This window comes from Acomys minous (genome assembly GCF_964271855.1).
Source record: "Acomys minous genome assembly, chromosome: 1".
Classification (NCBI taxonomy): domain Eukaryota; kingdom Metazoa; phylum Chordata; class Mammalia; order Rodentia; family Muridae; genus Acomys; species Acomys minous.
This window is the reverse complement of record NC_140483.1, coordinates 721296-792695: the sequence shown is the minus strand read 5'-3', so window position 1 is coordinate 792695 and position 71400 is coordinate 721296. Positions and strand designations below refer to the sequence as shown.

Below are 71400 nucleotides of genomic sequence, written 5' to 3'. Positions count from 1 at the left end.
AGCCTGATCTTTTCTGATGGGAAACAGAGGAGCAGTGGAGTGAGGGGAGGCTATGGTCAGGATGTATTGTATGAGAGAAGAATAAATAAAAAATTTAAAAAGATACTGTGTTCTTTAAACAAAGAAAAATGCCCAAATAAAGACAAAAAAAATAAAAAACTAATATTCAGAAAATAAAATAAAAAGCACTCTAGAACAACAACACAAATCATTTTGATATAAATTAAAAGCATGATAAAAAGCTTCCAAAATTATTCAGCAAGGCAGGCGCATGGTACACATACATACACTCAGGCAAACACACACATAAAATAAAATAAATAAATCTAAAAGCAAAATAAGACAAAACAAACCTCACAAAACTTAACATATGGCTATTTCCAGAAAAAAAATTTAAGTTCAGGAAGAAGGAAAAAAATCCAAGTTACTTGGCTGATCTACTAGTTGAATTCATATAACTACAGAATACCAAGTAAGGGATTTAATGTTATAGGTCAACATTAAGATGTACTATGAAAAATGAACTACTTTTTGTATTTCCTGGAATTAATTTTGTAGGGCAAGTAGAGTGAACTGGAAAAAAAAAACCACACAGGAGGGAGAGTAAAAGCCATAGCTCAACTGTCAACCAAAGGAACTTATAAATAATAATTAAAAAGAAAAATCAGAAAATGTAGATATGTTATCTAGAAATACGAAGAGAAATACCCAAAGAATTGGATAAAGAAGAGTGCTGGCTCATTTGCAGAAGGGAAATAAGGCCAAAGTTTCTCTTTTTTTCTTTTCTGATTTTATTTCTATTTCATCTTTGCAGACATCTTATATTCTTCTCTCCGGCCTCCAGCGTAGCTAGCTGCTGGACAACCTCTTTTTGCTGAACCGACCTGCTTTCCTGGACGCTAACCCAACGGTATGGAGAGCGCTCTTCCTGGTTTCCACCTCCCTCCTCACAGCCGCCATCCAGATTTACAGCTTACTGGACCTGCTGCACATGTGTAACTTGACTGGTCTGTTTCTACTTTTATTTTTCTATACAAAGATAAATTAGAAGATAAATGTTCTATTCTGTCTGAACTTTGAGGAAATAATGAGGAACGGGCTGCGTTAGTTTCTATTCGGCTGATATGATAAACATCATAACCTAAAGCAACTTGGGGGCAAAGGGCAGATTTTATGGTACAGCTTGCAGTCCGTTGTGAGGGGGAACCTAACGAAATAACTCAAGGCAGGGAACCTGGAAGCAGACACTGAAGCGCAGACTATGGAGGAACGTTGCTTACAAGTTTGCTCACTCACTATGGCTTGCTCAGCCTGCCTCTCATGTACCCCAGGACCACCTGCCCAGGACTGACTCTGCCCACAGTGGCCTGTTCTCCTTGACATCAATCACTGATTGGGAAAATGCCTCCATGCACTTGCCCTTAAAAAAATACGATGGAGGCATTGGCTCTATTTTATTTTCCCAAATGACTGTGCTCTGTGTCAAGTTGGCAAAAACCAACCAGAGTAACTAATTGGCCTGGCAGAATATATATATTCTAAAGAGACACTACGCCTCTTAATCTGACTATCAAACTATTGAAACAATGGACTCCAAAGACATGGGAATTTTCCCAGGAATCTCACGCTGGGAGGATAAGAAGCTGTTAGCAGAAGGGGAACTTGTATCCTGGAAATAAATTTCACACACTTCTAACAACTCAGCAGCCCACCTTACAGGGTGACATGGAAACCCAGGTAATGGTGGGCAGGACCACATTTTGACCAGGATTGCTTAGATGTGCACATCCTTGGCCCTTTAGTTACATAATTGTAAATTTTACTATAATTATAAAATATCCAAATTTTGGATATGAATTTATTGTAAAATTAATATAGAAATGTCAAAGTTCATATAGTCAAGATTTTTTTAAAGAATGATGTTAAAAATAACTGCTTTCACCATGTGTCACCTGTTATCTATTGATCCATATAGCTATATCTCAAGTTTTATTTTAAAGATTTATTTATTATTATGTATAGAGTGTTTCACCCTCAGGTCAGAAGAGGGCACCAGATCTCAGTATAAATAGTTGTAAGCCACCATGTGGTTGCTGGGAATTGAACTCAGGATCTCTGGAGGAACAGTCAGTGCCCTTACCCTCTGAGCCATCTCCCCAGCCCCAAGTTTTATTTTAAAATGATAGTAGTTAGACGAGTATCATTTCATGAAAAGCATATAATTGAGAGGAGGTAGCCAGAAAAAAATTAATAAAATGCTAAAAATTTATCTAAGGTTGAACTTCCATTTAGGACTGGTAAGCAAAGCCAGGTATTATGATGTACACCTGCAATGGCAACACTGGCATCAGACAGTCTGACTCTGGCTATGCAGTGAGGCCAAAACCCAGCATGGGCTGCATGAGACACTGTTTCAAGCAACCAAAACAACAATTAAATAAACGGCTGACTAAGCTGACAGTGGAGGATTAGCTAACTTCATGCGGACACCAAGCCCCATCTTTATGACACCAACAACCATTCCAGTGTTATCAAAGGCTGAGTGTGAGAGAGCAACACCTAAGGTTTTGTTATGAAATTATAGCAAGATGACTTTACCACTCGAACATAGGGAAGAATATTTTACATAAAGTACAAAGCATAGATCATAAAGTAAAAGACTGATAAATTCAACTTCTTTACAATTAAAACCTTCCATATTATAATTTTAAAAGAGACAAATGACAAGTTGGGAGAAAACCTTATATTACTGATAGATAATTAAGTTACATAGGTTTAAAATAATAAGGCAAAGAAGGAACTAATTAATTTAGTGCATGGTAAAAAAGAAGAATACAGCAATTTCTAAAACTCACCTCAGATATTTAAAGAAAAAAAGAGAGAGAGAAAGAAAAGTAAATAAACATAGAGCTAAGAAAATTAAGGAGCGATATTGAGAAATTCTAATAGGGGCTCATTCAGAGATTCTAAAGGAAATAATTGGGACACAGGAAACTTTTGAAGAGATAGCAACTGAGCCGCTTCCAGAACTGATGAGGAGTAAATGAAATGTTCAGAGAACAGTCGTTGCATTCTTAAAGCGCTTGCAATTTAAGAATAGTGAAAATAACAGTGGAAAAGAAAGTAAATTTCAACACATGTAACAAAATACCATGCTCCACTAAAGGTTGATAAATAAGAAGCACATGTGTAAACAAATATTATGCAGTCGTTGACAACTGAAATCAAGCCACAGAATATGGAGAGTGCTGTGCTAGTTGTTTAAAATATACATTGTTGTAAATGTGCGTCACTTAATATACACACAAACGTGCTGTAAGTGTAAAGAAATTTTCAGAACATCCAGTTGTGCTTCCCACCTACAATGTAAGCACTCACAAGGGTGAGGCAGGAGAATTGACACAAGTTTGAGGTCATGTTGTGCTACATAGTGAATTTCAGGTCAGCCTGGCTAACAGAGAAAGACCCTATCTCATAAAGAAAAAAGTTAGCAATAAACCACTTTTAGGGCAAATGATGGCCAAATTTAATTCCCATAACTCACATTTTAAAAAAATGCCAGGCATGAACTGTGCCTGTAAATCTAGAGCTGAGAAAGCAGAGACAGAAAGACCCTGGACACTTAACAAACAGCCAGCCTTTGCCAGATTAGCACTCCCCAGATTAGTGAGAGACGCCATCTCAAAACCTAAGGTAGAGATCTAACGAGGAGGACACCGGACATTGGCCTTGACACACACACACACACACACACACACACACACACACACACACACACACACGAGTGCATTGTGAGAAGGGCTTGAGACAAATAAACAGCAAACTCAGAGAGTGGCTGCCTTTGAAAGTAGAGAGACAAGGAGTGATGATCAGAAGTGAGGAAAGAGGAATCTCCATTGTATTGGTAATCACATATTTTTTTTTAACTTCTGGATTGTATTTTATTATTTTTGATTATTTCTTTTATTTCTGAGATAATATAATTACGTCATTTTCTCTTTCCCTTTCCTCCCTCCAAACCATCTCATATACTCCTTCTTGCTCTTTTTATGTTGCATTTCTTAACCTTAGTGCAGGGTTAATAAATTTATTATATCATTCTTTGTAGCCCCTTTTATAAATGCTCGAAATACTTCAAAATACATCTTTAAGCAATGAATGTTGCCTTGGATATATAAATAAGAAAAAAATCCCATAAAAAAAGGAAGGAAAGAAGAAAAGAAGGAAGGGAGGAAGGAAGGAAGGAAGGAAGGAAGGTAGGAAGGCAAGCGATTTTTAGCTGCAATGCTACTCTAGTGGTTTCTGGAGACTAGTGGCGTAGATTTCTGGCAGATGTCTTTTTTCTGCTTCCACCTTCTTCTTGGCTTAAAAATATGCTGAATGCTCTGCTATTCTTAACAGAGGAATAAGAAACTTCTGTCCCTCGTGGACCCACTGTCTATTCCTTGCCAAGTTCTCGCCCAGGCTGAGTAGCCCCTCCCTAGCCTGTGACTGCAAACCACAGCCACAGGCTTCTGGTCACATGGCCAGGGGAGCTTGTCTAAAGCTTTGACAACCCATCAAAGCTGGTTCAAAGCACGTGACCATGGACACTTGTGACATTTTGTGCTATTGGTTTGAATCCCCTTCTTCTTGAAGCAGCTTTGCCCCTTGGCTTTGATAACCCTTCCATTCCCTTCACTTCTTTCGACCCCTTTCCCATTCCTCATAGTCTCTGAGATGTCACTTTTGTATAATCAGATGAAATATACAGGAGTGTGTTTTTAAAAGTCTATTCCATCCCATTCTTTAGTTTAGATATTGATACTAACATTTTAGCCTTTGATGTTAAACACAAATTTTAGAAAATTGAGTTTAAAAGTTTTTTTTCCTCCAAAATGTGCCCAAAAGATTTTGGAAAATCTTGATTTCTGAAGTATGAGACCATCTAAGCTAGTTATTTGTTACTCATTTTAAGGTTTAACTAGGAGCAGCTCTTTCAAGATCCTTCATGTGCACCCACTATAGATGGCTCTGGTTCTATTCTTTCATGGACTCATACTTCCCAAAGCAATTATTTTCCTCAGAAAATCATTCTAAAAATAACAGTAGCAGCTATTACTCGTGTCTGGTAGTTATTTAATATATCCCACAGCCCCTATATAGTATCTTATCACTTAATACAACAAAAAACTAAGTTGTAGAAAAATAAACGCAGTTGCCTGAGAAAGCATAACTGATCAGTTTTAAGGTTGCAACGGTAAAGGTGTGATTGTAAGTCTTAACTGTCAACTTGTGGAGACTTGGAAACACGTGGGAGACAAGCTTTTGTGCTGGTTGGTAAGGGCATTTCCAGAGAGCTTCACTGAAAAAGGAAGTCACATGCTGCACATGAGTGGCCTTGTGCTGTAGGCTGAGGTCCAAGGTTGAACACAAAGAAAAAGAGAGCTGATTACCAATGTTTTTCTCCTTGCTGCTGAGACTTCCCTGCCATGGTGGACAGCACCCTCAAACTGTGAGCACAGGTAAGCACCCTCAAACCGTGAGTACAGGCAAGCACCCTCAAACCGTGAGCACAGGTAAGCACCCTCAAACTGAGATTTCCCTGCCATGAGGACAGCACCCTCAAACCGTGAGCACAGGCAATCACCCTCAAACCGTGAGCACAGGCAACCACCCTCAAACTGAGATTTCCCTGCCATGAGGACAGTACCCTCAAACCATGAGCACAGGCAAGCACCCTCAAACTGTGAGCACAGGTAAGCACCCTCAAACTGTGAACACAGGTAAGCACCCTCAAACCGTGAGCACAGGCAAGCCCTCCCTCGCTCCCTCCCTTTGCCCTTATCGTGGATTTTGTCACAGAGGCAGAGAAGAACTAATGTTGCAGGTCTGACTCCAAAGCCTGATACTTTTTGCCATTCACTCCTCCCCTTTGAACGGCATCATACTTAAGCACAGAATTTAAAATTAAAGGAAAGACATTGGTAATAGATAAGATGCTTGCTTTTTTAAAACCTAATGAATAAAAATAATAATTAATAACTGACTCTGTAGAGAGTAAATAAAGTTTCAATATAAACTTTAATTTTTAAATATCATGTCTATATTTTCCACAGCCCACAAAGTTGCTTCTGTTTGGATTATTAACTGCTGAGTAACAAACCACTGCACAGCTTGCTGGCACAAAACAAGAAACACTGCATCCATCCACGAAGTTATGGGTCAGGACTGACCCAGCAGGAAATACGGCTTCTGCTGAACTATGTCTGGGGCTATGTGAATAGCATTGTGTGCTGGGGTCAGGGCTTCCGGGGCTGAGAGGTGGGCTATGTTGTCATCTACGCCTGCGGCTTCTAGAAGAAGCCTTTCCTATGTGGCATATATGGGGCAGCTGGCCTCCAAGAGAGGAACCAAGTCAGAAGAGTAGAGCATTCTGAAAAACAACAAACAAACAACAGGAGCATTTCCAGTGTTCCATGACGTTGCTGTTCAGAGTGTCGTCGCCAGGCCAGCAACATCAGCATTGCCTGAGAAGGCTTTACAGCTGCAGAGCTTTGAGCTATATACCCCGTCTATGGAGTCTAAATCTGCGTTTCTAGGTAGTGTCAGATGAGTTGCTCATATATTACATTTTCTAGGACTTGCTTTATGAGGTAGACGCCATTAAGATAATCTTTTGTAGAGTAGAAGATCTTGGAGGATGACAAAATTTGTTGGACCATAAGCAGCGAGTGAGTAAGAAGAACTATACTCCAAATGTGGGAAATGGATTCCCTGGCCTATGGTGCTTATGAACATTTGACAGAGCCACTCAGAAAGCTTCACAACCTTAGGGATGTGTTGTGATACAGCAGCTGCCCTGTTTTTAAAGGGAGATTCTAAAAGCCTTCAGGGCTCTAGAAAAGAAGTTCTGGACCGGTGTTCTCCACAAAGTATCTTTTCTCCCTCTTGTCACGCATCACTTGGCTCCGTGGCTTCCTGCTAGACTGCATTCCAGGAGTGACAAGACTGTGGCCTTGCTTGTTTACATAGCCCCAGAAGCAGACTTAACACAGCAGCTGCTCCTTCTTTGTTTCTTGACCCACAAGCACTGACCTGATGCTTCAAGTAAGTTCTGCAGCTGGTGGGTGGGTAACTCAGGGGTGCTGAGATTGTTTTCCATGTAAGGTGTATAAAGGATATGTCTGTGTTTTCTCAACAGCCCAAGGTTTCAGCTTCAGAAAAGTCAGGGCAGAGGCAGCGCTGAGGATCCTGTGGGCTCAGCTTATCTCTCCATCCGGACTCTGCTACCCTGCAAATGGGGACTTCCGGAGAAACTTCCTTTCCTTCCACCCCTGCTGCAGCCTAGCTCCCCTAGGTCTATAATTAACTTTCTTGTGTTTGATTGGCGCACAAGGCATGTAACCCATGGGAATGCAAGGAAGCTTGGCAATAATTTCCAGATTTCTGTGGTGCCTCACTTTATGATGCTCTTTTTAATCTGTTCCCTCTTAGGCTACTTTTTTGAGATATCCACACGGATGAGAACATGGATGCCCAGCAATGGGGTAGTGGCTGGAATAAATGGAAGTCTTGGTTTCCCCTAGATAGTTCCCATTTGCATCTGCCGTTCTGGTCTGTTTACTAGGAAAGTCTTCTTTCACTGCTAAAATGTTTTCAAAACTCTACAATAATTAGGGTATACAATGGTCCTGGGGCCACCTTGAGCCAGCAGAGGCCAATCCCTCATTTAAGGACCAGGGTCTGTTGGCCATTTAGTTGTTTCTCCAAGTATGGCATTTAGCTGCTGATTTAGTCAGAAGTATAGTTAGGGTTCCCAGGCCTTGTCTTGGCTCCACTCAGGAGAAAGCCTTCCCTTGAAGGATTTGATTTCTGTCCTAGTACACATCCAAGACCTATAGCTTTGAAGATTTCAGAAGATAGCCTGGATTCCAGCATGCCTGCATACTGTAGCACTATTATTGGGTGGCAGCACCAGAAATTAGAACTGAACTCCCCAGTAGCCCTTTGATCCCCAGCGGGGGAGAGAATGGCCGGAAGCGACAGCCCAGCCTGGGGCTCCGCAGTTTGCATGCTTTCCTCTGCACTCCCGAGGGTTGCAGACCAGCAGGAAGAGTGCAGCTATTCTTAGACAAGGTGTGGGAGCCTGGCAGGAGCTGCAGGCACTGCCGAAGGGTCAGAGACCGGATTCGGCCACCCACTCTGGCTGCTTCCCCTCTCCGTTGGCTGCCCCTCACACAAGGAAATGGTCACCCACTCCCCTAACCAGAAGCTGTTTGTGGCTGGAGATCGCACCACCCCTTAGCCCCTTGTTCCCTCGCTAGACAGCAGAGCTCTGCCTTCATCTTAGGCGTCAGGAGTGGGCACACAGAGGACTAGGAGGAGCTTGAAACCATCTGGGCTTCTCCAGGGAGCCCTGGGTCATGTGAATACCAGCTGTGCATCCCGAGAAGGGGCCTCACTTGTCTAGGTGTCCAGGTACTGTGGACATCCACAGCTGCACTCAGAACTCTACCAGGTAGACATTAGGCTGGTGTTTTAAAATGCCATTCAGGACAGAGACCACATATAATCACATTCCCACAGATCCTCTGTAAAATTAGGAAAGCTGGCGTGATATTCCATGCTTCTTTGGAATGGGCTGTCTCCAAAATTTACTTCCTCTTGAGATTTTTTTTAAAGACCTTTGCTTTTATGAAATGGATACGACAATATACCACAGTCCTTGATATTAAGGCCATAGAGTGGAGAACACTCGGAAGAATACGGAAGCAGCTCGCTTATTTTCTCAGTGTGGTTTCAGGGTTTTCACTTTTGGTCTACACTGTAACAAGGCACCAACTGTGCCTGATGTCATCATCTGCATGTTGCTTACAGTCAGACAGAGAAGACAGGCAATAACTGTATAACTGTGTAACTAACCGTATAACTGTAACACTGACAAGGATCATGAATTACCCTCCAGAGAGTATTGACAGAGTATATTTACCACTGGAAGTCAGAGGAGGCCAGAATATGACAAGGTGCCAGTGTGCTGTGAATGAACAGGGAAGAGCAATGGGGTTAAGGGAAACCCAGGATAGAGACTTGAGGCTGGAAAAGAGCCTAATAAGTTTTAGCCACTAGAATCAACCAGCAATATAGAGACCAGAATAGGCAAGGGAGAAAGGCAAGTGGGACGCTAGCCCCTTCAGGTCTATGGCCATAATGAAGGGTATGGGCTTCGTCTTAGAGAAAAGGAAGCCAGTGAAGGGTTTTCAGCAAGAAAATGCAATGGCTAATCTTGATCTTAAACATACTGCTCTGCCTGAGTGTATCAGGAACAGAGGATAGTCCCAGAGAAGCCATTGTAGAAGCCACTGATATTTCATCAATGGAGAGATGGGGAAGGGTGGCTCAAGACAGCCCCTCCCTTAATTCTGGAAAGCAGTACTTCATGTTTCAGGGACTCACTTGAGTATAAGTTCATATACTTGGGCAGTTTTAGAGAGGAAATGAGAACTTTTAGGACTTCCTAGTCTTAGTCACTGGCTTTGTTATTGAGTCTTCTGGTGGTCAGTCCCCAAGTCCATACGTGTATCCTCAGAGAATCCTCCCTGGCTTGGCTTTGTTACTCTATCAGCCCTGCCAGCTCCCCCTGGCTCGCATACTCATCCCTGGAGAAAAGACATCTGGGAAGCAGCTGCTGGCAACTGTCGCAGAATCACTTCTTTCTGATCCAGTAGAAGCTGGGGTGGAGAGGAGGCACAGAGACTGAAGAAGAACGTGGGTTCTTCCTGGTGTAAGAGAAGGGCAGAGCGTCGCTGTGGCACCATGTCTTTGTTTTGAAGATAGGCCTCCGGGACAGCTGATAAGTTTACAACTGGCCACTGTGTCGTCCTCTAATTCCTACAAGGCCAGATGTGGCCCCCAGCTGCACACCATCTGCCACCCTCTACCCTGGGAAGCTGCAGTTGGAGCTTAGAGACAGCAGAGTGGAGAGTGAGCTCCTCTCTGGCTCTGGAAGGCTTGCTGTGGGAATCATCAGTCAAGACTCCCCACAAAGTGGGCATGGAGCCTGGCATTCCGTGCAGCCACGCCCTCTAAACTGCTTCCCTACCAAAGGTCCCCAATACTAGCATCCAAACTCTCTCTCTCTATTTGCCTTGCCTGTTGATCTTTTTCTTTACTCCCTACTCCAAATGTACCCTGACGTCCCAACCTGGGTCACAGTGAGTCTAACTGCAGCTAGTCAAACTGACATCCAATCCTCCCTGAGAGAGAGAGAGAGAGAGCGTGCAGTCTTGTCCAGCAGATGATGTTATCGGCCCCACCCTGGGCTCCAGGCTCAGCCCAGACATATGGATCTTTTTAGAGACTTATGCAATTTGGCATCCCCGTTTCACACCCTGTAAGCTCTGCTGCTGTGACACTGCATGCTGGGAATGTACCCAGAGAGGGAGGGGATGGATCTGTGTAGGCTCTTTTATTCTCTTTTCCTTGTCATTTCTCCTGGCAACTTCCTGCTCAATCTGGAAAACAAAAAGTTTTCTTCTCCTGGCTCAGACCTTGCCTAAAAACAGGAAAGGGAAAAAAAATGAAATAAGAAGGAAAAAATGGGGAAAAGAACTGCCTTGTGACTATTCTGGTTAGTTTTCCAAGACAAAAACTGGGAACCCCTCAGTCACCAACATTCGGTCCCTCCACCTCTTCTTCGCCTCCCTCCGTGTGAGCAGACATAGATCCCAGTCTCCCTGAGTCTCCTGGTTTGTACAGTATATAACCAGAGCACCATCTGTTACAAAACAGCCTCCCCCATCACTTAATATACCCTGAGCTTTTAATGGATGAATTGAGCCTTGCTCTGTGTTCTCAGAAAGATCCTTCTCCTTCTGTAGAAAAAAAATATGTCGCTGAACCCCCCCACCCCACTCTAGACACAGGAAGCTGCCATGTCTTGGCGTAGGGGAGCTCTTTTGCTACCCCTGTAAGAAAGAATGCCTTCTCTGCTCTGGGTACAGCAGTTAAGGGATAGCCCTGGCACTCAGCTCTTACTCTTTCAGCATGAATCCCCTGGTGGCCCCCTGCTAAGAAGTCTGCTCCAACCCAAGGGTGGGGACATTTTGGATGCAGATGTTTAGCTGGGAGCGTCCAGAACTTTATAGGAATTTGGCTATCTCTGAGTCATCCCAACGCTCAGCCTCAAAGGTGGCCTCTTGCAGGCTGCAGGCCCAACTTAGAGGGGAAGGAAGGAGAGCTTTGTTTTACCCTTCTCTCCCCAGTCTGGGGATGGACTGAGCACTGTGTTTTAATGTGATAAAGAAGTCCTTTGTGTGAAGTCAGGAGACCAGTTAGACAGATGTTTCCTTTGTAGCTAAGCTTTAACAGTCAACCTAGTGCTTGGGCATCCATAACACACTTTTAATGGAAGCTCCTCCTTTGAGTTTGCAGACATGAGCTGATTTGTACCTGCCCTCTGCAACCTGTTGAGGTGGGAACCAGACGCAGTATAGAGTGTAAGAGCCCGCCCCTGAGAGGAGTCCAGTTCTCCCCAGTAAGGTGAGTTGTTGTCCTAATGTCCCTTGTGGACATAAACAAAAATAGTTTCTAAATTTTTCAATAAATTCTTCATCTTGAAGTTTTCCTGAATTGATCGTCCTCTGACCTTGGGTGCCAAGAATCTCTTTTGAGGCCCTGGCTTTAATGGACACACACATACTGCCTTGTGGCACTCATGCTAAGTTAGACTGCAGCATCACAAAGATTTTCCAGAAGTTTAGAAGAGATTTAGAGAAAGAATCAGAAGCAATGCTAGCATTCCTAACATTCACACAAAGGTCTCAGAAGACTGATTTCCAGAGCAGAGGAACATGACCCAAGTTTCCTTCATTACTAACATTTGCACAGGCTGCGTTCATCCTTCATAAGACTGCTCCCACAGTGACCCAGACCTAACACATCCAAAGAAAACTAGCACAGTAGTAGAGCTACCACACTCTGATCCTTTGCAAGAGAAAAATACATTTATTACTATTATTTGCAAAATAGTACATGCCTTATTGTGGAAAACAAATTTATTACATGTAATATGCAGAAATAAGAAAGAAAGTGAAATTTTACCATAAGTCCACCACCCAGAATGTGGTGGTTTGAGTGAGAGTAGACATTTGCTTGAATGTATATGTGATGGAAAGAAATCCTTGATGGACAGAATCAGGAGGTGTGGCCTACTCGGGGGGTGTGGCCTGTTGGAGGAGGTGTGGCCTGTTGGAGGAGGTGTGGCCTGTTGGAGGGGTGTGGCCTGTTGGAGGAGGTGTGGCCTGTTGGAGGAGGTGTGGCCTGTTGGAGGAGGTGTGGCCCCTGGAGTAGGCATTGGGTCTCAAAGGCTCTTTCGGCCCCTAGTGTGCCCAGTCTCTCCTGCTTGTGGATCCAGATTTAAGCTCTCCAATGTTCTTGTTGCCTTTGCTCAGGCCTCATGGACTGCACCGTATGAAATTATAAGTCCAGTTAAGGGCTTTCTTTTATAAGTTACCTTGGTCATGAGGTTTTTGTCACAGTAGCAGAAAACTAAGCCATGGAATAATCAAATGGATGTGTGTGGTGTGTGGCACATTATCACCATCTACAGTGGCTTTTGCCTTCTTTTCAATGAAACAGCGTAAAATGCCGTAACTCTCATGCACTCTCACAAGCCTCCTGCCAGCGGCGTCAAATAGAAACTCTGCAGAGCATTTGTATCATTTCAACTCGGAGGCCATCTCTTCTCTGACTCACGAGCTGGTGGCTTTAGAGGACAGCCTGGTACGGTGGCCTTGTGCCCACGGTTGGATAAAAGCAGAAACACGAGGCCTTGGTTTCATGGCCTTTCCTGAACATCAAACACTTCTGCCTTAAAAATATCTCTTCCAATTAACAGCCTCATCCACACAAGTGCAAGAAGTGGTGTTTTCACAGCGTAGGAGACTCTCCAGCTCACTTAAAGATATATGTGTACGTATATATTTACTTATACATAAGATATTTATATACATTAGACATATATATAAGATATAGTTATATAAAATATATGTTTATGAGAACATATTTATAAGAATCTGAAAACTTTTTTCTTAGACGTCTGAAAAATTAAGATACAAATGATTCAAAAGCAAGTAATTCTATTATTAAAATGTTATTATTATTTTAAAACAACACATTGTCGTTTCACATATTAGCAACTAAAATATTAAACAGAAGATTGTGTCTGCAGTAGTCTTGCAGCACTCATGAGCAGTACTGAGCTGGATCAGGAAGATCTCTGCAAAGTTTAAAGAGACCAGAGAGCAACCGGGGCAAATGCCTCACACTCAACGTGCAGCACTGAGGAGGGATCCTGACGACACATGGGCTGGAACCACTTCAGGGAAAGTCATTAACCTTAGCAAAGACTCAGACAGTGGGTATGTAGATCTCCTTCAGCAAGGGATGCACAGACTCAGTTCCCCCTGAGTTAATATGTGCAACAATTTAGGCCAGAATATGAAGAAGTGGAGCAGATAACGGGCCTTACACTTAAATCCTGGCGCTGGTGACGCAGAGGCAGTGGGACCTCAGAAGTGAAGGCTTCCTAGGCAGCATAATGAAAGCCTGCTTCAAGAACAAACACACAAACAAACAAAAAGAACAAAGGGAAGGGAAAAGAGAGGGGAGGGGTAAATTTAAAAAATCTAAGTAGATAATTTGGGAAAGGATCAGATAACCTTTTATCAAATTGATATTATACACTGAAGAATAGTGATCCAAGGATAACTAGGGAAATTCTGAGTCAATGGAAGTGACTCTCCTGGAAAAGGTGGGACTTAGTGAAAGCTGAGTTCAATAAGATGATAATACAGGTGGTATGAGATGCACGTGTTGTAAAGGGCAGATGAGCCAGCACATGAATATAGCAGGTGACTAAAAAGCCAGTCAAATCATGAGAGGAGACTGCACACAAACAAAGCTGGAAGCGGGGCGGTCTGTACGAACAGTATTCAGGCATGGATCTCTGTTAGTTCTCTCTGCTGCGTCTCTATGGCTAATCCTCAGCCTTCCATCCTCCTCCTGAGAGGACACTTGTTCCATCAACTTTTATAGGTCAAGTGTTTCTTCTAAAGTCATGTCCTAGTCTGCAAGTTTAGATCTTAGTGATATTTGGGGCTTGTGCCCTTCTGGGTAAATGAATCGACTTAGGGATTGATTAATGGGCTATGCATGAAAGTGGTCTGTATCCAAAGTGAGTGAGCTTTTGGTTCTCTTGTTCTGTCTCCCCACGGGATGCTCTCTGCCAGGCTGTGATGCAACAACAAGGTCCAGCAGACACAGAGGATGCAGTTACAATGATACTAAACTACCAACACTTCAGAGCCAGGAAGCAAAATAAATTTTTGTTCTTGTTTTTTGTCTGGTTTGGTTTGGTTTGGCAGGGTTTTTTTCCTTTTGTTTTTGTCTTTTTCTAAGACAGGGTTTCTCTGTGTATCCCTGACTTTCCTGGATTCCCATTGTAGACCAGGTTGGCCTTGAACTCACAGAGATCCGCCTTCCTCTGCCTCCCAAGTGCTGGGATTACAGGCTTGCGCCACTGTGACCAGCTTCTCTTCTTGTTTTTTTAAGTTTTCTTTTTGTTTGTGGGAGGAGGAAGCCCTTTGAAGTAGGGTCTTGTATGCCTCAGTCTGGACTCCAACTTGCCAATATAGCGAAAAATGACTTTTATGTCCTCATCCTCCTGCCTCTATCATCCTCTATTCTTTATAAAGCATCAAGCCTCAGATACCTACTGCTTTTCACATTAAAGACATTATATTTAACAGACAGTCTATTTTAATTTGGTATGAAATGTGTTTTTCAGGGGATGAGGAAAGTACAGGGCATTCAGTGATAAGTGTGACCATGACCTTTAAGAACTCACAGAGCATCCACCCCGCTGCTCTCAATGCGTTCCTTTATACCTTCTGCTTTGAGTGGTGTCACTGAAATAGCTAGTGTCATCTTCTGGCATCCGCTTCTGAGATGGAGTATGCAAGCAGGGATGCTGAAAGGCAGCCTGGGAAGACTAGAGGAGATGTGATTGCTCAACTCTACCTGGTCTGCGAGTTGTCAGGAGGTTGAGGCCATAAGTGGACTTGAACGTGTGCTGGGAGAAGGTGTAAGTGATGTGTCTCAGCGACTGCATGCGGAGGGCCAGCCCTCTCTCCTGCTTCCTGTTCTGATCTCGTTAGAGCTGTCGGACCAGAGGGTTACCGCTCTGGCTTCTCCAAGGAACGGACTTCCAACCTCTCAGATGTCTACATTCACTCTCCTTCCTCGATGCTGAACACTGCTTTGTCCTTACATTCTGCACCTAGCATGTCTTCTTTATCTTTCAGGACCTCTTGGACTTCAGCACACATAAGAATGACAGACAGCATATATTCCAAGTGCGTATTCTTGGCACTCAGTCTTGATTCTGGTTCTATGTGGATTTTACTTTCAGACACGTTCGCATGTAATCAATCTCGCGCTCACTTCCCTCCCTGTCTCTGCTCCCAAAGCTAGTTAAGAAGTTCAAGTACAAAATATAAGTTTCTTTAGCCCCATTCCCATGGTCCAGAAGACAAACTGAATCTAAAGTAAGCAGAGGAGTTGCTAGAACAATGGTACACACCCATAGTCCCGCGTTCAGGAAGCTAAGGTAGGGTTCTCTTGAGTCCAAGGCCAGCTTGAGCTACTGAGTGAGATCTTCTCCCAAAATGTTTTAACTAATTAGCTAAATTAAGTAGCCACAGAAAACATCTGGAAATAAAGGTAGACTCAAATGAGCCAATTTATTTTCACATATAACAGGGTTTACACCTATGGTTTGCTCATAATTTTGTGGTAGCAATTTTATGAAGCAAATCACTTTTGAAGGTGAAGAATTAGGTGTAGAGAACATATGGTATTTTCTTGTTAGTTCATATATCAAGGACAAAAGTTTAGTTTTTAAAAATGTTTTTATTTTTATGTACATTGATACAAGGGTGTAAAAGCCCTTGGAATTGGAGTTACAGACAGTTGTGAGCTGCCATGTGGGTGCTAGGAATTGAACCCAGGTCCTTTGGAAGAGCAGTCAGTGCTCTTAAGCACTGAGCCATCTCTCCAGCCCTCCAAAGCCTAGTTTTAAAAGTACATTTTGCAATCCTTTATGTCCCCAGCTGCAGATTCTCCATCCCAATGTGTCATATCTAGAACTGTACTTTGACTCAAACCCATTTCATGCCATTGTACTCCATCAGCCTCAGCCTCTGCTGTGATGCAAACCTCTGCTCCCTCTTCTAATGCTATGATAAGTAACAGGTAAGAGCATAGATCTGAGGATTGATACTCACCTTCTCCTCAACCCAAAGGTATATTAGGCCTGAGATGGACAACAAAAGCCAATCTACTGTCCTGGTGGTTCTGGATCTTCAGAGAAAGAAATTTTAAAGTACTCCGGGATGCTTGTCCGGTCTTCCTGTCTCCCCTCAGCTATGTGACCAGCCAGCATGGGAAACACAGAGCTAAGTATTTGCAGCCATCACCACAGACCCTTCGGTGCCTTATCTGAACGGCTGTCTGGTGCTATCACCTCCCTGTCCTCCTCCTCCCTCCTCTCGCCTTGATCTTCCTCGTCTGTGACTAGCCTGACTGTTCCTGTCCAGCTAGAATCCTGCAGTCAACAGGCAGTACCATTGTTGAGGAACAGGAAGCTCAAGGGGTGCTAGAAGGTGTGTTAGGTAGGGGAGGGTGGGAGTCCAAGGAGTCCTTTGTCTGAAGGGTGAGCTAATAAAACTCCCTTAGAACAGGAAACTTAAATCCCGGCTTGAAGAGGGGGCACTGGGTGCTGTGGAGCAGCTATACCGTCTATGGTATTGGCAGCTGCTATGATTCAACTAACCATATGGATGGTCACAGGAAAATTAATACAAATTCTGTAGATTTCTCTGGAACATGAGTGTAAAAGAGAGATGGGGGGCAGAAGATGAGCTGGATTAGTGAAGTGGCTGCTATTGCCCCATTCTTGCCCTGCTTACTTTTAACATGTGGTAGATTCTATCCTAATAACCTTTAAAGGTGTCTTCGGATTTGTGTTATTTCCTGATTAGCTGAAAACCTTACTCCTGTAAACTCAGGCACACAGCGGCCTCCTGCCACACTTAAAACTTGAAAATAAAGAAAACAGAAAGGAGAAATCTGACTCTGTCCAGATGCAGTCGAAGATGACACAGGGTTAAACGTGAAGGACAGGAGACCTACTATCCCCATCTGCCCAGTAAGTCAGCGGCTGGCTTGGCAACCTTCCAAGTCATCTGTCTGCAGCCCCAACTTCACTGCTCAGGTCTTGGGCCTCTGGCTTGACCCGGAACTCTCCTTGGCAGCAGCAGCCAAGGAGAGGGGCCGGCCTCGGGGAGGCAACAGGGAGGGGATAAGCCAGCATCCCCCACCCCCTCCGGACCGGGAGCAGGGGAGGAGAGCCACTATCCCCCACCCCTTCGCAGGGCGGAGGAGCGCGCGTCCCGCGCCGGCAGCCTCCTGCACCGAGAGCATCTCCGGATCGGTGCGCGCGAGAATGCAGATCCACAGGGGCTCGCACGCGGGCCTTCTGCTGCCATGGGGCTGGGTGGCTCTCTGCCTGATGAGTCTGCTGCGTGAGTATTACTAGCTGAAGCCAGGGTGCCAGGCTGTCGGCGGGGAGGAGGGAAGCCCCCCACCCCCTCCCCACCCCCTGCCACTGACCTCACCTGGAAATCTTGTGCTGGAGCTAGGTGTGGGCTTGTTCTGGTACTGCTGGGAGATGCCAGTTCTTCTGCGTGGCTGAAGGTGCAAAGCTCAAACTTAAATCTAGAACACGGATGGATGGAAAGAAAAGTTCTGTAGCTGCTCAGAGTGGCCCAGGGGAAGGTCCAGGCACCCTTTGTTCCCAGGACATGGACATAAAGAATTTATGAGAGTAGCCAGTGCCAATGAGGGCTGGGAGACCCTCGAGGAGGACGTTTGTGGAGGAGTTTGGAATAAAGAACAGGCGGAGAAAAGGAAGGGAAAATTTAAATTTAAGATTAGAAAGCTAGAGTCGCCCCTGCAGACACCACCCAGATGCTAGTGAGGAGGTGGTTTGGTGTACACACCAAGCCCTTCTGCTCACCAGTCTTTACCCTGCACAAGCCACACTCATTGCTCTTTGGAATTTTCTAGTCCCGCTTCTCTTTAGATTCTAAGCTAGTGAACAGGCCACTTGCTGCTGTCCAAGCATACTCTCACTTCTTTTAAGCCCTTCCTCTCTTTGGTTGGAGATATATTTATCGCTCAGTCTATAGCAAACTGTACTGTATTGCATTGGAGGGTGTTGGTCTTCATTCCAACTCGTGTTCTTAGAGATTTTCAATGTTAGAACTTCTTATTTTGCTTCTATCCCTTTGGGGCTCCTAAATCCCCACTTTACATCTTAAAGGCCACCCGCCATGGCTCTGTAGAGTGACCTAGGACAAAGGCCTCTTTGCTCCCAGCCTTAAAGACAGTCGGCTGAGGAGAAGTTGAGTTAGGTTCTGGGTTCACCTGATTGGCAACTCTGGACATGCCCTTTATAGGGTAAAACTTGCTTAGACCAAAACGCCCAGAGCGAAGTTGCACTGTGCTTCATAGCGCAGGTGGGCTGAGGTTCTCATCACGTCTCTTGGTTACCCAGCTCAGCCCTGACCAAGCCTGGCTGGAGTGTTGCCTTTTCTTATTTCTTCAGCTGGCCAGTGTCAACCTTGTCTGGGCTAAAGGGGGGGGGGGGGGCAGGGGAGCAGCATAAAAACCTCTGCAAACTTGGCTATCAGTGTCGTCTTAGCTCTGCAGTAAAGGGCAGGCAGGGCCCACCAGTCCCAACCCAGCCAGACTTCATGCGTCAGCCAAGGCTTTGTACTTTCTCCAAGAACTTCCTAGGTTTGTGTTGAGATTCTTTTGTTTGTTAATACTGTTATTTTCTGTCCTGTAATTCGTTGTGGAATAAATTAAAGCAATGACTGTATGTAATTGAAAATGCCCACAGTAGACAATAGCAAAAATTAAGTGCTGTTATTCCTGGGAAATTCGGTGTAGAATGGAAACTCATTCTGAAGAGATAGGTCTCTTCTGTCCCTGAGAGAAGCTAGTACAAGCAGCTACCAGACAACCACAAGTGTAATCTTTAGAGGCAAGAGAGATCAGTGATTAGAGCCTGGGTTGTGGCTGGGGACCACCAGGCAATACTTTCAGGTTCCAGATGAGCCAGAAGGTCCCTTTATACCTGGTAACTTTACCTAACCTGTCTTTCCTTACCCCAGCACCACCCAGCTTCTTGTCTCCCTTGGGACTCTGAGCCTGCCGGCCCCACAGCTAGACCCTGCCTGGGGCTACATGTGGGAAGGGAAAAGCTTCCACCCTTTACTCCTTGCTACCTAGTAAGGAGCAGTAAGACGTTGGGGACTGCTGAGTAATGTAGTGATCTGAGTGCTCCACCTTGAAGGACCAGCCCAGGCTTCACAGCCTTCCCTCCTGGCTGAGAAGCAGGCACAAGCCTCAGCCTGGCCTCTTTCCCTTATCTTCTTGTCCCCACCCTTGGGCCTGTTTGTTTGTTTGTTTGTTTGTTTTAATTGAGTTGCCCTTATTGCTTTTCTTTCCTGAGTTTTTTTTTTTTTCTCCAAAAGCTCAAGGCAAGGAGTGCCAAATTGTAGCAGATAAAGTTGGGCACAAAATTCTGGGGTGGGGGGGGACAAGCAGAAAAGAGGAGCACACCCCAGTGCCAATGATCTTGCCTGATTTTCTTCAGACTTGGGGCCAGAGGACCTGAGCTTTACTTTCAGTTTCCCAGCTCCAGGCTCCATACTTGGGTTTCCTTCCCTCATTGACTTTAGTTCATCTAAGTAAATGCCCTGTAATGTGGCAAACTAAAACTGTGAAGGCCTGGAAAAGGAACACAAATTCATCTCTAAAAGAAACATACCCAGTGGCCAGGGCAGAATTTACATATTTTGGGTGGGGGTAGGCTTTGACTTTTCTAATGATGTTTTCTTCATATGATGGCTGAAAACCAAAAGCACAGTATCATTAAATTTTCTCTCAATGTCCTGGCTGGACTACAGGGAGGATAGTGCATGCATCTTGGGGTGGGGTAGAGTAGGGATCCAAACAAACTGGGAGGCCTGGCAAGGTACACGTTCCTGGACCCACACTTGGGATGGGCAGTGAATGAATCATTTCCCTGATGATGTAAAGGAAAAGGCCTCCTGGCTTAGCTGGGACGTCCGCTTCCTCCTGCAGTGGGGAAAAACGCGACCCTCTTAGAGCAGTGGTTATCTCTAGATAGGTTTCTCCATTGCTTGAGAAAATGTGTAAATGGCTCCTTGGGTAAGAAATCTCGGAACTCTAGACAAGCTCTGAATGTCCAAAGGCAGTCAGGAGGCGGGGTAAAGTCAAGCCAAGAGACAGAAGGCAGGACTCCAGAGTCCAAGGTGAGCAAAGAAGGGTGACACTCCGGCACAGCGGGGGACTTACAAAAGACTTGTTAGAAATTGGCTTTACCAGCACAGTATTGACTAACATTTCAATGTGTGCCACTATCTCTTTTGGCTGCCCTGAAATGTTTATTTTACCCTGTGTTTTTAAACCCATGGCAAAAATTGCTCAAGTATAACAAGTTTGCCTGTGAAGGACTCAGGGAGACTGAAGGAAACGGTGTTTGGCTGGCTTCCTTGCAGAAGTGATACTGAACAAGTCTCTGAGCTGCCTTCCAGGAGTGAGTGGTACCAGACAATGAAAGGAAGGCAAGTTGGAGAAGCATAGGCCTCCCAGGGATCCACAGAAGTCGAGGGCTGAAGACAAGCTGTTTGACAATACTGGGGAAATCTCAGCGTAGTGTGATGCTCATGTCAGTTTATGCTGACACCTCTGCCTCACCTCCGAAGCTGAGGAAAGTTTCTGTCAAGCTCTTTGTTCTAATTGAACAATGGCTTAAACTCATGGTACAAGGCAGGTGTGAAAGGACTCTAATGCGATTTTTCTGAATATTTGCTTACCTACTAATGAACTCAACCCACTTAAAAAAAAATAACTGCACTGATTATTTTCCTGTATCACTGTGAAATTAGCCTTTCTCTGACTTCTAATCACTATCCTATTTCTATTATTTGGATTATCCCAGAGTGAATCTGATCTTCATGAAAATTCCTAAAGACCTGTCTAGTCAGCCCCACTCCTAGGGAGATTTGTGTAAATCACAGCAATGTTAAGGCTTAAAGGAGGAAAGGAATCAAAAGATCCCTTATTTTGTGTTTTCTTCAGAACTTAGTAAGATCCTTTGCATGTCCTTGATGTGTAAGGGGGGAAATGCATATACTATGAAAGTGAACTTAGTCTCCAAGACAGTTCTTTACAAACTTTTCCTATGAAGGACAAGACAGAAAGCATCTCAGGCTCAGGATCTGGATGTGGCTTCTGATGCATAGGACACTTTGTCTTGGTTTATGATACTTGAAAACATCAATGACATGCTTGACTGACTGACTGACTGACTGACTGACCACACAACATCAACCCCAATGCAGAAATTGTCTTAGGAGACATAGCTTGCCAACTCCTGATCTTGATTACATAAAATCAGATCTTTAGCAATGTAACTTGGATTCTAGAATTTTCCTCATTATATGGAGATAATTGGATATCTGTACACAGTCACCCCTAATTTAATAAATTTCCTCTTTAAATAGAGCATTGAGGCCAGCAATGTGGCTCAGTGCATGAAAGTGCTTTCCATGGAAGTTTGAGGACCAGAGTTTGATTCCCAGAATCCAGATGGTAGGAGAAAAATGACTACAAGTTATACTCTGATCCCTGTGTGTGCTCTGGTACATACTTGTCTGCACTCACACCTCTCTCTCTCTCTCTCTCTCTCTCTCTCTCTCTCTCTCTCTCTCTCTCTCTCTCTCTCTCTCTCTCTCTCTCTCTCTCTCTCTCTCTCTCTCTCTCTCTCTCACTAATATGAATAATACTCAATGGCAATAAATAATAATAAACTACAGAGCTTCAAAATAAGACTAGAGAGGTGTCGGTGGCAAGCGTGAAGAACACTGCGCAATTCTGTTGCCTACACTAATGCCGCAGGATCTGCCAAGCATCCCTGAGTAAAACACAGATATGGGGGGGGGGGGAGAAGGTCTTGACATTCAATAAATTTGTAACTTAAGTGAGGTGACAGCTAAGCTCTCCTGAGGAAGCAGCTTGTAGGACTTTGTGCCAGATGACTGATAGAGATAAGTACTGCTCTGGAAAAGCAGAAGGAAAGGCCCTTTCATGAAGCTAGTCATAGACCAGACAGTCTGGCTACTTACTATTTCCTCACCTTCTTTGTTCCTCAGAACAACCAGAAGGCAGGGCTGGCTTTTATCTCATTTTACTGAAGAAGACTGAAAGTTGCAGTTGCCTTGGAGCCACACAGCTAGAACACAGAAGAGAGGCACCTAGACTATTTGGCTATTGACAAGGCTTGGCCTCTGTGTCTCTGGTCAGTTCTGCATTCAAATGGATGGTCCAGTGGCTTACCACTCAGGCATGTGACTTTATGTCAGATATATTCAGAGAGGTTGGACTGTCTAGAGGCTGACTGAGGAGGTGATCAGAAAATGGCATTAGAAAAAAAAAAACTAGCCTGGTGTGGTGTAGTAATCTCAGCACTCAGGAGTCATAGGCAGAGCAAAAATGAGTTATATAAAGTGTCATTTAGCCTGGGGCTACATAACACCCTCTCTAAAACAAACAAAAAACAAATACACCCCCCAAATTCCAAAACTAAGGATACCTGAAAAAATTATACCAAGAATGTATAGAAGATTGATTATTTAGGAAGTAACTTACTGAATACTTTAAAATATGTAACTTTTTAAATAAAAACTGAATCTCCAGTTTACTAATGTTAAGTAGAAGTTATTTCAAAATGTGTTCCATATGCCTTTGGTTCTTCAGAGGGCACTGTACCCTGAGGACTTTAAAGTTCATGGCTCAAATGGATCATGAACATAAGATGGTTTTGTTGCCATCAGTGGCATGATTAATATATATCAAGCTGTTTATTTCTATTTAATGTGGCCACAAATGACTCCAGACCACTATGGGTTTGGTACTTGGGTCTGTTTTCCATTTTGAAATTTCAGTTTCTTAGTTTTTAGTTGTTGTTTCTCCTTATTTGTTTCTAATTTTCAACTTTGATTGGAATATCAAGAGAACCATGTTTATTAATATTGTATGTGAAAAGGAATAACTGCCTCCAAGGAAGTGCCTGTAAGGTCAGTGTATGAACTTCACACACGCACACACTTGTTACATCTGTTGGTGTCTTAAGAGCCTCAGTATTGCTCCAAGTTTGTTGAGTAAAGATTGACAGGAAGAAGCTAGAAAGATAACTTAGTGTTATTGCACAGGATGCCGGCTTGGTTCCCAGAACCCACTTGGCAGTTTACAGCCATCTGTAGCTCTAGGTCCAGGAGATCTAACTCTTTATTTTGGTCCCGTTGGGCACACATGTGGTAGACACATATACACAGCCACTAGAATAACTAGGTCAAATAGAGAATTTGAGATGGCACAGGACGGACTAGGAACTAAGTTCAGGAGCAGTGATTTACTTAGTTCTGAGTTATATGACCTTTCCTGAGGAGCGAGTCAGGGGCTCTTCTTCGTGTCCATGTGGAATGGGAGAAGAGGTTCCTTCTTAGTTTTTCAGCCTCTGAAAGGCTTTCAGTGAGTGTAGGCTGCTCTCACTCACTTCTAGAATGGAGCCAGAAATTCAGAGAAAGAAACCCAGTGTTTGATGGTTTAAGATAGTGTATATATGTAGGAAGAGAGAACAAAGAGACACATTACTAGCCTTCCTTTATGACCCTCTAGTTCTGCAAATGAAGAGGATGAGGCCCAGGGGATGCACTCACAGAAGGACTTGTGCTACAGTGTCTAAGTCAGGAGTGAGTTCTGACCTATGGCCATGGTAACCCCTCACCTATGCTAGCTCTTGCATAGCTCTTCACTTCGCCTTGTCTTCCTGTCTCTCTTCTTTGACATGTTCCTGTAGCCTCACAAGCTTTGCTGTTTACCCTAGGTTTGGAGCTATACATCTGAGCTTGGGTCCTCTTTTCGTTTGCAATCTGGCCAAAGAGTGGGAGGGATGAGGCTGCTACAGCTGAGAGTCCACCCCCAATGGGTCCATAGCTGGCTTCGATCTGGGGTGGATTCACTGTTCTCGAACAGGCATCTCTGTCTTCAGAGCTATAAGCAGATCTCTCTTCACATCTGGAAAAGTTCACAATTGTTTGTCTGGGCGAAGGAGGCCTCTTGGGGCAGGGGTTCAAAGCATGACATCATCTCAGCCAGGCCTGGCTTCCTTTGGGGCTGGGCCAACCTAGACCAGATGGGATTCCCAGGAATTGACGTTCTTGAGTAGAGCAAGGAGGGTGTGGGCAGAAAGAAGGGTTTCAAAGGGAAATTCAAGAGATATCTTTTTTTTATTATGTTATATCGAGTTTATTAGATGAGCATGGGGGGAGAATGAAAAGGGGTACCCCAGAGAGAGGGGTGCGGTAGGTAAGAGAGGTAGAAAAGTAAAGAAGTAGAGAGATCTCAGGAGATATCTTAAAATGGTAAGTTGAGGCTATGATTCCTTTAATTCAGTGTCTAAGTTAAGTGAATTCATGTCTTAGAATCGGGTTTATGGGGTCCTATCTTAAGAAGGAAGTAGCTTAGGTTGGCTGCTGTATCTAAACTACATAGGAATACACACATATCCTTTTGTCCACAAAGGCTATGAGGATGTATCTAGATGCTTAACCATGACACAGTCAACAAGACCTGTATTCTTCGCTGTTTGCCCTTATGATCTACGTTCTCCAGACCAACAACTTGATGGCACAGGCTTTTCATTTCTGGAATGAAGATATCGCTTATTTTCCCTATTTACCTGACACATAATAAGACATGATTTCTACGGTCCATATTAATGTAGTCTGCTTGTTACAGGTTAGGAAGAAGGTAGAGTTGGGATATGAGACACCAGCTAGCACTTTTAGAGAACATTCTTGGCCTTGGATTAGCTAGAAGCTAAAAGTCTGACTTCCCTCTTGATGCTGATGGCAATATCAGTCACTCTGTATTGTTGCTGACCATGGGAAATGGAAAGGTACAGAGCTAGATTTCAGTCAGGGAAACTTAGAGATGCACGTTGGGTGTCCTGGAGCCTTGGAACCTTTCCTTGCAGATGGCATTACAGTTGTGAACTATGGAGCCCGAGTCTGTATCTGGACCATCCACAAAGAGGCCCACAGCCTGTTTGCACTTCACGTTGGTAGCTGAGGTCAACTTATAATCTAAACGACTTCATTCCCTTGACTTAAACATAGGCCCTCTCCGTCACTGAGAAAGCTAACTGTAAATGTGAAACTTTAACGCTTTCAGAATTCAGTCTTTATGTGGCTGATCAGGACAAGATAGTTTCCTTCCCTTCGTCCTGACCACAGCTCTAGACCCAATCCATTTCTTTCCTCTTCTTCCTACTAATGAGTCTGGCCCCAGCCTACTTCCCTTACTTTCTTCCTTCACATGACTCAGGCCCGCAGTGTAAAGGATCTTGCATGCAGACATGGGACACTAGTCCACCCATATTGCTAACACTTCTCCCTTCAAACATTAACTCATGGACCGTGGAGGTACACACTATGGTGCTGAAGTTCACCCCTAGAAGGATGCACCATTGTGGGTCTGGATGTGAGCAAAGAGCTATTGGAGCAAAGTGTACAAGGAATTATAGTCTACAGACTGTAATCTAGAAGGGAGGACCAGCCAGGTTGACCCATGTAGGAGGTAGAACAAGCCTTGGGACTCATAAGGTACAAGGTCAAGGTTCTCCTTCCAGAGTCTGAGGATATACAGAAGAATAGGCAAGGGCATTCACAGGGGTACTCAGAGAATGTATAGATCAAGAGTCATCCTACCTTAGCAGTTTGATTTCCTGACAATTCATGTAAAAATAGACAAATGACCTATATTTAAGGATTAGAGTGAGGTACACATGCATGAAAATATATTGTTCTGGCAAAGTCAGACAAAGCTCCATGTCTTCCTTTATTGTAGATATTTTTATATTTTCTAAAATATCCTTCTATGAGACAGGGTGAGAAAGCAGGCCTTGGTTCTCTAGTCCGATCAAGGAAAGTTCCAGCTTAGAACCTACTGAAAGAACTCTCCAAGTTGTTCACTACAGTTGAGTTCTTCATTTAAAGGAAAGGACAATAGGGCAGGAAGGTCTTGGCATTTGGAAATAAGCAAGACTGAGAATGAAAAATTACTTAGGGGGATTTTCATAGAGAAAGTGTGAATCTAGATTATTTCTAATAATTAGTACATTAGATGGAGGTTGACCAAAAAAAAAAAAAAAAAAAAAAAAAAGAGAAGTGTGTAATTAAAGAGAACTAGGAATATTGCCTCTCTCGTATTTTCAATCCTTGTAATAGTTACATAGGTGATATTTTGTATCTTGGTATTTTGCTAAACATTTTATAAACATTGACTTATATTTCTATGTTGCTATAGTTTTTAAAAATTATTTGTGACATTTCTGTATTTATAAATGTTCATTATATCTTGTTAGGGAAAGGCAAGTAATAGGAAACTAGTCTGATGTCTAGAAATATATTATCAATGTTTCTCCATTATCAGGGGCAGCAGAAATGTTCCAGTCAGACTCACCTAAAAGTCAAGAAGTTAAAGCAGGTATTGTCCTGAGGCATTGAGAAGGTCAGGTTCTGACGTGTCCTTATTTCCCTGTAACTTCTGGGTTTACAGATCTAAACAACTTGACCTCTGTTGCCACGGAGACTTCTACCCTAGGAATCTCTCCATCAGTTACTACAAATGAGCCCAGCAAGGAAAATACTACACTTAACATCACTGAAAGTACCAGCACCTACTTTGTCCCTCAGGACAGAAATGAGACCACACCAGCCAACACAGGTAACCAGAGACACTCAACTAGTTCAGCCTGTTCCCACACCACAGATGGGTCACACAAACCAGTGCTTTGTGCAAGGTACTCTTAAATAAGTTCCAAATGGATTTCTCTATGCTGGCAGCATTTGTAGGCCATACACGACAAGTGAGTCCCAAGAAGGACTGACTCTGATACTTCTGCAAAATCCAGCTGGTAAAAGTAAGGATCAAATTGCATTCCATTGATGCACATCTCTGTTCTCGTCTAAGTGGTGGAAGATGGTCCTGGGCTCAAACTGGAGGTCTTTCTCTTTTGGAGGATAAAATAATTTTCACTTTTAGAACTGGAGGGAACCTTGGCTGCATTCTAGATCATGCATGTTCATGTCAGGTTAGCCATGAATGAGGTCCAACATATTTGTCAATGACAACATCATGTTACAATGTTAAAAGGGTGGACACCTTTGTTTTATATTATAGCTGTGGTTCCAAAGATTGGCTTGAAATGAATTGGCTCAGGAGTAGGATATAAAGTAACTGACCTCACCAAATTCCTGTTTCTGTGCAAAAATCCATGCTAGCACCACAAAGTGAGATTGTGTGCTTCTGAGTGTACTGTGCAGATGCATAAACACACTTGTGTTTTGGTATGTTCTAGAGAGTATGGCCAACATTACAGCTACCTCCGGGATCCCATCAGACTCTGGAACTACACACCCTGTAGCGCAATCACAGACGTCCCCAACTGTCACAGTGCCCACTACTTCAGACAATGTTTCCACTTCAGTGATGACTTGGAAGCCCAGTGTGCCATCTACAAACGTTTCTGATTACCCACCTAGTAATACCAGCTCTGAGATGACATCACCCACTGAGCCATATGTGTATACGTCATCTTCTGCCCCACTTGCCATCAAGGTAGGTGAGTTGGGTCCCAAAAGGCAGAGCAGGACTCACTCATACCAGCCAAGGAGATGTAGGTAATCTTGGAATCAATATGGAATATGTACTTTATATTCCACCGAGAACCCTGATCTGTTCTTTGGGGTTTGCATTTGGGGGAGGTTCTCAGAGATGCTGCCAGTTCTCTGGTTCTTCAGAGGCTCCATTTCCCTTTGGGGATATTTCAATCTGTCCCCTGTCTTCTGGGGTTACCTTTCTTAAATGTTTAGGGCAAAGTGTTTCTCACATATGGGATGGCTTGTCGGCTGTCCCAATCACAGAATGGCAGTGAGGACGTCATTTGCAGACGTGGGAGCTGGGTACGTAAGGATGCTGAGTTCAGTTTCACCTTCTTGGCCCTGAGCTTGTGGCAGTGAACATCTTTCAGCCTGAAGGGGGAAAAAAATCGGCCATGAGGCCTAAGGACAGGCACGAAGATCCTAGGTTTGTTTGTTTGTTTGTTTTGTTTTTGTTTGTTTGTTTGCTTGCTTTTAAAGCGGTAGAAGATAAATGCAGAGACTCTTAGGGGCCAGGAGAAAAATAGCTGTCACCAATAACTGCCTCACTACCCTACTGTTTCTGTGTTACTGACTAAAGGAGAAAAACAATTCTCTTTTCCCTTTTAAGCATCACCCAAACCAGGGGTTCCCAAGGTTACAAACAACCTCTGGCTTATCATCCATATATGTAAAATAAGGCTTGGTTCTCTCATGGGAGAAGTCTGTAAGATGAGAACAAACAATGTAACTTATACTGAGTACTCTTGGGTTCAAGCTTTTTATTTTGGGACATTTCATTTGATTTTAGAATACATAATGAGGTATCTTGGAGATAAGACCCAAGTGAAAGCCAGAACTCATCTGTCCTTCATATACACCATATGCACAACATTTAAAGGTCATTATGTATCACACTTCTCAATTATTTTATTACTCAAAATTTGCAGCATGTGTTTTTCACTTGCAACATCACATTGGAGATCAGACAGTTTTTATATTCTGAATTGTTTGGAATAAGGGTGCTCAATTTTCTTTTTTGAGGGAAGGGGTGGGGATTCAAGACAGGGTTTCCTTGTGTTGCTTTGGCTGTTTCTGGACTCACTTTATAGACCAGGCTGGCCTCGAACTCACAGAAATTCAGCTGCCTCTGCTTCTGAGAGGCTGGGATTCCAAGCATGTGTCACCATGCCTGGAAGGGTGCTCAACTTTTATTGCAAATATCATCGGGCATGTCTGAAATCACAGTAATCAAAAGGCTGGAGCCAGGCAATTGTGAGTTGAGGTCAGCACAATGTACATAGCTGCATAGTGAATTCTGGTCCATCCTGAGCTGTAGAGTTAAGACTTTGTCTCAAAAAAAAAAAAAAAGAAAGAAAGAAAGAAAGAAAGAAATAGTTAAATAAATAATGGAAATCTCTAGCCCTCTGACAACTTCTAATTTCCTTTTTCATAAACTTTTCAAGAGAGTACCTTGTCAGAAAAGAGTTGGGGGAGAAATGAGGGCAAGAATATTTGCATATTTACTTTGTTTTTGTTTCTGTTTTAATATAGGGAGAAATCAAGTGTTCAGGAATCCGAGAAGTGAGGTTGGCCCACGGCATCTGCCTGGAACTAAGTGAAGCATCTAGTTGTGTAAGTCTGCCTTGATCTTCTTCCTCCCACACCCACCCCAACCCCTCTGAACACCTGAAGCTATCTTGGATTGGTCTTGATTGAGTAAGGAATCCGAGTGCTTAGCAGAGCCAGGCTATTTCTGATATTTAGACTTGGATTTGAGCAGTAAGAGGCCCCATCTAGTGAGCAAAAAGGGCAAACACAATTTAAAATAAATTCTGTTATTTGTTGTCAGATTTCACTTTGCTTTTATGTTGACAGTTCTTGTCTTTGCCCAGATATGTATCAGCAACTACAATGTAGTTTAAATGATTTATTGTTTACATGTAACTTTCTAATGCACACCAAATTGATTCTGGTTTTATATTAAGTCTTTATATGACCTGGTCATATACTTCAGAGATATTTTATTCAGGTTGCTTATACTTTTGTCCATTTAAAATGTGTTGTGCTTTTATATTACAGTGCTTTTAATACACAACAAGACAGATCTTCCCTAATTATACCATAAAAGTGTGCTTTGCAAATCTTTTTTTTTTTTTAAAGAAAATTTTTGGAGACATCAGTGAAGATAAAAACAAAACAAAACAAAACAAAAAAGTCACAAAAATTTGAATGGGGACTTGCCTGAAATCCTTCAGTTTTCCTCAGTCTTATTTTGTGTCAGAAATTATCTTTTTTAATCTACAGTGTTTCTCTATTTGTTTCTACTCCTCCCACCACACAAGACGTATTTTTTTTCTTTTGGGTACAGACAAACCCAAGGCCTTACACATACTAGGCAAGCATTTTACTGCTGAGGCGTATCCCCAACATTTTTTCACTATAAGTTTGATGGATTTTAAATAAGGATAGCCTAATAAATATTATAAATTACTATTGCTTAGATATTAGAAAATTGTTGGAGTCTGAATATTTATCTAGATCTTTATATTTGATAAGCAAGCTCTCTACCACTTAACTACTCTCCAGTCCATCTCACTGTGTTTTGTTTTTTTTTTTTTTCTCACATTACATCCCAATTGTATCCCCTCATTCTTATCTTCCACTTCCCACCCCCTCCCTCCCTCTCTCCCTCTTCCGCCCTTTTCCCTCCCCTAGACCTCTGATGGGGGGCCTCCTCCCCCACCATTTTATCACAGTCTATCAGGTCTCAATGGGATAGCTTGCATCTCCTTCCTCAGTATGCCCCCAAGGCCACCCTGCCATGTGATCAAGTCACAGGCACCAGAGTTCATGTCAGAGGCAGTCCCCTCTCTGTCCCCTCCCCACACACATGGAGCATGAGCTGTCCATCAGCTACATCTGACCATGGGTCTAGGTTCTCTGCATGCATTGCCCTTGGTTGGTGCATCAGTTTGTGCAGGGCCCCTGCGTCCAGATCTGCTGGCCTTGGTGGTCTCCCTGTGGAGCTCCTGACCCCTCCCGGTCCTTCCACACACACCTTCCCACTCTTCCATAGAACTCTCAGCTCTCCTCCCAAGGTCCAGCCGCAAGTCCCTGTATCTGTCCAGAACCCCCACTGGGTGGAGTTTCTCAGAGGACTTCTCTGTTGGGGTAATATCCACTGATAAGTGATTATATACCATATGAGTCTCTCTGGGTCAGGGTTATCTCGCTCAGGATGATCTTTTCTAGTTCCATCCATTTGCCTGCAAATTTCACGATTTCCTTGTTTTTGATAGCTGAATAGTATTCAATTGTGTAGATGTACCATGGTTTCTTTATCCATTCTTCGGTTGATCATCTCACTGTTTTTTATAGTACCATGCGACATTTCTGCCAACCATATACGAATGCCCTAGTCCCTTCACATCCTTGTCAGCACCTGCTCTCAACTCGCTGGTTTTTAAATATGTAGCCACCGTAATGGGTATGAATAATTATCTCATTATTTCTCTGTGGTTTGGCTTACATTTCCCTGGTGCTTAGTGATACTGAAAATGTTTTCATGTGCTCCTTGGCCATTTGCTCTGGAGAAATGTCAGCTCAAGTTCTTTGCTACGAATACAATTTTTTGGAGCTACTGTATCTATTCTGTGCCATGTCTGTCATGTTTACTATTTGTGTCTACACAACTCTCAAAGATGAAACTGTTAGGGCGGCTTTGTTACTTTTTCAAAGTTTATGTCTACTCAGCTCATATCACCTCACTTGCACACTATACCAACGTCCTCTGAGGCAGGCTGTGTCCATCCTGATTGCACATAGCCTCCGCCTTCCTTGTACTCTACCCAAACACTGAAGGTCAGTTTCCGTAGAGAACGTATCGGGTACAGATGGACCGCTGGAGGAAGACTGTTGGAAAGAAATATTTGGAGATAATCTAACTTCTTGCGCTTAGTTCATTTCTCACTTGTCCAATTTATAACGACACTCTCTTAATTACTCCAGTCTCCTCAGTGAAGGTATGAGTTTTGCCTGCACTGCCAAATTTAATATATCAAAGAATATAAAATTACTTTAAAATAGAAGGCTACAAGGTGTCTTAGGTTGGGTTTCTTATTGCCATCATAAACACCATGACCAAAAGCAACTCAAAGAGAAAAGTCGGGGTAGGAACTAAAGGCAGGAAGTGATGCAGGGGCCATGGAGGAGCGCTGCCTACCTGTGTGCTTACTCCTGACTTACTTGACCTGCTTTAATTCACAACCCAGGACCACCACCTGCTCAGGAGTGGTGTTACCCACAATGAGTCTGGCTCTCCTTATCAACACTAGTTACAAAAATGCACTACAGATTTGCCTACAGAAAAATCTTATGGAGTCATCTTTTCGACTGAGGGTCCCTCTTCTCAAACTTTTAACTTGTGTCAAGTACACAAAAATAAAAAACAAACAAACAAACAAAAATTTAGAACACAGTGGGGACCAATTGATCCTAGAAATTTAGCATTGTTAAATAACTCAAAGGTCCTTTAGAAATGTGCCTGCGCCCTCCTCCCCACCCCAGTACTTGGTGTGCTTCTGTAGTATGGCAAGAGGCATTGACGAATTGGGAGACACCTCCCTAGAAAGTAACACACATGCAGATATATAGTTAGAAACTCTTAGATGTGATTCTCATGAACAGAATGGTGAGACATGTTGGTTTCCTCCTGCCTCCTCTCTTGTGACGTTTGCCTGCAATGTCTCTTGGGGGAGGATGTTTATCCTGAGCATCCGGAGAAGCATTGTGTTTTGTTCGTTCAGGATCCACCTGCTCCTTCCCAGCCCAAACACAGTTCACTGAGGATGGTGGGTTCCAGAGTGGGAGGCTGGCCACTGCCATTGCCTTGAATTTAATCCAAGAAACTAACCTCACGGCGGAGGGGCTGCAGGAAGAGGACAAGCAATCGGGGCATCAGGCTGAACAAGTCCTTGAGTTCTTTTGTTTATTTGGTACAGTAATAAGTACAGTCTGGGTTCAAAAATACATGACACGCACCCTCGCCCACAGCACACAGGCACTCTGGAGTCTTACAGTGTAGTCAGAGGAAAATGACAGCAGTCAGGCAGGAGATCACAATTTGTGTCTCCAGAAGGATACAGCTCCAGCACTTTCTCCCTAGCAGGAATGTTATCATATCCATGGTCCATTTCCTCCTTTGACATCTGACATCAAAACTAGAGGAGGTCTTGGTTTGAGTTACTCAAGGGAGGCCACTGTGCTGGGAGGCTCTACAGTAAGTCCTGGGCAGCGAGAGAGCCCATTCTGAAGGACATAGCTAGGGCCTCCAGTTAAACTTGTTCTTGAGACTTAGTTGCTAAGGATGATGGGAGTTATTGAAGTAAAGGATTTAGATATTAATTAGTATTAAATATTCACTATTGGATTAATATGGTATTGGTAGTACTTCTGTATTCAGTTTGAGCAGCAAGCATATATAGGCAGTTATTGAATAAGAAAATATTTCCTGTTTGTGTGTTCACATCTTATTTTTTTTCTTACTATGTTGTTGCATATAATTTAGCACTGATATTCTAAGTTGGAATTCTAGATTTCTTGTAGAGGGCATAATAGTATGACTTGAATCAGATTCTCTCTCTCTCTTTTTTTTTTTTTTTTTTTGAGTTTGGTTTTTGGAGACAGGGTTTCTCTCGGTAGCCTTGACTGTCCTGGACTTGCTTTGTAGGCCAGACTGGCCTTGAACTCAGAGATCTACCTGCCTCTGTGTCCCTGAGTGCTGGGATTACAAGCATGTACCACCACGCCCTGGTAAATCAGAATTTTTACCCGAGACTCTGGATGAGGTTTTAGGATTACTAGCAATTTCACTTTTTTCTTTTCCTTTCCTTTTTTTCCCCTTTCCTTTTCTTTCTTTCTTTCTTTCTTTTTTTTTTTTCTTTTTTTTCTGTTTTCCCAGGAGGAGTTTAAGAAGGACAGGGGAGATGGTCTAATCCAAATCCTCTGTGGAAAGGAGGATAAGGCTGATGCTGATGCTGGTGTCTGCTCCTTGCTTCTAGCCCAGTCTGAGGTTAGGCCTGAGTGTTTGCTGATGGTCTTGGCCAATAGCACAGGTAAGGGCCGCTTTGGGGGCTTGGGATTGAGTAGTGATGCAATTAAATGGGGCTCATGTTAGAAGATTCTGGTTGGAGCTCCTGTACCTCAGCTTCAGAATCCCTAGGTGCTTGAAGAAAGGTCTGGCTGAAAAGGACCACTTTGGATAGAAGAACTTCTAGGACAACATGGGAGGATAGATCAAGATGAGCTGGACTAGCTTCTAGATTTAGCAACCCCTGTTTCTAATTCTAGAACTTTCCAGCAAACTCCAGCTTATGGAAAAGCACCAGTCTGACTTGAGAAAGGTATGTTCACAAGATAATGTGTCTCAGGGGGAGCACTGGGTCAGGAGAGTAAATGGTGACCTCTGCAGGCAACCCCTTTCTTCTGCCCGTCCTCTGACAGTCTTCATCAGGGAGTTGCAACAAGGGATATGGAGTGGTCTGGGCTTCTCACTAGAACTTCTTCTCCACAAATGACATGCTGCAATTTGTTTGTCTTTTCCTTAAGCTGGGGATCCAAAATATCAATAAACAAGATATTGGGAGCCATCAGAGCTATTCCCGGAAGACTTTGATTGCGTTGGTCACCTCGGGAGTCCTGTTGGCCATCTTGGGCACCACTGGCTATTTTCTGATGAACCGTCGCAGTTGGAGCCCCACAGGAGAAAGGCTGGTCAGTGCTGGGGGTGTAGGAAAAAGCAAATGAGAAGGATAATGAACTTCTGGGGGAGGCCCATGGATATCATGAAAAGAAGAGGGAGAAATACCATTAAAGATATTTTTGAGCCATGCGTGGTGGCGCACACTTATAATCCCAGCACTCAGGGAGGCAGAGACAGGGGGACTTCTGTGAGTTTGAGGTCAGCCTGCTCTACAAAGTGAGTCCAGGACAGCGAAGGCTGCACAGAGAAACTATCTCAAACAACAACAACAACAACAACAACAACAACAACAACAACAACAATAGATATTTTTGATATAGGGATATGTGTGCATAAAGACATTGTATCTATAAAAGAGTAGGAACAAGATGCAGCAAATGGGTAAATGGAGAAGGGTAAACCGAGGAAAGCCCATCTGCTAGTCATTGTCACAGCCGATGACTTACAACATCTACTCATTCTGTCCTGGGTAGTTCAGTCAGATAAAAGAAAACAGGCAGAAACATTGGACATGCTTATTTGTAAACATACTGAATGCCCTGTGGGTGCCATATTGCTCACACGTGTGGGTTATATGGATGGAAAACGTTTCTTGAAGTGTTCTGGATAGAGGGAGGGGCAAAGCTGCAGTTTGGCTCTTGTCAGTGGCTGATGTCTACTGGGAAGGCTCTTCTGCCCCTAAGACTGTCTCTGAAGGGCTTGGCTACTGAGTCACGTTGACATGGTGTGGTGCCTCTCGTCTGTCCTTTCTCCTCTAGGAGCTGGAACCTTGATGCCTGTTGGGAAGAAGAGAAACTGCACATGCGGCTGTGCCTGCCCCCACCCCACTCCTACCTCCTCTGTGCTCTCCTCACAGTAACCCACAGCCCTACTTACCAGATAATACTCCTTTATTTCTACACTGTCCAGGGTGAAGACCCTTATTACACGGAGAATGGTGGAGGCCAGGGCTATAGCTCAGGACCTGGGGCCTCCCCTGAGACTCAGGGAAAGGCCAGTGTGACCCGAGGGGCTCAGGAGAACGGGACCGGCCAGGCCACTTCCAGAAATGGCCATTCAGCAAGACAACATGTGGTGGCTGACACAGAACTGTGACTTGGCTGGGTGGGCAAAACTGGGTAGTATCCAGGAAAGCGGCATCTCTGCCTCTGACCTCATGCTGCCTTCAGCCCTTGTCCTACCTTCTGCCACCGCACACACTTTAGAGATTGTTCCTGGGACTCTTCACCTCTGGGGAGGCGGATAAACTGCCCTTTGCACATTCAGCTTCCTGAACTCAAACTCTAAACCTTTGGGTAAGATAGTGGTGGGGAGAAGCTGAGGGCCAGAGGAGCTGCCATGGAGGTTGGTGGCTATGTAGCACTTGCCTTGGACCTTTGTCTCCCCCTCCCTTGCCTCTTCACAGGGACTCTTGGGAAGGCTAGCTTTTCTAAGCTACAACTTTCTCCCTGGAAACTTTGCTTTTTACTATTTCTTCTTTCTGTGTTCGTTCCCTGCTTTAGGGAAACCAAGGTAATCACTGACACCTGCTCCCTCTTAAGGATACAGCCAGAAAACTGCTATTTAAAAATGCATCCCTTATAACTCTTTCAGTCACCAGCTTCTCTCTCGCTCACCTGTCCCTGAACATCTGTCTACTGAGGCCAGAAACAACTTCCTGTCAGGAGCCTGGTGCTGGGTTCCATGCTCTAGAGCAACAGCTCAACCCGGTCCCTCAGGCTGGAACTAGACTTTGAACTGAGCCTCTGTTTTATTTTATTTTATTTTGTTGCTGGGGATTGAACCCAGAGCTCCACACATGTTGGGCAAGTGCTCTACCACTGACCCCCAGCTTTCCTCCCTCTTTTTATTTAGAGACAAGCTCTCATGTAAGTGATCAGGCTTGCTTTGAACTATATAGTCCAGGCAGGTCTTAAGCTTAAACTCTTGCTTTAGGCTTCCAAGTAGATTGGATTACAGGCCTGAGCTACTAGGCCTAGCTGAGCTAAGCCTCCTAACCTGAAGACTCCTCTTGCTCTAAGGCCCATGGCCTTCTCTAAACACTATGACTTACCCCCTCCCTCTGACTCCTGGGGGAGCTGTGGCCTCATTCCCCTGGCAGACTCCTGTCTTCTGTGCCTTTTCCAGCCCCAACTCCTCCATTATTTTATACCCCTTTGTGGTCAGAGCTTCAGAATGCCTACAAAGGCTACAAGCTTTCTCTCCTGGGGTTGGCCCAGGACCCTTTCTTTTATTTTTCCAAAGGGGAGAACAGGGATTCTGATTTCAATGATGGCTAGAAACAGAACTTTCCATTGATGAGAGGATTGGGTGGATTTTCTTTTTCTGAATAAACAGTGATGAGTGAACGACGTAATTAAAGTGATGATGAAATCTGTGCTGTGGCCCTATCATGCTGAGTGTGCTAAGTGACAGGGTGGCTGGTTTCCGTATCGCACCTGGGGAGGCTGTGGCAGTATGGGAGAGGTCAACCAAGGAGGAGACTGGCACAGGGGGAGGGACACAGGTACCAGCCAGGATGCCCAGAACTTGCGGATTTGTGAGACGTTCCCCTCCATGTTGGGAAGCAGAGGCTGGAAGCTTTCCATAGTGGAGAGAAAGGTAGGCTGGAATGCAACAGGACTTTCAGGAGGGTGAGGCAAGCTGGGTATTCAGAAATAGCTTTTTGGGAACAGGGGCATGTGAGTGGCCACAAATATTTAAAAAAAAAAAAAAAAGACATGCTACCTGATCATCCTCTAACCCAGCTCATAGCCTGACTAGGAAGGACTATGTGAGGTCTATTCTGGATCTGGCTGCCAAATCCCAGATTGCAGCAGCCATATGTAAGCACGTGCTCACGTCAGATTCCTGGTGATCTGCCCCTGTGCCACAGGAAGTAGCGGAGAGGTGCTGTTGGATTTTCAGAGGCCTCTAGAAACACCCCTAGAGGTTAAACAAAGGGTGATTCTTCCAGTCTTATCAAAGCCAGATTTCCTCAACCTATTTATTTCTAGCTTTTGTCTAACTTTGCTGATGGAAACTTCTCCATAGAATTAAAAAATCCAAGGGACAAGGCTAGACCTTGCCAAAAATGTGGTGGCTTTTTGGGTATCAGAGAAAGGCAAGATGGGGATTGAACATGAAAGTCTAGTTAGTTTCCATTTAATAGCATGTCTTGCGATAAATAACCAGTTAAGGGTCTGGCCCTGCTTAGCCATGTCTGGAAAGTTAATAGGTACCTGGGAATGGAGTCCTTGGAAAGATCAGAGAGAGAGAAGCAACTGGGACTCAGAATCATTTTACCCTGCATTTCTGAGGTTGTAGGCTTTAGGGGAAAGGTGTGTATGCACTGGGGACAGATGGAGTCATGGCTATGACTGGACAGCTAGCTAGCTTTCTCTATAGGAAAACATCAAGGTCCATCCGGCCTGAAAATCGTGATGCAGCAATGGCACCACCTGGTGGCCATGCTGAGTTACTACTGTTCAGCCTCCATGCTGGTACTTCATGTCTGTTGGGTTTCCCTCCGGTGTTGTCCTACCCTTAACAGTCTAGTCCAATTTATTTCCTTCACAGCACACGCACAAGCATAGAAAGGTAATGATGGAGAAGACCTTAAAGATGAATTCCGTTCAACTCGCTGTGTACAGAGAGTCCACACCAAGGCTTCAGGAAGGATGTCCTGATTTGAGGCTTCCTTTCATCTTAGCCTCCTGCTCTTCTGCAGAGGCCTTTAGCTTCCTTTAGCTGAGTGCCTTGATGCCAGTCTCATGTTTCAGAGTGAGTTTAAGACTACATTTTTGCATCATTTTACCACTGTGTAGTGTGCCAGGACTCAAAAGCCTAGTAGGTCATGAGTCTAGGACAAAAGTCCTAGGAGGCTCTGAGGCTCTGATTCATTCTGGTTGCACACATGTAAACAGATATATATAAACATACAGTGTCCTTCAAGTATGGACAAGCATACCATCTTCTTCCTATCTCTTCTAGATAAATCAGTCCTCCTATGTCTCCTTGTCATGGCAAAAGTCCAGAGACAGGCTAACAATTTTGTGCAATAGGATGATGCTACTCATTTCCTTACAAGCCTACTCACTCACAGCCCAAGGATTTCCTATCACAATTTAGCCACTCAACAAGTCTTACTGAGAACACTATGTCACCACTGCTCTAGAGACAGGATGAAGCAGACATTCATGGAGCTTATAGCTCTAGAAGAGAAGAGTGACAACAAAATATTTATCTCAGTAAAAATACACATATATTTTCAGGTAATATTCAGAACTATGAAAAATACATATGCATTTCCCCTTGGTGGAGACTAAAACCATAGCTAGTGCTGAGGCATGCAGACAACCACCGTGATACTTTAAGAGTTGACCTGATCACCATGACAGCTACTAAGGGACAGAACCTCATTTGGGGGATTGTCTCTATGAAATTGGCCTGTAGGCATACTGTCTAGCGTTTCCTTAATTGTTGATAAATGTGGGCAGGATGTATGAGAGAGAGAGAGAGCGAGCTGAGTACTAGCCTGAGAACAAGCCAGTTTAGAAACATCCTTCCAGCACACAACAGGGACATATGCTCAACCATGTTCATAGCAGCCTTATTCATAATAGCCAGAACATGGAAACAGCCTACATGTCCCTCAGTAGGAAGAATGCATAAAGAAATTGTGGTACATTTACACTATGGAAAACTACTCAGCTATCAAAAACAAGGAATTTCCAAAATCTGTGGACAAATGGATTGAACTAGAAATGAGCATAATGAGTGAGTTAACCCAGAAGCAGGCAGACTCAAATGGTATATACTCACTTATATCTGGACACTAGCCCAAGGGGCATGTCTCATGAAAGTCTTCACTTACCAGGAAAGTGGGACAGAGGGGAGGACATCCTATTGGGACTCTAGATTGAGAAAAATATAGGAGATAGGGAAATAGATAGATCCAGACGGTCCTAGAAACCTACAAGAAGAATACTATGATGAGCGGATCTAAGCCCAGGGGTTCTGCTCGATCTAAGGCACCAACCAAGGACAATCCGTGCAGTCATCATCAAACCCCTACCCAGATCTAACCAAGGGACAGAACATTCTCCACAGTTATGTGGAGACTGGGGCCTGACTTCCACACAAACTCTGGTGTCCCATATTTGGCCATGTCCCCTTAATGGGGAGGCCCAATGGCACTCAGAGGAAGGATAACAGACTACCAAGAAGAGACTTGATACCCTAGCATCATATTCAGGGGGAGGAGGTCCCCCTCAGTCACAGTCATAGGGAAGGGGAATGGGGTGAAAGCGGGAGGGAGGGAGGAATGGGAGGATGCATGGGATGGGATAGCAAATGAGATGTAATATGAATGATTTTATTTTTCAATAAAAATAAATAAATAAATTATAAAAGAAAAAAGAAAAAAAGAAACATCCTTCCACAATCCCTGCTTCAGCTTTTGTCTCCACGATCCTGTCTTGAGCTGTTGCCCTGGCTTCCCTTGGCGTAAGGCAAGTAAACTCTTCCTTCTGCAAGTTGGTTTTGGTCAATGCTTTATCACACCAACAGAGACAAAATGATGATAGACATGAACTATTCTTTTCATAGCACTGCATGTCTGCATTGGTAAGTACACTGTGCTGTGCCTATATTCGGTTAAAAAAATGTGCAAAATGGCCCTGTGTTCCAAGGCCTTAAAAGAAGAAAAGAAAATGCCAGCATCTTCCAGAAGCAGTTTGAAGAGCTTGAATTTGGCTGGCCCAGGAATTCATAAGGAGACATGAATGTGTCAGTCCCCAGCAGTCCTTGAGATCTTGGGAGAACACACAGTTCTCACATAATTTTGTAAGGGGGTGAGATTCAGGCTATTAAAACAAACAAACCATGATTTAAGAAAACCATGATTTAAGAAGGCTGATAAAAATCAGGTTACATAAGAATTAGATGAAAGAATGTACAAGAAGCAATTAGTTCAGAGCATAGACCTTGACTGATAAGCACTCAACTAAAGGCCTTTATTATTTTCATTTATTATTCATTTCTTCTTATTTTCACCCCTTTGAACTTCAAAGCTTCACAATGTACTCATAAATTATGTTATTCATTTATTCTACTATCATCCATCAAATTAGCTTCTTACGTACTGTGTACTAAGTATACTTAAGTACTGTGCTAAGTGCTGAACACAACTTATTTCATTGGGTCCTTGGTTCAACCTTAGGGAATAACAAACAAATTCCCACTTGTTACATTATTCGTCTTGAGGATACTTGAGTAAACCTCTCCTCACCCCAGATAGGGCTCCAATGACAAACAAAAAGAACCAATTCCATCCAGCTTGGTGAATCAAGGAGTTTATTGGGTTTGCTTATCAGAGCATGAGTGAAGAGCTACTCATGGGTGACTCACAAAGTTCTCTATCACCAAAAATCCATCCCATCACAGATGCAACTTGTGGATGCTACTTCACTGGAGTCCTATACTCACTATTACCCCCCAAAGCCATATGGAGCTGGAGTTGGACAAGACTGAGGGTGCACTGACCCTCCTCACACGTGTTCTTGGAAAGAACAACAGGCCTGATCTTGTGAGGATCATTTGTGAATGGTTATACTTGTTCTGATTTCAAGATGGCCATGGCTGTGCTGTGTCCAAAGGATAAGAGTTCCACAGCAACATTTTACAAGTAGGAAAACTGAGGTACAACAAAGTGAGGAAGCCAGGATTGGGATCCAGGCCACTGAATGTCAATATGTGCTTTTAAAGCTCCATATTGGGTTGGTTCTGAAAGACAAAGCTAGTAGGCTGTTACCATTGGTGAGAGGTGGATTGAGGAAAGGGCCTTTGAAAAGCAAGCATACAAAGATATAACTGGTCTTAGCTACATTGTGGATTCTTTTTTCTCCCACCCCTTTTCTCCATCCTTTCACCTTTTCTCCATCCTTTCAACCTCCTAACACTAGATATGAGAAAGAGAGAGAGAGAGGGAGAGAGAGAGAGAGGGAGAGAGAGGATGAGAGAAAGGAAAGAAAAGAGATCCTTGTATAAAGTCAGGGACCAGTAAGGGGGCAGCATTATTGTTAGACTGCTTCCTGCTGGTTAGGGGCGTTGAGCTCCCTGAGGCAAGTCTGATCTTCACCATCAGGCTATCTAATTTCTTCCTGGTGTTTGTTTGTTTTGTGCACAACTACTTAACAAAACAGGACCAACAGCAACCAACAATCCACACCCGCCTCTCTGAAAAGTTCCCAGAATTCCAAACATTACTCAGTCACAGACACCATCTGCAGCTGACAAAATCATGCACCCATTTGAGCATGAGGCAAATCGGTCAGCTGCTGCAGAGCAGCCCATATCTCTACACCTCGGAATAAAACAAAAACGTAGTCTTGGAATAGTTCTGTGAATTTTAAAGAAACCAAAATTCTCACTACATAAAGGTAGCTGGGTTTTCATAGTTCCTACAGTTTCTAACGGTAGGAAAAATGGTTGCGCTGGCATCCTAGCACATCTGCCAGAGCTGCTAGTCAGCTGATTTGATTCTTTCACACTTCATGAGCATACTATAGCAAGGAGAAAAGAAAGAAATGAAGAGAAGTTGACGTTTCCAGTAGTTAGAAGCTGATACTTTACCCTAATGCAGCACAACAGTAATAAATAAATTAATCACTTGAGGGTGGGGAATTACTTTCCTATAATCAGTTATTAAAGGCTTGTATCACTAATTAGTCTATTAGTTAGAACTTTTCTCTCCCTTCCACATGTTATCAGCCTGACAAAGGAGAGAAAACCCAGCCTTCAGGGCAGAAAATAGGAGAAAAAAGACACAGCCAATCCAAACAGCTGGGCTTCTGTATGTTTTAAAAGCACAGCTCTTAGTGCCTGGGGCAAAGCTACCTGCTACAAGGAAAGGAATATTTATCAAAACCCAAAGGGCTGTTGTCTCTGTTGAACAGAAAGGGGAAAATAACCGATTTAATCTTTAAAGAAAGAAGAACCTACTGTAATCACAAGAAGACCTGTGAAGGGCAGTTCCCTGGAGATATATATATATATCTATAGCAGGGCAAAGGTAGTATCAGAAGACACTGCCTGCTGCTCAAGGGCGCTCACCTTACCCAACTTTGGTCAGTAAAGAAAACTGCTTTGCTCTTCCTCTCCAGTTTTAGCACCCACTAGCCTAAGCTTCTTGCCCACCAAGGTCTTGGGAACACCTCTCATCATATTATGTGACACGCCTCTAAACCTAATACTTGGGAGGCCGAGGCAGGAAGACTACAAGTTTGAGGCCAAACTGTGGTTACATAGAGAGGTACTGTTTTTTGTTTTGTTTTGTTTTGTTTTAAATCCTTTTGTATAACAAATACATTTGTGGTTTCAGGCAACAGTCATCAGCGCTGCTAACATTACTGAATATGACTCATATGTCATGATTGAACAGTTCCAAAAAATTCTGAGCTTCAACTCTGTTTCCATACCTTTGTGAAAGGAACAGCCAGGGAGAACAGCAGCCTTCATACTCCTGAGCTTCTCAAGCTCCTAACTTCCCCTCTGGTCTTTGCCTAGTTGCTAAACAGACATCCTATAATGACGAAAACCATCAGCCACAGGGTGGACTATCAGAGCAGGTGTTTCCACAAGCAACAGCCACCAACAACTGTTCCATCATCTTGCTTAATTTTCATAACAGTCATATGGTGGGATATTAACAATCCCATTTTGCAGAATAGAGAAATGGAGGCTCAGAAGTTAAGTTCGCCAGACATCTGCAAACCAAAACAAAACATTTAGTAAGAGTTTGATAGCTGTTTGGTAATGGGAAGAATTGTAAATATGGAGTAAATAGACCGTAGCTTCTAGTAATCTTGGAACCTGAAAGTGTCCAGTGGCATATAAAGATTATATGTCAATTATCCCATTAGGGTACAAAAATGGACAAATTTTTGAGTACAGGGTTAGCCTCAAGGTCAACCACTCTTCAGCCCATTTCTTCCTATTCCAATTAACTTTTCCCAACCAAACTACCTTGTACATCAAAACTCTTCAGAAGTTTTCTGTCTCCTTTGGTTGGCTACGTGACTGTAACAAACTCATCTCAGCATTGTCCTCTGCAGCTGGAAGGGAGGAGCAGATGTGGGGGTGCGGTGGGGGGGTTACAATATGTGGATTGGAACCCAACCTTAAATTTCTGTTGCCTGGTTTCTAGCTAGATAACCTATGACAAATGGTGTGACCACTGATCCGCTTCAGTTTCCTAATATGCAAAATGAGAAATTCCAGCTGCAACGTGAAAATGTAACTGTGAGGATCGAGTGAAGTAATATAATAACTACCACATAGCTGGAGAGGATTTTCGGATCGTAAAGTACCACCTGATACATCCACAAGAAACACTTGGTGTCATCATCCCCATTTGTCAGTTAAGGAAATTGAAGACTCGGAAGGATTTAAAATCATTTGAAAGCAGAGGGCAGTTCTAGTTTTAAAATCTAGCCTTCTGTCTTCCAGCCAGGTGTGGTGTCAAACACTTGTATTCCTAGCATTCAGAAGACTGAGGCAGGAGGATTATAAACTTGAGATCTGCTTGGGATATATCGTAAGACATTATCTCAAAAAAAAAATCAATCTTGGTCTTCCCATATTTAGTCCTATGTTTGCTCCAGGGTCTCTTATATGGAGTATGTGTTATATTCTATCTTTCATTTATTTAATGGGCATGTGATGCTTCTCCCTAACATCAGGCATTGTGCTAGGCCTGGAGAACGCTGGTGCAGAGGTCTCACCACAGCAGGGGAAGAAGATGTCACAGAAACAAATAGCAGTAGTGAGGGGTTAATGTCATAAAAAGAATAAACTCAGAACAGAGAAGTAAGGGAAGGCAAGGGCTACAGCTGAAGTCAAGTAGCATGTGGCAAGAAGAGTGTCCACTGCTGAGTGGGAGGGAGGCTGCTGTTTTGTAAGAGTGACACATGCAATTACAGGAAAGTACCAAGAAGGGAAGATGGAGATGCAATTAAGGACAGATCTTTGTGACCTAGAGAGCCAGGAATCACATTTGGCTCTTAATTAGGGTTTCTGTTGCCGCGAAGAGACACCATGACCAGGGAGCCGATTATAAAGGAGAACATTTAGCTGGGGCTGGCTCACAGTTCAGAGGGTCGATCCATTGTCATCACGGTGGGGCACATGGCAGGGTGTGGGCAGGCACAGTGCTGCAGAGGGAGTTGTCAGTTCTGTATCTTGATCTGTAGGCAGCAGGGAAAAGACTGTGAGCCACCAGGCTCTGGAGACCTCAAAGCTCATCTTCTAGTAACACACTTCCTCCAACGACATTACACCTAGTTCAACAAGGCCCCACCTCCTATCAGTGCCGCTCCCTGTAAGGTTATGGGGGCCATTTTCTCTCACACCACTGTGGGATCTCACATGCTTTTTGTTTGTTGGTTTGGTTGGTTTGGTTTGGCTTGTTTGTTTGTTTTTCGAGACAGGGTTTCTCTGTGTAGCCCTGGCTGTCCTGTAACCACTCCGTACTCACCTCGAACTCACAGAACTCCCCCTGCCTCTGCCTCTCAAGTGCTGGCATGTGCCACCATGCTGGCTCTCACATGGTTTTAATAGAGAAATGGGGATTCTTCAGGCTAGAATGTTGTCTTTCATCTGAACAATTATAACAGAAAAACCATTGGCTAGATTACACAGGTGTCTGTTTCTCATACTTCAAGGGGCTGATGAGACCAAGATCAAAGTGTTGGAAAGTTTGTTTCTGGTTAAGGCTGGTCTCTGATTTTATAGTGGCTTATCTTGTATTCTCCGTGTTTCTTTACAGGTGCCAGATAGCAGTAAGAAGGAGCAAGTTTCTAGGTACATCCTTTTATATTTTTACAGTCATGTAAAATAGACTGGCCAGGAACTCTTGATGTTCTTGCTGCAGACTCTAAAGTACTGAGATTGCATTTGTGTGCAGCTTGCACCCTGCAAATGCCCCTCCCTGAAGACATTAATTCCATTCACAAGAGTTTCACTTTTATGACCTAACTACACCCCAAAGGTTCTACCTCCGAACACTATTACATTGATCTCTATATTTGAAAATAATTTTTTAAGAGGACATGAATACAGGCTACAGCAGATGTAGGCAGGGATCTGAGCCTGGTGAGTCTGGAAGCAGGAAGTATATAGATGGATTGGAGATAAACGTGGAGATTCAGAAAATAAATAATGGTCCTGAGCTGGGAATAGAGAGGAAGAGAAGCAGGGTGTGGTGGCGCATGCCTGTAGTCCTAGCACTCGGGAGGTAGAGGCAGGTGGATATCTGTGAGTTCAAGGTCAGCCTGGTCTACAAAGTGAGTCCAGGACAGCCAGAGCTGTTACACAGAGAAACCCTGTCTCAAAAAAAAACAAAAAAACAAAAAACAAAAAAGCAGAGAGAGAGAGAGAGAGAGAGAGAGAGAGAGAGAGAGAGGGAGGGAGGGAGGGAGGGAGGGAGGGAGGGAGGGAGGGAGCACGAGCACCTCTGAGATTTGGTTCAGGAAGTAGAGTATGAATATGGTGTGTTATAGAGTTGTGTCCTTAGTGAAACATGCTCTCCCGGAGGCAGGCTTCTTCTTCTTCTTTTTTTTTTTTTTCAAGACAGGGTCTCTCTGTGTAGCCTTGGCTGTCCTCGACTCGCTTTTTAGACCAGGCTGGGCTTCTTAAGACTCATCAAGCAACTACATTCACAAGGTTCAAAACTGAGGAGTCTCAAGAAGGTCCTCAAATTTACAAGTCATGAGGTCTCCCCTTAAGATTATATAAGCAATAACAACAGCTGGGGAGAGAAGACATCTATAAGTAGGGCAGGAAGTTTTGAAGTTGCACATTTCATGAGTTTGTCACTCATGGTAGGAGTGAGCTTTTCAGTGATACAGCCACCTTCAGTCACTCGTGTTCCTACAGGCCACCTTAGTAAATTCATGTGTTCATTAAGCTAAACTTGAGTGTCAAGTGGAAGTTTCTGGTTTCTTTAAAAACTCAGTTGTGCCATGTGATGCTTTTCTAGAAACTGTCTTGTGAGAGGGCGTATGATGTTTTGCTGAAAACAGACATGTGATAGGGCGTGCGATGTTTAGAAAGAGTATAAATGGATCCCCAAAGACTGTGCGACGATGCTTTTGCATTGCTGCACCATACAATGCTTTACTGTTCTTCACTGGACTTCACTTCATAGAGAGAAAGGAGCCAGAGACCTCCTGTGGCCTCAGGCTCATTCTGGCCACTTCTGCTGACCTGTGTGGCTTCAGCGGAGCCTGGTTGTTTCTGCTGGATGCTGCTACAGATTCCTGTCATTGTTTGGTGTTTGCTACTGGACTGGATTGCTGGTATCCTAACAATGCAGAGTGGAACTGGCCCAAGGAACTACTCCTAAACAGGTCCGCAACCCTTTTTCCTATTAACTTCCCTATCTCAGGTTGGTGTGATAGAAAGGAGGTAGACGCATTTAAGAACCCTAAATAAAGTAGGTTTTGAAAAATCAAAGGCTACATGAGCGGACTAGTTTCTTTGGCTCTCATAGGTTGGTTTGTACCTATCTCCCAGGAAAAGTCACAGAACATGGTGACTGACTGGAGGAGGTGAAAAGCCATTGGTGACATTCTGGTTTCTTCTATCAGGTGCAATGTGTAGTGCTCCTTATTGACTCATGGACATTAGTGGCAGAATAACTACTGCCTGCAGGTGCATTCTGCATAAACTTGTATCCAGCCTCATCTAGCAACCACTGGATTGAGGCTGCTTTGTCCAGGAGAATCCCACCACCTTGAGGACTTTGTTTTCCGTCCATGGAGGCATTCCTGGGAGAATTTATATTAGTGTTGAGGCAACCACGGAGAAGGGCGCAGTTTCCTCTGGTATCTCCCTGGGCTTCTTAGTGCCCTGCAACCTTTCACTTTGAATATTTATGAACTCTGTAAAATAAATTAACCATATAAATTCCCTCAATTGCAGAAGGAAAATACTGATCTTAAAAGAGGTTACCATCAACCACAGAAACAGCAGCAGGTGCATTTATATTTAGCAGTGGTTACAAAGCAGAAAGAAGGCGATGCTGAACAATCGTAGAGAGGGAGGGTCTTGTGTTGGAGTGTGTGTGTGTGTGTGTGTGTGTGTGTGTGTGTGTGTGTGTGTGTGTGCGCGCTGTGTGGTCAGGAGGGGAGATCTGGTGTCTTCCTCTAGTCCTTTCCACCTTATTTTTCAAGATAGAATCTTTCACTAAATCTTGAGTTCTAGTTTCTGCTAGGCTGGCCAGCAACCAGCCCTCTTCCCAATTAGCTTGTCTTAGCTTTCACTCCGCATTGCTGGGATTACAAAAAGGTATTTTTACGTGAAGAAACTTGGGCTTTGAGACTGGTGAAGCTGTCCCAGAAAAACAGCAAAGTGGCAGATTCAGGAACTGCCAACTGGTTTACCTGCCACAGGCACCTGCAGATGCCTGTTGATGGATCACAGCACTCTGAGAAGTTTCAAAATATCCTGAAATACCATGCAAATTTCTGCTTCTGTGTAGGTGTGCATTTTTCTAGGGTCCACAGCTCCTCTCCAATTCTCTAAAGGGTCTAAATCAGAAAAGTGTCAAGAAGTCATCTCCTGAGCAAGACTTTACAGGTAGACGGGAAGCAGAGTCTCTAAATCTAACCACACAGCCCCATCGTTGCCTGAGCCCGACCCCCATCTCCTACCCTTTACCTTACAAGAGGCGCTGTGAGAGAGACACGTTGGAAAGAAAGGTGAGAGAAAAAACGGACCAGTGAAGAACTGGACAGCTCTCAAGTATCCCTCTGGTTAGGGCGGGCCTGTTGGCCGAGACTGTGGTTGGCTGGCCGGTCAGGTCCTCTGCAGCGGTTTGCACGGACGGGCGGGGGCGACCGCGTTCCCAGCAGGCGCAGCGCCGGCCTCGGCCTCGGGGTGGCGCGGCGCTGGCGCGGAGCGTGGGAAGAGCAGGCGGGGCTCCCTAAGCCGAGTCCGCAGCGTTGCGCCTCTGCCAGTCGCCGCCGTTCGCGCTCCGGGTCCGCGATGGCTGTACAGCGCCGGAAGCTGGCGGCCGCTCAGGTAGGAGCTGCGGCACCGGGAGAGCCGAGCCGGCCGCGCGCCACCCATGCTTGCCCGGTCTGGCCGCGCCCACCCCTCCGCTGATGCCTCGTAGGAAGGCGGGCGGGCGAGCGGGGACGGTGGCCTGGACGGCGCAGGCCCGCTCGAGGGGCCGCGGCCCGGGGTGCACGAACCTGAACGGCGCCCTGCGACTCGGCTTCCCAGTAGGCGGCGAGCGCGGTGCTGCGCTGGGGCGCGGCGACTCGGAGAGACTCCAGGGGAGGGAAGCGGAGACAGGTGGTTGAGGGGCGAGGGATGGCGCGGCACGTTCGAGACGTGGCAGCCTGTTCCTTCTAGCTCTTTAGAGGCTCCGGGTTGTGTGAGGGAAGGCCGGCGCGTAGCTTGGGATACTCAGGTGCAGCCAGAGAAGATGCTACCGGTCAGGTTCTCGGCGCTTCCCCCAGCCCCATTGATAACGCGGGCGTGGGAGTGGTGATGGGAGGCTTGCACGGAGCTCTGAGCTGCCCAGCAGTGGCCCCCTAGCCCTCGCGCTTGTCCGCCAGCCCCAGACGCCTGCGCCGCAGAGCGGGGGAGGAGCAAGCCAGCTTGGTAGAGCTTCTCTGGTGACCTAAGCTGGTGCAGAGATGGGGCAGCTCGAGAGCGGAATTGTGGACAGCTCTGAGTGCTGCCTTTCAAGTTCCTTAGGTGGTGGGTCAGCTTTCCTATAGGAGATATGGGCCTACGGGAAAAGGTAAATTTACTCAGGACCTCTTCCTGGCTCTGTAGTCGAGGATGGGGTTTGGCATTTGCCAAATATGCATTTTTTTTCTTCTTCTTTTAGCGTAATTTTTTTTTAAAGACAGCAAATGACTGGGCAGAGGACAGCTGGCCCAGCCAAACCTGTTGCCGCTGCAGCACTTGTTACGTCAGGGCAGAGGGGGTTTTGGACCTTGCCCAGGCTCCTGGATGCCCTCCTGTCAGGCTGTACAAAATCGGCCTTTAGCCAGAGTGGTGTTGGTGGTGTGGCCTCCCCCTGCCACCCAGGAGGGGAAGAAAAAAGCAAGAGGCAGGCAAGCCTCTCTCTGTGCCCTCTTGGGTGGCAGGAGCAGGTATAGACAGGGCTGAGGCAGCAAGGGCCTGGCTTGTTTTGGCACTGGTGGCAAGAGGATTGTATGCCAGCCCCTTGGGCTGGCTTCCTTTCCTGGCCTGTCTCTGGCATTGGATAACTGCGTTGGTGCTATTGGTGCCACCATGTTATGTAACACTTATATAATCTCTTGTGGTGATAGCTGTCTCTGTTCTGAGGTCACACTGATAGGGTGTCCGTGTCCATGAAGGAGAAAGGATCTGTGAAGGTTTTTTTGCATAGAGCTGTTCTCCCAGCACATTCCCAGGCAGGGAACAGGAGGGGTTTGACAGAACAGGTACCCAGTGCACCCAGCAGCCCAGAACTGAGAAAGGCCGTGGCTGGGCAGTCTTCTCCATTTTGCTCTTTTATTTCACCTTGCCTAGTGGATTGTTCGTAGAGTGAATGCTTTGAGTCCATCTACTGGTTTTTGGGGGCTCCTTGGCATGGCAGGTGGCTATGGTGGGGTGACCCCAAGATGTGGGACACGGGATACATTGTGATTGATAGTCAGGCTTAGCTCTGACCTTGAGGGTTGAAGCCACAGACTAGAAGGATGGTGCTGGCATCATAAGACGCTTGGCGCGAGCAGGCCTCAGTGACAAGAGGTGGTCAAGGAAGGGTGTGCAGGGAAGTGGATCAGACAGCAAAGATAAACATGGTGTTCTTTTGCTGTACTCTCTACTGGGCTGTCCCTGGTTACCAGGGCAACAGAAGCAGTGGTGAAAATCATGCTTTTCGTTCAGTGGAAAAATCTGGCTCCTCCTCCTCCTCTTTCAATTGCCTGCCAACCTTTCCCATTGGGAGGATGATGCCCCTAGGGATCAAAGACTCCAGCATACCCTCTTAATGCCCTCCACTGTCCGTTTGTTGTCATCGTTGTCGTTTTAATAATCCCCCCCCTCTCCTGCATCCTCTAGCTCCCCTAAAGTTGGCAGTTGCGTGGGAGTTGGAGTACACGGAGTGGCAGGCCATGGACGTCATCACAGGGCAGGGCTAGCCAAGCGTGGGCAGAGATGTGATGCAGCAATGACGGGAACAGGAGACAGAGGGTCAGGAACTGATCAGCTCCCTGAGCCACGAGGTTTTTTTTTGGAATGGTGGACAGGGGGAAGGGGGAGAGTGAGAGTGAGATGGTAGAGGCCTGTGGAGTGTGGCGCACTGGGCTCAGGGTTGTGGGAAGCAGTGGGGTGCCTCACGACGAAAGCCAGGCTTCACTCACCCCTAAATTAGGTGAGGTTCTGGGATCTTGGAAGCCAGAGAAGTCGCAGTGAGCCTTGACCTTGAAGATATTGTACGCATGGGAGGAGGATTCTGCATCTACATCATCCTAAGCCTGGCGTGGGCAGGGGATGTGGTGCAGGCAGAAGACCATGCACGTTCCTGTGGCCTGTGGAAATGGGAGGGAGAGGCAGGTCAGGCAGCCATTTTGGTTTGGGGACAGGACATGGGAAAGGAAGGTGCTAACATTTTGAGACATAATGCTTGGTAGATAGAGGAAAGTTAGTATTCAAATTTGTTTAACGGAGACGCATTTGATTTTTTTTAGGCATCTTTGGGGGTGGAGGTGGCATATCAGTATAGAAACATGTATGGTCAGATACACAGAGTTCGAGATGGAAGCCAGCTCTGGGAAAAGGTTCTAGGAAAAGCCTGAAGGTTCATGTGTAAGCCTTGTTCTTATCTCTTATCCCAAGACCCCTTTATATTTCTGGGCTAGTTTATGTCAATAATCTGTATCTTCTACCAGATTTTTGCTTACACTTTCTTTTTAGTAACTGAGTGAGTACTTGAAAAATCGACACATGCAAATGTACTTCCTCAACGTATGTTCTTCTTCTCGGTCACAGCTGTTTTACAGCACTAGAAAGGTTGAGAGCCACTGACTTAGTGGCTCAAGAAGTGCTGTGGGTCCTTAGCTCCACCAGCATACCCTTGGCACGCTGCTTTTCTGTCATGTGCAGAGTAGCTGCACCATCCTGGATGCGCTACTTTCCTTTCCAGGTCTTAGCATCTAATGCTTTTCTATCTCTGATGCCCTCAGAAATGATTTCTACAGCCATTTCTACCTTTGCTCAAATTTCTGATTCAGGCTAGATTTTTCTTTCTTTCTTTCTTCCTTTTTTTTTTTTTTAGAATGAGCAGTCTGGTTTTTTGTTTGTTTGTTTGTTTTTGGTTTTTTTGTTTGTTTGTTTTTTAGTGCTTTGTAGAGCAAGTAGCAGAAATGTGCACAATGGCCTCTGTTCTTTCCTGAAACATAAAATACTAAGAGAGCAGATTCCAGCAAACAAAACTATGGCCTGTAGAACAGGTGTGTATTTTTGTACTTTATTGGATCTTAGAAATGCCTGTTGCATATGACCCGTAAGCTCGAAACATTTACCATCTCACCCTTTTAGACATTACATATAAAGATTTGCTAGTGGGGCCATAGTGGCACACGCCTTGGATCCCAGCACTTCGGAGGCAGAGGCTGGTGAATCTTTGTGAGTTCAAGGCCAGCCTGGTCTACAGAGCAAGTTCCAGCATAGCCAATGCTACACAAAGAAGCCCTGTCTCAATAACAACAACAACAACAACAAGAAAGAGGAGGGAGAGAGAAATTTGCCAGCCTTGCCGTAGCCTACCTCAAGAACCCATGGGCCCCTAAAAAGACCATGAAGATTGTGTATTAGATGAATAAAGTGACCTCATGAGAAGTAGATGGTCAGAATAATCCTTTCCAAGCCCTTTCTCGGGCTCTACCCTGTTTTGGGCTCTATAGAGTTCCTGAGCAGAGCTGGGTTGTGGCCATGCTTTGACAAGTTGTGCCTGCTTCTCAGTTTGTGCAGAGAAGCTAGAATGACCCAAACTAATCTTAGGTGACAAGAAAGGAGACTCATGGGTTCGTCAGTACCCTGCAGAATATTTTCCAGTAGTTTTGCCCCAAGTGTGCCAGTTTAGATATTATCTGCAAGCTGCCTGTGTGTCTGGTCTGTTCATGGTGCCCATCCACACGTTTAGAAGGCCGAGGTTTGGGATTGTGGATGGGGCTCTCCGGGACTGAAATCAACTCCTAGGCTGATTCTTGCAGTTCAACTTCCTGGAGCCCTTTTGTTTCCTGATTTCCCTCTTGTTGACCTGGTCCTCAGTCTTGGTAAAACCCCTGGTTGGGAGCGGGGCTGATTCAAGACTTGCTGCTGTGAGTTAGCAGCAGCACCATAGCTGTAGAAGTTTGGTTTCAGGTTGATGTAGAAATTGAGAGATGCTGGTGGCAAGAGGAAACCGTATGCTCCGATCAGCGGGGATAGGAGGGGCTGGCAGGCTTGTTCTCATTGCATTTGGCAGGGAAACCAAAGGAGGCATCAGTAGGAGGAGGGAACAAAGGCTCCCAGAGCTGCTTTTAGCTGGCTGTAGTGAGACTGGCTCCAGGAACTTCCTCTTCACCTCCAGATACTTCAAAAAGGGTGCATCAAACACCTTTCCTACCTTTCATTTGTAGAGTTAGCATAACCCCATACTATAGCGGTTTAAGTACTGTTGAGACAAACGCACTGACTGGAGTCACTCATTTTATCAGCCGAATGTTCCTTAAAGATCTGTGTTGGGCAGTGTGTGAAGTTGAAGAGACAGGAAAGTAAAGCACTTACGGTCTGGTCTGGAAGGTTCGTGAACAGTTGAACCAACTTTGGTACCATTTGAGGTAGATTGTGTGTTTGAGATGATGTTTGCATCCGTCACGGTTGTTTCTGTCACCTTTGTACTGGATTCAGAGTTTGGCACACAATAGGCGTCCAGATAATGAATTGATTGACCCATCCTTATTTGGTTTGCCTTGGAAATGTGCGGAAAGTAGTTGAGTAGGTAGATGGAAGAGAGGAACTCAGAGCAGCAAGCGTGACATGTTTGGTGCTGTGATGGCATTTAAGGGAAAGGATAGAGAAGCGGTGAGGATGCATGGGCGTGAGCGAGGCCAGCGGTGTCCGTGGAGCTATGGGGCGTGAGCGAGGCCAGTGTCCGTGGAGCTATGGGGCGTGAGCGAGGCCAGTGTCCGTGGAGCTATGGGGCGTGAGCGAGGCCAGTGTCCGTGGAGCTATGGGGCGTGAGCGAGGCCAGTGTCCGTGGAGCTATGAGAATGAGGTTGTGAGGATTCCAAGACGTGAGCCAGAGGCTTAGAACCATCAGCTATGGTGGAGGACTGAAGTAAGAAGGCAGAGCTGGTGTGGCAGGAAACGCGACTGCGCAAGAGAGTAGAAGCCAGTGTGAGGTATCAGTGGACCAGGATGAAAGTAGAGGCGAAGCCCATGATGTCTAGGTGGACAGGCTGGCAGGGATGGAGAAAAGGAAGAGCTCTGTTTTACAGGACTTCATTGAAAAACTGCCAATGTACGTCCTATGGTGGGGCAAATGCTTAGGTTTTGTGGCTGCTCTCTACAAGTATTTACAGTATTTATCTCACCATATACAAAGGTAGCGCTAATGTCATAACTCTGTATGTTCCTGTGCCCAGTGTTTCCACAGGTAATCAAAATATGGCCCTTCTTGTTTAACTCTTCAGTTGTGTTTTCTTTTCCCCTTTCCTGGAGTTAGAGCAAATCTTAAGCATGGTAGCATTTTTGTACAAACTCTGTTATGTATCTCCACCTGATGGGTTATTTTAAGAATATAACCCTGTTAGTGTTATCACATCTTGAATAAGCAAAGATATTCCTAAATATGACCTGTTTTACAGTAGGTGTTTAAATTTCCCTGATGGTTTCATTTTAAAAAAACAAAAACAAAAACCAAATAAAATCCTATTGTCCTAAGTCATACTATAAAATAGGATTCATGTTTCATTTAGTTAATAACTTGTAAATCTCTTGTTAATAAAGAATCTACTTTGTAGTTTCCCATTTTAGCTTTACTTAGTTTCCTACCTTTATCCCCAACTAACTGCAATAGCAGCTTTCCTGAGCTTTGTTCAAACACTGTTATTCTTAGTGTTTATGGTTTCTTGGTGATTTATTATTTCCTTCAGTAGCCCTTTCTCCCTCCCTCCCCCTCCCTCCCTCGTCCTCTCTTTTCTTTCTTTCTTCCTTCCTTCCTTTCTTTTTCTTTTTTCCTTTTATCTTTTCTTTTGAGAGAGGATCTTGCTTTTTCGCCCTGGCTGGTTTGGAACCCATTACGCGGACTAGATTGGCTCCTGAGTGCTGGCTACTATTTTGTCATTTTTAAAAAGCCCCAGATTCTGCCTTTTAGGTTTCTTTACTCTCATATTTTCATGCCCACCTTGGCTCCCACCACTCTTGATTAAAGTACTCCTGACACGTTCCCCAGTGAGCACTTGGGCGCTAACCTCATTGGGTGGCTCTTCAGCAGTGTTTGACGTAGCTGGTCCTGCCATTTGCCTGGAGGCTGTTTTCATCTCGTTTCCAGGGCGTCTGTTTCTGGCCTCTGGTTGCCTTCACTGGCCACTCAGTTTCAGTTTTCTATCACTGAGATACTTCTCCTTGTCTTCTCCATCCTTACTGGGAGCCTTCGCCATATCAACTCTTTAAATGCCTTACTTATAAATAATGTCTCCAGTTCATTTCACAGTAGTCACAGATGAGAAATAGCAATGACCATGCATTGATAATTTCTGAAGTTGTTTGATGAGTTTTATTTTCTTACTCTCTCCATTATTTTATTTATGCTAAAAATTTTCCCTAGTAAGAAGTTAAAGTCTATGTGATGATGCTTCCCAAGTTTTATCTCTAATCCAGGCTTTCTCCTGAGTTGTAGACCCTTGTATAGGGCTGCTAGCTTAACATCTCAGTATTGATGTCAGTAGATACTTACCGTTGAACACATCCCAAACTGAACCGAAGTTTCTGCCCCGTTTTCCCATCACAGCGATGGGGATGCTACCCTTTTAGGTATTTATTAGAATACTAGATGTTGTCTTTCACTTTTCTCATTCTTGTGGTCCTTTATCCCACGCATGTGCAGGTCCAGATTCCATCTGTAAAGCACCTCCCAAATCTGACCTGTCGGAACTGCCTTCCCTACCAGCACCCTGGCCAGGTTGCGGTCATCTCCTCACAGTAGTCAGAATCTGTGTGTGAAACAGAATTCTTGTTATGCCCTATGGACTCACACCCCAATGGTAGCTATTCATCTCATGCAGTAAATGTTGTGGTCCTCTACGAGGTCCCCAGGATACGGTAGCTTATATTATTACTGTAAAATAGAAACAATGTGAGAAACATTAGAGATTGGCACAGGTAATTTTGAAATCTCTGGCAAAGGGAATAAAGCTGTTGAAAATTAATTGTGGTCCTGTATTTTATTTAAGCTAGTATGTCAGAAGGGTTTTTACTTGTGAAGTGTGTTGCGGTGTTCTTGGTTAATTCTCTGTTTGTGCTGAGTCACAGCACATCTCCAGCAGCGGCTAATGCTGCCGTGTGGGACGTTAGGACTCTGCGTCCGTCCCCTGGGCTACTGCATCTCTGACGTCTCACACTGTGTGCCGTCATCCTTGGCCTCCTTCATGTCCCTCAAGCACTGTGTCAGAGCCTTTTCGTCTGTAGTTCTCTGTCTGCAGTCTTCCCACACAGCCTGAGGGTTTTACCTTCTCAGGGGCCCCCTCCATTCTCTGTACTCTTTCACACAATGCTTTTCCCTCTATCACCATTTAATACAATGAATACCTCTTCTGTGGTTGTTTGAAGAAGAATGGCCCCCACTGGCTCATATACTTGAGTGTTTTAGTCATCAGGCAATGGCAGTATTTGAGAGGGATTAGAAAGTTTGGTCACCGTTGGAGTGGGTGTGGCCTTGTTGGAGGAAGTCTGTCCCTTGGAGTGGGCTTTGGGCTTTCAACAGCCCAAGTTAGGCTCAGTGTCTCTTTCTGCTGCCTGTGGATCCAGATGTAGAACTCTTAGCTACTTCTCTGGCACCATGTCTGCCTACATGCTGCTGAGCTTCCTGCCATGATGACAGTGGACTAAACCTCTGGAGCTATAAGCAAGCGCCAAGTAGATGCTTTTGTTTACAAACGTTGCCATGGTCATGGTGTCTGTTCACAGAGTAGAACACTGACTAAGACAGTTTCCGTCAGTATCTTATCTCTTTCTGTTCACTGGAACAGGAGTTACATGAACAGTGTCCGTTTTGCCCCCCGCTTTGTTTCAGAGCAGAGATAGTGCCTGCTGTGTAGGAGATTGACATTTGTTGAATAATTAAATGGAATGAATAATTAAGAGTGCTTATTAGTAAGAATAGCGCAAATGAGTATATTTATTGTTTTGGAATATCTTGGTGTCATCTAGTGGTTTGAAGTTCTGGTTCAAATGAGGATATGCGTATCTTCATGCAAAAGAAAGTCCTATATTCCATGTAATAAATCTATCAGCTCTGAAACTGAGCTAATACATTAGTTTTAATATTTCTAGATATCAGTTGTCACAAACTCATCGCAAGAGTTTGTATATTTTTATGTTTAATAATTGGATTAAAAAACCATTTGGGAAAAAATTGAAACTAGACATTTCTAGTTAAGTGTATGCAGATATATTTTAGAGATGATGTCCTTAATTGAAATTGGCAATGTCATGACACAAGGTGGCAATTATTTCTAAAAGCTTGTTTTCAAAATGTTCATATAAGGAATAATGGCTTTCTTACCCATTTTTTAAAAAAACTACTTCCATTTGAAAGGGACAGATTTAGTATTTGCTTTGTTAAAGATATTCCTTAAGCAACGTTCTACTGACAGGCAGAAGAAGTCAGCAGGTTTTCAAACTCTTCTAGTTAAAACAAAATATAATTCTTCTGTAAGTTGAGATATTTTCTTGATATTTTGTGAGTCAGTCAGGAACTGTGTAGCAGCTTGGCTTTGAGGACTCAACTCTCTCATTAGCTTGTTCAGTCATCCATCGTGTTGAGTATGTCTTTAAGCAAGTTTGCACACCCGGCACACCACTGCCCCTCTTTCTGTCCTTTGGGACCCTCCCTGCTTAGACACAGGAGGCCTCTTGTACTTTGTGTGACAGTTACCATGCAAATTTAAGCATTGTGTCCGTGTCCAAAAACATATTAAATAATAGTTTTGTTTGACTTATCTTTAGCAAAATGTTTAAAAGACATTCTTGTGTTTTGTCTTTATCCTAAGGTACCTCCCAGTACAGACGTTCTTGCCTACGTTACTTCTGCTAATCTTATCTCTGCATTCTGTCTTTTTGTTGTTGTTGTTCCTTATATTTAAAGGCCTGAGTTTCACCACTGCTTACGCTTGACGGGCTGCAGGACGGGTCCATCCTGTGACCCAGGACTTTAAACCTGTGTTTCTTAGAGAACAGTGTCTGCTCAGCAGGTTGGCTTGACAGCTGCTGGAGACACTGCATGGAATGATTCTGTGATGTTAGGGAAAACAGCACTATGGCATTGATCGGCCATATGTTCTTCTGGCCTCATAGTGGGACCGTTGCAGTCATGGCCATGCAGTGGTTTAGGAAGCTGGCACTGCTCTGAAAGTCTGGTAGCAGAACATTCTGAAAGAAGTAGCCTTGGTAGCTAGAGTAGCCAGCTCACTCTGTAAAGCACACATACACAAATGTATAGATTTGTGCATGCATACACACAAATAGACTTGATTGCATATATCTTGGGGGGTGCTGGTATTCCAGTACATGTATGTAGTGTGTGACGGTCAAATCAGGATCATTGGCCTATCTGTTTCTGTTGGAAACATTCAGAATCCTCCTTGCAAAACCAGCAGTCAAGTTAATCAGTCAACCCTCTGCTGGCTTTTTCTGTATTATATAGTAAATTGTTGTCAGGTGTAGTTGCCCGATAGGCAGTTGGAAGTTTTTTGTCTGTCCTATCACACCATCGTGAACTGCCCACTTTCCTTGCTTTTGTCCCTTTCTTCTAACCTTTGGTAACCTCTGTTATACTTTCTGGCTCTGTGAGATCAACCTTGCAGTTCCTGCATGCCGGGGAGAATGTGTGCTCATCTTCCTGTGCCTGCCTTACGTCACTTAATGTAATCTTTCAAGTTATATGGCTTCAAATAACAGTGTTTTATGGTGAAATGATATTTTAATATGTATGTTAAATACATACATATATATGTATCTTACAGTACAGTATAGTGTACATTTTCTTTTCTCGTTTCCTCATTGATGGACACTGAGGTTGAGGTTGATTCTCTTTCTTGGCTATTATGACTAGTGCTACAGTAAATATGGCATGAAAATGTCTTTTGATATACTGGGATTGCTAAAGTATGTAGTTTTCTATTTCCGGGGTATTTTTGGTTCTGTTTTGTATTGTTTTTTGAGATGGAACATCCCTACATAGCCCAGACTAGCCTAGAACTCATGATCTTCTGTTTAGCTTCCTGAGTGCTGGCATTGCAGGCCTGTTCATTGCCATGCCTGGTTTATTTCCAGTGTTTGTTTGTTTTATTTTTGAGGAACCTAAATACAGTTTTCCACCATAGCTGTACTAATTTACAGTTCCACCAACAGTGTCATATAATTACCTTTTTACTACATTCTTTCCGGTATTTATTTCTATTTCTATATTGTTGTTGTTATTGTTGTTGTTGTTGTTGTTGTTATTATTATTATTATTATTATTATTATTATTATTATTACTACTACTTGCTTTTAATAATATCCATTCTTATTAGGGTGAGATATATTTTATTGTGATTTTTTTATATTTCCCTAATGATCAGTGACATTGAGCATTTTCTCAAATGCTTCTCGGCTGTTTGTCTTTCTTAAAGAAATATTTGCTTAGATCATTTGCTCATTTTAAAATCAGATTATTTGTTTTCTGCTGTTGAGTTCCTCGTATGCTCTAGGTGTTGATCCTGGCAGGTAAGTAGTTTGCCAACGTTTTCTCAGGTTCTTTGGGCTGTCTTTTTATGCTTGTTTTCTTTTCTGTGCAGAAGTTTCTATGATGCATCACCTTCAGCCACCTCTCTTAAAGAGAGAAGCCATACCTCTTTTCTGCATTCTCTAGTTCTTTCATTCACCATGTGGTCCAAGTACATCTGCGCTCGTCCTGGCAGGGCCCTTCTCTACTTTGTTCAAGAGGCTGTAGATACCTATGTTTGGAGCTATTTTGCCCATTGTTTATGAGCAGAAGCACATACTGGCTTTGTCCCGGTTACAGCCCCTCTGTACTGCGATAGGCTCCCTGCCCAGCTTATGTAGACCCTTCATTGTTGAAACATCACTTGATTGCGGTCTGCCCACCAACTGCTGTCCACTAAAGGACGTCTGTAAGAATGTTCTGTGCTCATTTCTCATGGTGGATGGAGGAAGAGAGAAGACACCCAACTTCAGTTATAGGGTTAAAGCATAAAAGGACACAGAAGGAGGGAAGACTGTGTCATGGTGACCAGAATAAGGTATGGAGAACACCTTTTGGAAAACAGAACAATCTCTTCCATTGCATTCCTGGCTATATCCTCAGAGCCTCGCAGTATTGTTTCCACTGGGTGATTGGTAAGTATATGTTGTTAAGTGGGTGCTCAAGACTGGGCAGGGCTTTACCTGTGGTACAGAGCCAGAAGGGGGCTGTTGGAACTGGGTGGTTGGCATGCTCAGAAGAGGTATATGTGGTGAAGGAGGCCTGTATATTGGAAGAAGTGGTAGGAAGGCCTGGATCTGCTTCTATTGAAAAAAATTGGGGGTCGATAGAGAGGTGGCTCAGTGGTTAAGAGCACTGGGTGCTCTTCCAAAGGTCCTGAGTTCAACTTCCAGCAACCACATGGTGGCTCACAACCATCTGTAGTGGAATCTGATTCCCTTTTCTGGTGTGCATGAAGAAAGAGCACTCATATACATAAAACAGATACATCTTTAGGAGGGCAGTGGTGGCATATGCCTTTAATCCCAGTACTCAGGAGACAGAGGCAGGTGATCTCTGAGTTCAAGGCCAACCTGGTCTACAGAATGAGTTCCTTCCAGGACAGCCAAGACTACAATTAGACAAACACTGTCGCAACAAAACAAAACAAGAAGTGAATGGAAACTATAGCAGAAAAAAAAATCTTACAGCACATAGTTTGACATATGCCAACAGAGGATTTGCGGGACTTACATTATAAAACCCTGCCTCGGGCTGGTCCAGTTATTCAGGGCTTGCCACGCTCGTCAGTCAGCCCAAGAGCCTTTCCTCTTCTGGAGTCTTTGGGCATTGTACATGTACTGTGTGGACTTTGGAGGTGCTGATGAGCAGCAAGCTCAAAGATGACCCTGAAGAATGTGAGGAGCAGTGGAGAGTGCATTTTCCACTGAATGGAATTGGCCAATGTGTATACCTTTAGCAGACCAGGGAAAAAAAGCGCCCAATAATTAAAAAAAAAAAAGAGAGAGAGAATAATCCACATTTACTACATAAGAATAATGGTTTTCTTTTCTTTTTCTTTCCTTTGTTTTGTTTTGTTTCAAGACAGGGTTTCTCTGTGTAGTTCTGCCTGTCCTGGAACTGTCTTTGTAGACCAGGCTAGCCTTGAGCCCTCTGCATCCCGAGTACTAGGACTAAAGGTGTATGCTACCATGCTCTGCTAGAATAATGCTAGGACATATTTTAAACTCTGATATCCAGCCATCAGTAACTACAGAATAAAGACCAGTGTGTTGTGCTTCTGGGAAGAGGGAGGGTAGAAAGAAGTGATTGGGGTTTCATATTACTGTAGTCTGGGTTTTGGAGAATTTCTTCGCTATTGGATCCATCAGGGTAGGGTTTCTAGGGGAGTGGGTGGCAACATTTTATAGGCTGCTTGGAAGAAAGACTAGGCTAAGGATAATTTTTAAATGAATTATTTTATCCTGTTAAAAAAAACAAACTGTAAAGTTGTCTCTATTGAACTAACATTAGCAAACAGACTTCAGGCTCTAGGATTTTGTAGCATATCTGATTTACAACTAGGCTGTAGAAAGAGCTACATACAGGGACGGCACCGATGGCCTTTCTGTTTTGGTGCCACAGGTCTGTTCAGTTCTGGGGCCACAGTATAGGGTGAGAAGAGCTGCAACTGATGAAGCATTTTGGCCGAGAATCATCCCATTGTGCTTAGTAGCTGGTCCAGCACCAGAGAAATCACTGGAGCAAGAAGAGACGTCATGAGACCGTCAGAAGGCTTGAGGGCTGGGTGGTCCTAGCTGCAAATATTGCAGAGAAAGAACTTGACAGTGGGGTGATGTGAAAATCAGTGTAATGGGAGAACAACATTTTAAAAATATGCATATGTATGGAAAAATCTTAATGACACTTGTTGTTTTATATAGTTAAAATATGTTAGTAAGGACTGAAGAGACAGCTCAGCGGTTGAGAGCTCTGCAGTTCTCCCAGAGGCCTTGAGTTCAATTCCTAGCAACCACGTCGTAGCTCACAACCATCTATAATGAGATTTTGATGCCCTCTTCTGTCATACAGGCATACATGCAAATAGAGCACTCATATACAGAAAAATACACAAATAAAAATTTAAAATATATTAATAAAAAACGTAAAAATATGTATATAGGTAATACAAAATATCAAACTGCATAATGTGTGATAAAAGTATTAGTTCATAAAGGGTTGCTTCATTTTTGTACATATATAGAGAGATGCATAGAACACGTACACAGGAGTGCAGAGTTCCATGTAACCTGGGCCTTAGTAGGGGTCAAGATCTAGACTATATGAGTAACATCTTGAAGGTGTTCCTGTGCTATTAGCATAGACATCAGGTTACAGTTGCTTTCCCAGAAGCCACCTCTATGGAAGCAACTGTAGTGAGAGCTCTAAGAGCAATAGGCTGAGCTTGGGGGGTTTTGTGGAGGAGTAATAGGACAGATAGAGGGCGCCAGAAGGGTCCAGGACACCACAAGAAGACCTACAGAGTAAATTAACCTGGGTCCATGGGTTAGACTGAACCACCAACCAAAGGGCATGCGTGAGCTGGACCTAGACTTCCTAGCACATCTGTAGCAGATGTGCAGCTTGGTCATCACGTCAGTCCCCTAACAGTGGGCGTAGGGGCTGTCTCTGACTCTGTTGGCTGCCTCTGGATCCCCTTCCCCTAGCTGGGCTGCCTTGCCAGACCTCGGTGGGAGAAAATGCACTTAGTCCTACTACAACTTGAGGTGCCAGGGTGGGCTGGTACCCCTAGGGGCCTCCCCTTCTTTGAGTATAAGGAGAGGGGGTATTGGGGGAGGGAGCATAAAGTTAGGATTGGGAGGAGAGGAGGGAGGGGGCTGGGATCAGGCTGCAAAGTGATTAAATAAATAATCTTTTTCTAAAGAAAGAAAGATTAGCTACATCTGAGGCTGTTTACCCAGGTGGGATGCTCCCTTCTGCAGAGGAGCTGGGGAGAGGGGCCAAACAGAGTCGAGGCTTAGAAACCCAGGTCTCAGTCTCTCTCTGGTCACGTGTTTCCCTGGAATTTAGAGGGTTAGCCCCAGCCTCGTCTCTTGCTTCCTGCTTTAATAGCTATTTCCTTGCTAAGATTTATTCTGTTTGTTGTTGTTGGTTTGTTTGTTTTTTGTTTTGCCTCCAGCAAAAAAATCTTCCCCACATATCAAGGTCTGGGCTGGGAAAAAAGCTGTCCCAACTTTGCTCTGTTAGTGTTGTGCTTCTGGGGTTCACTGAGGAACGTAGTGGAATTCACATACTTAGGTTTCTGGTGGATGGTAGTGAGCTGACTCCTGGTGATATCACTGAGGTCTCAGATACTAGGGCTCAAAATTGCTCAGGCTGCGCGTGTTCGCTTGTGCACCGCCCCCAAAGAGAAGCATTTCTCAGGTGGTGGCACTTCTCTATGCCAATTGGCCTACAGAGTACTGACCCACATGCAGTACTTCACACAGAGGTTTAAATTAGGACCTTTAATCTGTAAGAAGCTTACAGCTTGTGGGTAGCCAGCTGCTCTGGAGCCGATGAGGGCCGAACTGAGCTTTGCCTGGCTGTTCAGTAAATTCTGATGGTTGATGGTTCAGTGGCAGGAGACACAGCCCTGGGAGTGGATGAGTAGGGCCTTGTATAATGGGACAGGCAGTGATGTGTCCTGGTTGTGATGGGATGGACACACAGTGCTGTGTGTCCCACCTGAGCATTAAAACGTAAATACCTGCTGATGTGCAGTTAGCTCTTCAGAACGTGTGTTTTCATCTCATAAATGTGAATCCAACGTGCCCAGCACCGTGCTATTCTGTGGAAGGCAGCTCAGAAGTGAGAGGATTGGTTGGGCCTTCCTCGTGTTACGTATTATCTATTTGAGGTGCAAGACTAGTACCTGCTGAAACATTCATCCACAGGCCAAATATTTGGCTGGTAGCCGTTCATTCAGGGTAGCAGATCTCCAAAATCATAAGCTTGGGGTATTGTTAGAAACACCGAGAAAGGAGACAGCCCTGGGCTCTGAATGGTCGGGCTTAGGAGCTGGGGTGAAGGTGAGGCACAGAGGGTGGAAGGAAAGTGTGAGCTGGGACAGAGACGATGGACTGGCAGCTTCAGACGGGAGGAGCCTAATCTCTGGCTTATGTTCTCTCCCTGAAATGCCTTGTCAGGCTCACATGCTTTCTCATTGCACGACTTCGACCCAGCTCTTAGGTTCCTCCTTTCCCTCTGCATATTGTAATGGTTCCTAATTTTTATTGAGTAGGTCTACATCGTCCTGTTCCATGTTCATAGTGATCTTGTCATAGGTGCTTAGTATTCAGTAGGCACTTTATAGCCAGCAAAAGGAGGAGTGCGAAGATTACATAAGCCGTGTCTGGAATCCGTGTTAGGGCATCTTGAACACTGAATTCTGAAAAAGTAGAAGTCCAGTTTCCACACCTGTGTGCACATTAGTTACCCAAGGTCTCCAAAAATGTGCAAAGCCCAGACTAGGTACCCAGTGGCCTTGTTGAGGGTGCAGGGCTTCCTGATTGCTTCCACTGCGGAGTCTGGTTTAGGAACTGCAGCTTAATCTCTGTAATTTAGGGACTCTAGGGTTTGACTGAGTATATTCTGTCTCCAAGCTATGTAACAGGGCCCTCCTCCGTTCCTATATGGAAGATGGTTCTTTATTCACTCCTGTGATGACAGGGTATCCACCGTCCCCTAACAGGCCCACAGTCTCTGGGACTCCTAAGGAGTAGCAAGTGTGGGAAGGAGTGGACCTGGTAAGGTGCTTTTCTTGGAGCCAACAGCCCGGTTTTCTCTGAGTGAAACCTTGAGTGCAGAGCCTACGCACAAAGCTCAGGAAATCTCTGACTGGGTTTCTCACATCTTCTGCTTTCCTGGGTTCCTGCCTTCAGTGGGGAAGAGAGAGGGTCACATGAGGGCATATCTCAACAAGTTCTGTTCCTCTCTGTCCCTAGCTGAACCTGAAATGGACACGAAGTGCAGAGTCGCTGGGGTGGCTGGGAGCAGCCCTAAATTTAGCAAAACTGTAGCTGTTGGGGGGCCGGCCTGGAGGAGGCCAGACCCAGCTGAGTGGACTAGATTTATAGTCAGCAATGTGGTCAGCATTGTCTCTGCTTAGTGTCATAGGTGTGCTGGGCAAGCTTGAGCTTAGATAGTATATTTTAGTTTCCAAAGCAAGAATTTTGTTGGCTTGTTTGTTCTGCAGCGCTCCCTGTCTCTGCCCTTGGAGACTAGGCTTCACCCACACCAAGGAAGCTGCCCTTTGAGCGTGTGTCCTCCGTTTACCCGTTTGTCCCTCACTCATAGTCTGGACTTCTCACTGCATAGCCTCACCTTGGGCTGTAGACTTTCTTTTCCTTCATGCCTGTTGGCAGGCTTTGCTAACCTTTACCCCAAGGCCCTGGAGGGAAGACCTGAGCTTTAGTAGATCCCTTCCAAGGCATCTGGCCTCTAGAGTGCCGTGGTCATGGTGATCAGGGGAGGGGCTGGGAGAAGAAGGGCAGAGATGGCTGAACAGGGTTTTAAGGCCCAAGATGCTCTTTTTTGACTCCTAAATGTTAGCTATCTCCCACGGGGTGGGTCTCAGGTTGGGTCAGGCGTTGGTTGGACATTTCCTCAATCTCTGCTTTATTTTTGCCCCTGCATGCCTTATAGGCAGGGGAAGTTTTGGGTTGAAGTTTCTGTAGGTGGGAGTCCTCCCGCTAGGAGTCATGTGTAGTTAGAAGGTGGCCTCTTTAGTCTCCATGACCCCGATACTAGGAGTTTCAGCTAGCGTCACCCTCGTATGTAGGTCTCCAGCTTGTAGGAGAAGCCCCACCCAAGGATTCTCTTCAGGGAGCGGGCTATGACCTGCATGTAAAGTGAATAATTAAAAAAAAAAAAAACTTTTTTAAAGAAAGTGAGACAGCCAATAGTGGTTGTCTACTTATCACCCAGAGTCAGTTGTGATTTTTTGGTGTCCAAGTCTTAGACAGTTAATGACATCTCTGTGGCCACCTGTGGCCTGTGTTCTGGTCTGTGGGTGGTTTTGGAAGAAGTGGCTTGTGAGATGAGAGAGTGGCAGTGTGTGGGTAGCAGAACATTTTCCCCCTGGGACTCTGCCCTCCTCAGGTCTGATGGTGACTTCTTGGCCAAAGGAGCCTCTGTCTCCTCAGTGTCCAGATGATGATCTGGTGGCATTTTCTCAAATCTTTCAAAGTGGACAATTACACTGTTGGTCAGGACTGGGATCCTGCCTCTGTGATATGACTGGCTGGTACAAATCACTGTGTCTCAGCCAGGAGCTGCTGGACCACTTTGTTTTCTTTACCCACTCCTCTGCGTACAGGAATCTTGATGGAGAAATACTTCCGTGTCTTACCGTGACTGTACCCAGGAAGTTGTTTCCCGGCACTTGTCACAGCTCCTGCCCCTTTAGCACACTTACATTCTGGGCTGATCCCAAGCATCCTCGTGACGCAGGCGTGGTTAAGTGCTGATACCTTTAAGGGTAGCAGGGAAGCCATTGCAAACAGGCGTCATGTGGGAATGAGTCTAATCCAGCCTGGAGCTGTTTTCCTTTTTCCTGTAGTCGAAGTATTTGTTCTGCCTTGTGGAACTTCTGCTTGCTTAAGTTCTTTTAAGCACAGGAAACACAGACTTATCCCCTTGAGGACACGATACTGCTTCCTAGATAAAAGACCCAGACGTCGTTAGATGTGTCCATGGTCCCCTGCAGCACTCAGCAGCCATGATGTGTTTTGTTGTACATCTGCGGTTGGTAAGTTGCTTCATATTGGAAAGGGGGGACGAGTCTCCCCAGGAGGACCTCTCCTGCTTCTGAGTGGTAAAGGGAGGGGCCTTTTACATATTCTGGACATGCTGGTGTTTTAAAGTACAGTGCAGGTGTCCGGCTTCTTTCTGTGAACTCTTCGTCTTCTGTCCTTCCAGCTGCAATGTCAGGGTGAAGATCGGAAGGAAAGAGGGAAGGAGTGGAGGTCGGCATGGCAGAGGCTAAGGGACCTGGAGGATGTGCGCACGATGCTGTTGGGTGCTTCAGGCACTCCTGCCCGTGTCCCATACACTCACCGTATGTCCCTGCCCCTGGGGTGGCACGTGCTTTGTGTGTGTGTGTGTGTGTGTGTGTGTGTGTGTGTGAAGACGCTCCAGAGAGTGGGTAGCATTCACAAGAGATGTTTGGGTGCCTCTCTTTGTATAATATTATTTTCTTTGTTAGTGGAAGTTACAAGGATTATTGTATATGGCAAAAAAAAAAAAAAACCTTGATGTTCTTCAAGTTCAGGTTCATGTGTGATGCCTATTGCAGGCAGCTGGAGTGGGGCAAGTGGGCTCTGGAGTTAGGTTCTGCTGCCTCAGCTGTCAAGTAGGCTGGCAGAACCGAGTTTCAGGAGTCTTAATCGGTGAAGGCCAGTTTTTGAATGGATCAAGCAGATGAGAATGTATATTTAGGAACTTGCCCCAGGAGAAGAGCCCAGGGTAAGCCTTGCTGCTCATCCTGCCACAGGTCAGAGCACACCCAGGCAGCATCCTCTTGTCCTAGGCCAGCTGAGGTCATTTCCTTATGTACCCAAGGCTGCCTACACCCAGCCGCTGTTTCCTGTTTTGGTTCATGCAGTGCAGGTCACTCTTCTTGTGACCCAAGGGTGGCTTTTGCTCATCTACCAGAGCTCAGATCCAGAACATATCTTGGATTCCTTCCGTACCTTCTTCTCTGACCTAGATCTTTGGCAGCCACTGGGAATTACAGCTCTGGAATGCTTATTCCAAATTGTGCGTCTACTGAATTCCTCGGCCATGTTTTAAATAACTCTTTGCCCCTAGCTTCCCCCACTTCTGTCTTATTAATAAAATTTATTTCTTACAAAAAGTGACTCCATTTCACTATATTCATAAAATACAAATCCATCTTTAGATTCAGTCTCAAAGAGTATAAAAAATTGACAAATAGTTTTGAAAACATTTTTTTCCCTATGGGAGTAGTATAATGTCACATATCTGCTGTATCTTAACATACAGTAGGAATGTGTTTACAGGTCTATATGTGGCTTTTGGATTTTTTTTTTTGTAGCAGAGACAGAAGGCACTGAAATTTGTTTTTGGTGGAAAATCAACCTATTTGTATAAAAGTCCATTTTCTTTGAGTTAATAATTTAAAATCTTTGTCATTAGTTTATTTTTCATACTGTTTTTACTGACCTGTATATGTAAAAGCACAACCACATAATGTGCTCAGCACAAGGTATACACAGCCTGCAAGCAGCTCCAAGATAAAAGAAAAAATGGGAATATTACAATCTCCCAAAGATGTTCCAAAGTCTTTTCTTGTTACTCACTGCTCATCTAAGGATGGATGCTATTTTGACTGATAATAGATTATTTTTCCCTATTTAAACTTCATATAAATGGAACTATGAAGAATCTATCCTTTGTAGGCTGGCTTCCTTTACCCCCTTGTGTTTGTGATATTCATCATGTTGTGTGCTATTTTCCTGGGAAGTGTAGTATTACGTATTATTAATAGACCACAGTGCTTACCCCCTGATACTTGGTGGATGAATATGTTTGCTCATGGCTTTTGGTGAGTGAATATCAACATGTTCTTATGTGGTCTGAACAATTTAATTATGAGAACACAACTGAGTATAGTTCTGTCACTAGAGGATAGAAGCTCGGGGGACTACCACTGTATATTTGCTCTACTGTTGACCTAAATGTTGTAATGTAAAGTGCGACTATACAGTCCCGTAAACATATCCATGCATGTTTGTGTGCACATATGCACTTATATGTGTACATTTCTGTTGTATGTACTTAGAAGTGGAATTTCTAGGTCGTGTTTCTGAGGTTGTGGCACTCATGTTTCCAGCAGCACAGTAGGAAAGTTCCCATTAGTCCAAGTCCTTGCCAGTATGGGATGTTATCTTCCTTCTCACCGTTAATTATGATAGATGCTACCGTCTAAACATACTTTAATGCTTAGCCTCTTGCTTATTTTTATAACAGCTTTTCCCACCTTATTACTGTTTCATGGGAAATTCAGCATTGATACATGCATTGCGAGTGCTTTGTCCTTCCCGTAGCTTCTACTCTCTATATGTTCAGGTTAACCCCTTGAGAGTGCTAGCATTGTATGCAGTGCCGTGGAGGATATCTTATTGCTAGCCGTGTTGAAGTTGAGCCACACTGATCAAAATCATCTACAATGAACCCCTGAGGTATTTATTGGTTATATAGCATGAGACAAGATTCCTTCAAGTTATCTGTATATGGATACTGATACCTTTGGAACATATCAAAATAAAAATGTTAAGTGCTTGCTGTTTGCCATTCTAGTAACTTCACATAGGCCGCCCCACTTACTCCTAAAGAGATCTGGCTTGTTAAAAGCTATTGTTACTGTTAGGAATTGCTCATATTCCAGAACATGATGTTCCCCCTAGCCTGCCTTCAGCGACTCAGTGCCAGCAGCCATGTCATCACCAGCTACCAAATTCATCCTGTTTCCACCGTCCCTACAAGTCTTAATAAAGTTCCCACGATCATGCCCCCTCCCCCAATCCTTCCTCAGAGGCGCCTTCCCCCAGTAAACTTCTCGTGTGAGATTTGTTGTACGGTGTGACTTTGTGGCATTCCTTGGCCCTGACCTGCTAAGAACTCTTCCATCTTGAAACCCTAACAGCTACTCCTTATTTAAACAACATGTCAATGAGTAAGTAACTCAGAGAAGTTTCATGAGTGCCCAGGGTCACAAAGCTGAGGTTCTGGCTTACAGAGTCTGTGCTCTTCATGCCATTCTGTGCTGTTCACTGTACAAAGTGCCACATTTCCCAGCTACTTTTCTACTATGGCACCAGGATATAATAAGTGCTCAGTAAATACTTCTAGAAGAAAAGGACTCAACAACGTGTGTTTGACTCTTTTCTGAGTAGGGAAGTTTGTCCTGGCAATGGGATGCTGGTATGAGAAGCAGTTGCATCCCATAACTGCTGTGTGTTTTCTTACAATAATACCTGTCACTGAGGAAACAGGGAACATTTGTGACTGAAAGAATCAGCGTACAGGCAATGGCCTCCGTGAAGCCGCCGTGGGAACTCAGTAGGCACTGTAGGGACCAAGGCTGAAGCAAGGAGATGAGTCAGGGCTATATGGGTGGCCTAGAAACAGTCAGTCCGGCTAGAGTGTCCTGGTTGTACGGCAATAGGACAGCTAAGCTTATGGCCAAGGAACAAGGCGCTTCGTGAGCAGGAAAGGCCATCCCAGTTATTGACAGTCAGGACCAGCAAGAATCAATCAAGTAAGTAAAGGTGTTTATATGTATGTGTTTCTTTCTTAACCTGGCTATCACACAAATAACTGAGACTCTTATTTTTGCTTAATAATGTGTTTTATAGCATAAGAACTGAGCAGTCATTAAACTGTTCTTAACCCTATAAGCTAATTTGGCTTTCTCCCAGGGTGCATCCCAGTGATGCTTGCGCTTTGTACCTTTCTTTGCTTGCACTTTGTAGCAGCTCCTGCCTGGTGTCTCTTGGACTTCTGCCTGTGGCTGAATCACGTGACTCAAATCCCCTACTTCTTCCTCTAACTCCTCCTCCCCTGGCTGGCAGGAAGTCCAGCCCTATTCCCTCCCCTGTTCAGTGATTGGCTGTGAGCTACTTTATTGACATTTCGGGGACAGCTGGGGAGCAGAGTTTATACAACGTTGAGACAGGAGATTCTCAGAACAAGGACTGTAACCAGATATGGGGGTGGTACAGAAATCAGCATTTGAATTACCCAATAACTTTATGCCTACATAAAGGTTATGAGGTTTCAGGCAGTAAAGTTTAGGGTGGTTGAAGAGAGCGAGGCGTATCGTTGCCAGCTGGTCTCCCTTCCTGAATGGGGCCTCTCTTCTTGACAGTGTGTGGTAAACTCAGGAGACTCGGCTCAGGTCGCACCAGATGACGCTTCTGTGCCTGTCTCGCTCAACTCCTCATTTGACAGACGAGGAAGTAAAACTCCAGTGAGAAGTAGCTAACAGAGCTAGCCAGGTACTGCGGAGCGTCTCCTACTTCCTCATGTTTTATTTAAAAAATTAAGAGCTGACAGAAATTGTGGTACTGACAAGGAGGGAATACTGAGAGAAGGCCTTTAAGAGGTAAAATGGGATTTAATATGAGCTCGGAGGAGGTGTGCAGAAACGCCTTGCAGGCTAGAGAAGGGCA

General features: G+C 44.4%; 1 protein-coding gene and 1 long non-coding RNA gene across 4 annotated transcripts; one reads left to right on the top strand and one right to left on the bottom strand.

Moving 5' to 3' along the window:
* The first annotated feature begins 17317 nt into the window (after positions 1–17317).
* Positions 17318–37039, top strand: CD34 (CD34 molecule). Of its 2 annotated transcripts, none has more exons than XM_084792574.1 (8): positions 17318–17624; positions 26818–26985; positions 27620–27879; positions 29454–29534; positions 33862–34015; positions 34251–34303; positions 34509–34673; positions 35421–35713. In XM_084792574.1, the coding sequence occupies exons 1-8, from the start codon at positions 17546–17548 to the stop codon at positions 35433–35435; spliced, it is 975 nt and encodes a 324-aa protein (XP_084648700.1). In that variant the 5' UTR covers positions 17318–17545; the 3' UTR covers positions 35436–35713. The 2 variants fall into 2 exon arrangements, with proteins under 2 accessions (XP_084648700.1, XP_084648699.1); XM_084792573.1 differs by having other exon boundaries at positions 17319–17624; positions 35572–37039.
* LOC311603634 lies at positions 36411–62933 on the bottom strand. Of its 2 annotated transcripts, XR_014781201.1 has the most exons (3): positions 48364–62933; positions 48087–48233; positions 36411–44888 (listed from the first exon to the last, which is right to left on the bottom strand). It is a non-coding gene; the product is annotated as an uncharacterized lncRNA (long non-coding RNA). The 2 variants fall into 2 exon arrangements; XR_014781200.1 differs by having other exon boundaries at positions 48087–62933.
* Between the last annotated feature and the right edge of the window lie 8467 nt (positions 62934–71400).

Bases quoted from the DNA above. Each gene is read 5' to 3' on its own strand.
- CD34 (XM_084792573.1), top strand. From the start codon at position 17,546: ATGCAGATCCACAGGGGCTCGCACGCGGGCCTTCTGCTGCCATGGGGC. The intron at 34,016-34,250 runs GTAAGGGCCGCT...TTCTAATTCTAG, and splicing joins GGTCTTGGCCAATAGCACAG to AACTTTCCAGCAAACTCCAG. The intron at 34,674-35,571 runs GTCAGTGCTGGG...TACACTGTCCAG, and splicing joins GCCCCACAGGAGAAAGGCTG to GGTGAAGACCCTTATTACAC.